Source organism: Hydractinia symbiolongicarpus, chromosome 13 (assembly GCF_029227915.1).
Source record: "Hydractinia symbiolongicarpus strain clone_291-10 chromosome 13, HSymV2.1, whole genome shotgun sequence".
NCBI classification, from domain to species: Eukaryota; Metazoa; Cnidaria; class Hydrozoa; order Anthoathecata; family Hydractiniidae; genus Hydractinia; species Hydractinia symbiolongicarpus.
Genome location: NC_079887.1, coordinates 19,282,170 through 19,354,258, shown reverse-complemented (window position 1 = coordinate 19,354,258; position 72,089 = coordinate 19,282,170). Strand labels below are relative to the sequence as shown.

At 38.9% G+C, this 72,089-nt stretch overlaps 2 protein-coding genes and 1 long non-coding RNA gene across 3 annotated transcripts; all 3 read right to left on the bottom strand.

The window, feature by feature from the left end:
• Positions 1 to 12,772: 12,772 nt before the first annotated feature.
• Positions 12,773 to 13,464, bottom strand: LOC130623015 (uncharacterized). The gene is made up of 3 exons (XR_008981128.1): positions 13,280 to 13,464; positions 13,046 to 13,169; positions 12,773 to 12,908 (listed from the first exon to the last, which is right to left on the bottom strand). It is a non-coding gene; the product is annotated as an uncharacterized LOC130623015 (long non-coding RNA).
• A 5,117-nt stretch (positions 13,465 to 18,581) lies between these two features.
• LOC130623014 (uncharacterized) lies at positions 18,582 to 19,850 on the bottom strand. The gene is made up of 2 exons (XM_057438516.1): positions 19,262 to 19,850; positions 18,582 to 19,067 (listed from the first exon to the last, which is right to left on the bottom strand). Exons 1-2 carry the CDS (start codon positions 19,319 to 19,321, stop codon positions 18,720 to 18,722), a joined length of 408 nt encoding a protein of 135 aa, XP_057294499.1. The 5' UTR covers positions 19,322 to 19,850; the 3' UTR covers positions 18,582 to 18,719.
• Positions 19,851 to 30,942: 11,092 nt separating this feature from the next.
• LOC130623163 (uncharacterized) lies at positions 30,943 to 32,353 on the bottom strand. The gene is made up of 2 exons (XM_057438650.1): positions 32,078 to 32,353; positions 30,943 to 32,005 (listed from the first exon to the last, which is right to left on the bottom strand). The coding sequence occupies exons 1-2, from the start codon at positions 32,351 to 32,353 to the stop codon at positions 31,715 to 31,717; spliced, it is 567 nt and encodes a 188-aa protein (XP_057294633.1). The 3' UTR covers positions 30,943 to 31,714.
• Between the last annotated feature and the right edge of the window lie 39,736 nt (positions 32,354 to 72,089).

Here is a 72,089-nt window from a genome sequence, read left to right as displayed (position 1 = left end):
GACTGACGTCAGCAAAAGTTATTGCTGACAGTCATAATTTGAAGCATTAGTTTTAATTGTCTCGTCATAGATCACGTTTTATGGCTTCTAACCCAAGACAAGGTAAGTTATGGGGGTAGGGCAGTTTTGGCTCTCTCCTCCCTCCTCCCCCTCCCTGACACCCTATACTTCGGCATGCATAGGGTAAAAATACACTGCTGCCTGAGGAGGAGAGGATGAAATTACCTTTTGGAGTAGAAAAAACCTGTACGAACATACTTTGGAGAACAAAAAAAAAATCATTTTGCTGGCCACAGCACTGACATAATTATTAGTGTACAATGACGAAATTTACATTTTCACCGGAGGAGATTAATATAAAAGAGTAAATCATTGGGAATTTTTAACCATGGGCTTCTTAGCTTTGCTGGATGTGAGCAAGCTGTTACTGTTTGTAGTTGCTAGCATTACATTTTCTTATCGATAATCGACATTCGTTGTTGGAATTTTATTTCACAGTTTTCATCAAAAAGGTGAAGAGCTAAATTATATTAAAAGTGAAGAAGTTTTAAAACGATGTTAAAATAGCGGAAGGTATAACTAAACATTGAAATTTTAGGGAAATTCCTTTGAATCAATAAGATTGACGCAGTATCAAGTATCAAATAGCATTATCAAAAACAAACTATAAGCATAAATAAACTATAAAGCTATATGTATTATGAAATTCACCCTTTTTTTCTTTGTAGATTTTTCTCTCGTAATTTATTCGAGTGCGCAACTGAACGAAGGTGTACTTCTCGAACAACCCACATGATTCTAGATGAGTCCTCACTCTGTTTTCATCTAAGCTTCCACCTTTAATTAGTTCTTTTCCATGCATTAAAATTAATTTTAAATCATGTTTCGGAAACAGTGATTTTCGCTTCATGGCACACGGTGGTGTTTTTCGGTACGCAACTTGTCATAAACCTGTCTAGGTGACGCAGTTAGAGTTGGTACAGCTGCGCATTTTTGTTTTACCTCCGACGAACTCACATCATTATTGACAGGAAACACCTCTTTCAGCTCTTTAATCTCTTGTTCTGACCACACTTTTCTTTTGCTTTCTTGTCTAGCTGCTTCGTTTGACTTGTCAGCTTGGAAAAGTTCTTTAACTGCTGTTGACCCAACCAAGGAAGACTTCTCCATATTTCTTAGGAAATAGTGTTCCTCTGCTGTCCTCATGCTGTGTGTCATCAACGTGGCGGCATCTTTTAAATTACAGCTTTCCGATTCTCTTAATGCTGTGCTAACAGACTTCCGAATTATATTTGCTGAAAGATTTTTTGGAGGACATTTATCATTAAAATTACCAACTCTGTCCCACTGAAGATGAAGACGTTTACTAATGTCCTCAGGTGACACTTTCTTTCCTGACCAACTTAAAAATACATACTCGCATTTTGGTAAAGTTTGTGGTCTGGCAAATTTCACGTATGTTGTCAAGAAATCAAATTCTTCTTCATTAAGGATGTTATTTTAGCTGGGCCATAGGTGTTAAGTGTTTTATGGTCCCAAACATTTATTACACATTTTCCATCAAGCTTCGCTGCCCTATAATATTCATTCATTGTGAGGTTAATGAATCACAGCATATAAATAATCTCTTCGGCGCAATACTCCGTCTGAGTTAGATTATATCCTATGTCTTCCTTTAAAAGTTTTAGTATGGCTTCACCCTTTTTTGCTCCCTTGTTACTGTTAAGGTATCTTCCTACTTGCTCCTGATCAATGAGCATTTCTCGGTCGTCTGTCATCTGCTCAAATTTTACCAATTTCTCTTGCACTTTAAAAATTTTTCTCCACTACCGCAATTTTGAAATAAACGTTGTAATGTCTTGATGACTGCTGTTCATTACTTCTTTTTTTCTCAGCGATAAAAAATTCGCAAAAGTCTATTAGACTATATAAATACTTTTTGATACTGGTTGTTTTTTTCCGTTTCTTGACAGTGCTTTGTAATGTATTTATCCCGAAAATCATTACCTCCATTTCTGAAAACGACGCTTAGGTCATCCTTTACTTCCATAACACGAAATATACGTCGTATTTCATTTGCAGTCAGGTAAACTGCCCTACGTTTTCTCTGTCTATCAGGGCCGATCCTATAACATATGAAGTCTGTAACCAAAGTTTCCACGTTACTAGCAAGGTTATATATTACAGATTCGTTCTTTTCATCAACAGGCTCAAATTCACTTTCCTCACTTTCACTTTCCTTACCAAAAGAACTAGATTCGTTTCTGGTGTTGCATGCAGTGTTTTCAACAACGATCATTATTCACTGGAATCTGAACAGATTGCACGAAACATTCCTCTACGTCATTTTCGTTCGCCCTTTGTTGTAACTGTTTAATAGGTGCAGTTGAAGTTGATACAGTGCTTTCCAATGTTCTATTTAAAAATACTTCCGAGAAAGACATTCTTGGAGATTCGGAAACATTGCCTTGTATAAAAGGGGCGTCTACCTTGGGTGCCTGTTTCAGCAAATGATAACATTCTCTTGCGATGATAGTTCGGAGTTTTTTTATCAATTTTACTTAACTTTTCGTTGCCTGTTTTTGGTGTGCTACTAAAAAACTGACTAGAGGCTGGTGCAGCACTTTCCCAGCTCCACTTATGCTTTTGCCTTAAATGTCTTGTGATGTAAGTCTGTTCAACATCACACACAGGGCATTTAAACTTTCGATTGGTCCTTCTTCACTACCTGTTTTATTCTGTTCTCTCTTTTTTCTTCTTTTGACCCAAGCAGCAGCTCAATATTGTTATGAGTATAAGATTTACTTGAATCGTCATAAACCTTGGTATTACAAAAAACGATTTGAGAATTCTTCTTAGTGGTATCTTCGTTAGAGTATCTAGCCTGCAATTTTCCTTTCTTTGAATCAGTAACTGCAAAGTCGACCTAGATATTGATGACATTATTATTTTAAGACTTGTCAAGCACCCATACCAACGTCTTTAATAAGCGACTATAGGAAAGGCGCAATCTTCAATAAGCGTCATAATTTTCTGAGTACACATTTTTTTCGCTCTTGACCATTATGATTCGATTGGATTGACTTACAAGTGAATTTTTGGTTACCGTAATGCTTCGAATATATTGTCCTCTTCCCTCGAATAGACGCTCTCCTTTTCAGTCATTTTTCAAATAAACGCCCCCTCTACTAGACACCCCCTCTAACATAAGCCCCTCCCTCATAAGGGGGCGTTTACTCGAGACGATAGTAAAAGTATATGAAAAAATCAATAACTGTTATCGTTTTGGTATTTTATTTGAAATGAAATTTTATTGGTTCTATTATAATATAAAAATTTCATAAATACAACTAAATACAATCTCTCATATTTGATACATCGGTAAAATAAGGAAATTTTCTATAAATAACAGCTGCTGCATCCCGTTTCAATATGGAACCAAAGCGTGTGAGAGAATGGAAAAATGATATTAAGCAAATTAACTTAACAAAATTGAACAAGCTAGGTCTTGAAGGTGGAGGGAGAAAATGCGTAGATGAAAATTGGACGCAGTAGCCGCTTTTTGTTTTTTTTAATTTTTCTTGAACTTCTAAACTGAGCTTCAAAGGCTTTAAATAATTATAACTTTTCCGCCATGGTAAATACTTTCCTTTATCACCGTAATCGTATCGAAGCTCTTCGTTTACGTCGATATCTTTACTTGCGACTAAGCATATCTGTGGCATTTCACCATCATGCTTTATTACCATTCGACAGTTCGAAAAACATTGCGGTGAGTCGTTGACGTATCTTGCCATGCAGTTAGAATTTGTTGCATTGACGCAAAGTTTATTATTTTTGTCAGAGAAATAAAAAAGGTATCTGGATGAAATATTTTCTCCGTACTCTTTTGCGAGATCATCTGCTTCCGTCGCACTAACTAAACTTCCTTTGTAGCTGAGCAAAGCATCTCCGTTTTTGAACCACTTTGTTGCAAAGACACCATAGCCTGATAAAAAGAATTAAAAAATTAGTAAACAGCTTCTATACCAGATCAATAGATATAATCTTGCGTGTCATAATTCCTCAATTTTGTAGATATTTGCTAAAAATAATAAACTTAATCGACTGCCTGAGGTTGATCCGTCACCAGTCGGTTAGGGCGCAATATTTTCCTCGATATCATTCCGATTTTTTCGTATGGTGTGGAATTTTCGTGCCATTTTATCTATTGTTTTCGCGGTCAAAACAACGTTACTCTTTGGATTAGAGAAGTCATTTTCACTCACTCAGCATGAATGTTTGAGATAAATATTTCCATCAGTTGCTACCTAGGGACGATTTCTCGTCGATGATGATTAGTTGTTATCGGCGAAAGTAACACAGTTGGGCAAGTTCACGCGTGTCGGTTGCTATTGATTGACATATTAACTCATTCAATTTAAACAAAGGCGGTCGCATATAGTTACTAGTACCGTGACACCGTATTAGTAACTATATTGATACTTTTGATATTTATATTTAGCGCCATAATTGAGCCTTTTATTAGAACGCGATTTTGTTAAAAAAATTAAAAATTCATGCGCCTTTTTAATAAGATATAGCGTTTATTTGGTGCATTGTTTGCTTGGCTGAAAATTAAAAAAAATCCACAAAATCCTTAACGTCCTTGGCGTGAATAAGAGATAAAAAAATAAGGCTTAATTATAGAACTCCAACGACGAAAATCATTGTTATATCAAAACATTCGAAACAGATACACGGGTCTTTTAAAGAATGGGCGTGGCATACCACCGACTGGAAAGTTTTTAAACTTTTTTGGGTCGGCTACTAATTGTCACTAAGTTAAAGTATGTCCGAAGGTCATTTCCCTCTCCTTTCCCTCTTCCCATCTCCTGTCTGACCTGAATAATGTTAAAGAAAAAATCAAATATTAAATACTCACCGATTACTGTGTCGATTTGATGCAAAGTAAATCCGTGGCCATCTTCAAGGGCTTCCTCCCAATCGCGTACCAAAAATCGATTATCCTGCATGAACATGAATTATTATGTTTTTTACTTTTCCATATAAAGCCTAGAACATTTTCAACATACCTTCGGTACTTTATATTCCTTTTATTTTCAAGGTTACATCTGTGTAATGTTACAGACTTTAAAAACTGGATGATGACACAATGGTTACTTAGATGTATATAATTTTATTACCTTTTTCCACTTAGGAGGTTTTGAGGTAAACAACCAAAGATCATATTAAAATACCTCGTGTATCAATGTAATGTGCAGTAAAAGTATATAATAGTAACTCTTGGAGCAACATATATTGTGGGAGTAAATTCCTACACACGGGTGAGAACGCAGTGACTTTGGGTTGGTAATTATTTGCATAATTAGAATGTAAGATATTATAACTTACACGGTTTCTGAGTGTATATGCTTTCTTTTCAGTATCCATTGTGTTCGTTTACAAAGTCAAGGTGCTAAAAGAAGAAGATGCAGAGTAATTATTTGGGTTGACAGGCTAATCCGTTGAACTTTCCATAGCCTGAGATTTTTTCGCGGATTGTTGTTATATCTCGGCAAACTCGTACCCAGACTGATAAATTTTAATCTTAATAATAAAATCGGATAGTCTGACATCTTCACGCACATTGCTCTTTTGACTCGACAAACTCGTACCCAGACTGATAAACTTTAATCTTATTAATAAAATCGGATAGCTTGGCATCTTCACGCAAATTGCTCTTTTGACTCCACAAACTCGTACCCAGACTGATAAACTTTTAATCTTAATAATAAAATCGGATAGTCTGACATCTTCACGCACATTGCTCTTTTGACTCGACAAACTCGTACCCAGACTGATAAACTTTTAATCTTAATAATAAAATCGGATAGTCTGACATCTTCACGCACATTGCTCTTTTGACTCAACAAACTCGTACCCAGACTGATAAACCTTTAATCTTAATAATAAAATCGGATAGTCTGACATCTTCACGCACATTGCTCTTTTGACTCGACAAACTCGTACCCAGACTGATAAACTTTTAATCTTAATAATAAAATCGGATAGTCTGACATCTTCACGCACAATGTTTTTTTGACTCGACAAACTCGTACCCAGACTGATAAACTTTTAATCTTAATTATAAAATCGGATAGTCTCACATCTTCACGCACATTGCTCTTTTGACTCGACAAACTCGTACCCAGACTGATAAACTTTTAATTTTAATAATAAAATCGGATAGTCTGACATCTTCACGCACATTGCTCTTTTGACTCAACAAACTCGTACCCAGACTGATAAACCTTTAATCTTAATAATAAAATCGGATAGTCTGACATCTTCACGCACATTGCTCTTTTGACTCGACAAACTCGTACCCAGACTGATAAACTTTTAATCTTAATAATAAAATCGGATAGCCTGGCATCTACACGCACATTGTTCTTTTGACTCGACAAATTCGTACCCAGACTGATAAACTTTTAATCTTAATAATAAAATCGAATAGCTTGACATCTTTTTCCACATTAATCTTATATCTCCACATCAGATTCACTAAGATTAAAATTCGGCAATGGCTTTAATGTCCCACTATAAAGTATAATTTATAATTCCCCCGGTAAAGGTTAAAAGCCTCACAGACTTTCTGTGCTCTCAGGCTATGCATCTTACAAATAAATGCACACGTAGACACACAAAGACACAAAATACTTCTTACTCAAAAATACTGTGCTTTCACTTTACTTCTAAAACGTTGATGATGGTAATGTACTTTCAAAATATCAATAATATTTAATTTTACGCCAATATCGTGTTCACTGTTCGCCTTTTATAAACATCCCCCAATATCAATTACAATTTTTCACTACGCTGTCGTTGGGTCATCTAAAGTATCTGGTCAAGTTTTATTGTTTTTCATCATATAGTAGTTTTAACATTTAATCCTTTTATTGTTGCATATATCGATCGTTATTTATGAGTATATAAAGTTTGTAATTATAAATTTGTAACTTGGTTTGGTGGTCATTCTTACCTATTAGATATTATCCTATCGAAATGGTCTCCAGTCTATTAGGACAAATAAATAAATGAATACTTACTTACTTACTTAATTCAGGATAGTCTGGTATTTACACTAAATTCCCTTTTAATCTTAATACTAAAATCGGATAGCCTGACATATTTTTTAATATTTCTCTCATAACTCAACAAACTCGGTACACAGACCTACAATGTTTTATTATTTCTAACAGATTTGTGTTTCCATTATCAAAAAGTGAAGAAGAGCCCTGGGGAGGAGGTTGACATTTTGTGTTGTGATTAGCAGTATGATTTTACTAATTTTGCGTTAACGCGGCGAGTTGCCGTAATTGATCACCGCGGTTAAAATAGAAAATAAAATATGATAATGCTATGGCCGCGAATTTTGCAAACTAGAGACTTTTGATTTCGATGATTGAATTTGTTTCATCTACAAATATTGAGAAAATATTATAGTTGTTTATATCTAGGTCTCAATATTTTGTATAGCTACTTGTAAAGTATATATGTAAAAATACCCCGACCGGAGTTAGCATTTTGTATGTTAAAATTTGTCTATTATTGGTCCTTAGTAGTGTAGTAGTAAGTAGAACGTACTAGATAGTTGAATCCTTAAGTCAATAACATTTTTACATTCACAAGATATTTCGTCATATTAAAAAGTCATGACTTACCAAAGTATTGGAAAACAACTTTATCAATGGCGTTATATTGTGTCAAATATATCTAGTTTGACAGTCTGTTTTCTATTCCCATCAAGAAGCTGAAGTACTTTTTTTTCGCAGATTACTTTTAGCACATTTTGGGAGCTTTTAATTCTGATACCTTTCAAAACTAAGATTGTGTTATTGTTGTGTACTACTATTTCTATTTAAACCAGACCATGATATGTAGAGATTTGTCGGGTACTTCTTAACCAACATTTGACCTAAAATCATAACGACAACCTCAGTTTCTTTGATTTTTTTTACTATACTAGTCGGTAACCCGTGGGTAAATTCACTAACTCGCCCGTCCTTTATTTGCCGCATTATATGTTTCGCTACTGCGGTTATCATTTTGCGTGACAAACAGACGTATACAGCTATTATAAAGAAGCAGGGGAGCTTTAAACGCCGGGATCAGCCACAAGTAGCTGTGTGACACTTCGTGGAACGCCCAGTAAAGTACTTAATAAGACCCGCAGAGTTGAGCGCTTCAGTATAGGAATGAAGTAAAGCACACACAAAATTATGGTGTTTTATTCTCCCACAATTTTAGCTGAAATAAAAACACAGTTTACAACCCGTTGGTACACCGTCATGGAAAAAACAGTTGACCAACCTTTTATATTTTTCAGAATATACTCAAAGCTGAGCAGTTAGGTAAAAAAAGAGGTAAAAAATGCCGCGCATAAAATTTATCGCAACTTCGGTTAAATAGAAACACAGGAAATAGCCTGTCGTTAACAATGGGATGAGCGCTTGGTACAGGTATACTGTCTCGAACATGCTATATATGCAAAATATATACCATTTTCCAAAAAATTATATCCTAACAGCCCGTCGTTGCTCCGTCTAGCTAAAAAATCACTCAGCAATTTTTCTTTGTGGAATATATTTTCATGACTGTTATAAAAGTTGTAGTTACTTAACGTGGCTACGTGCCTCAGCTTTTCACATGCCTACATGCCTTAATTTTTGTGTGATAATTCTTTTTGTTGGATACTCCTCGTTGTTGCTAAAGAATCCAGTAGTAAGCGTTGTTAGTCTACTCTGAGTCAATGGAAAATCACGTGTTTTTTGTTGTTGTTGATACTTCAATGGGACCTTCACAATCTTTTTAAAAGCCTTGAACAGCAAAATTTCAACGCCTTAATTTTAAAAGGATTCATCTTTCGCAAAAATTATTTCCCTTAATTTCCCAATTATTTCGAATCGTGAAGGTTTATTAATAAAATCCCAATTACCGCAGAAGCACTAGGGCACGTAAGTACATAAAGTACGTTGCGAAAATAAGGCGCGTAGACACATAAAGCACGTAACCACGAGGGCACGTAAGGCACGTAATTTAGCAGACCCTGTACATGGCTAGAGAACGAGATGATATACAATCCCGATCGATATTAATACTTTTTTTCCGGTCCTTTTAGTCATCGCAATCTCTTGTAGGCAAAATTATGTTATACATCTGGAACTCCGTTATCTCAAATTTTCGTTTTGTGGAACTATTTTTCCGGTCCTTTCAGCTCACAGGACGTATATTTATAACAGTATTTTTTACTGATATACTCATCCTGTTTATAAATTCAGAAATAAAAATAATAATAATAATCATTTTATCACGAACTGGATATAGCATAGAGAAAGCAGAGTAATACTTTAAGCTTTTTTGGAAAGAAGTAAGTTTAGTAACAATCACATACTACTATCAATATATATATATATTTTTCTTTTTTCTGTTCCTCGTTTTCGGCTAAACGAGTATTTTATCTCGAACTTCAGAAGGTCTTTGACGCTCGATAACTCGACTATCCTTTATCTCGAACTTTCGACGTCCTAAACTTTTTTATCAGTTCCCTGAGAGTTTGGGTCGACCGTATTTATTTTAACACGTGGTATTAAGAAGAAAAAAAGTACAAAAGGAGATCGACAAACCTGACACCACCACTTTCAAACCAAAATGGCCTTCGTTACATGTTTTCGTTTTTTTCTTTTTCTTTTGATTCTACCTTAATTCTGTAAACAAAATCCGCAAAAATCGCGTTCTGCGGAAATTTTCCGAAATAAAGCTGCGGCGCATCTTTTTCGAACAAAACACGACTATTATTAAAGAGACTAGTCGTTAGCCCGTGGAAAAATCTACATGTCCGTCCGTCCTTTAAATTTACCAATCCCGACACATTGGATAAAATTTATCGCATTTGATATTCGTGTTTCCGTAGCACGATTTTCTAACTCAGCGGAGCGTTTGAGCAGAGACAGAAAAATTACGGCTAGACTAGTCAGTCCTCAACACAATGTTTTCGTGTGGACAGACAGACCATTATTAAGATAGGGAGCATAGACTTACAGCCTTTGATCTGAAAAGTAATAGTCACCATGAATTGAATTGTAGTCTGTAATAAAAGGCATTAAACATATTCGTAACATGTCGGGATCACCATTTAACCTAAAAATATGCTGACAAGCTTAACTGATCTGAAAGTTTTTTAGAAATTATGCACTGGCACTAAACAAATAATTTTGTTACATTAGTTGTATATATTCTGTTTGTACTCAAATTATTCATTTTTGATTTTTACGAATTAGAGCCCCGGAATCTCAATCATTACGATATGATCACCACGCTTTAACTGATGGAATTTTTTGTCCGTATTTTATATACATGTTGACCATTTCAGTTAAGTGCAAAGAAGTTATTTCATATTAAAAGAAATTCCGTAATGCTACATCTGGTGTGCGTCACCGAGTAACATAGTTTCATTTTTGTCAGGCAACCCAAAATTCTCTGTTTACACGTCCTTGCCACGCCAAAATATTGCATTACATTGCGTTGTAAAAACATAAATAAAAGTGCCAATTTTCCGAAATTTTAAAGACGTACAAACTGTCTAACAAACTAAAGTTTTACACAAAAATCTTCAAATATAGCTACTGAAATTCACAAAACTAAAAAGCATTAAAGAAATCAAAAATCTACTGTTTCTTAGACTGCTTTGGTTTCGCCATCATTATTTTTCACTCGCTAGAAGTCGTAGTTTTTTCTTGACGTCACGTGGTTTATGCTTACCGAACACGGCGTCCTTTTAAGAAAAATTTAGGTTAGGCAGAGAAATCTTATAATTTTTACAACCCTGGGTTTTGGGTTGTGAAACGGTCACGACTCTGGTACAGACCTGTTCAACTGGTCTGTACCAGAGTGATGCTCGTATCACCGTCTGAATGTTAGAAAAAATACAGATGCCCTGCTTGATTTTTTCACAAACTCGTAGCCAGACCGATAACATGTTAATCTTGGTAATAAAGGTGGATAGCGTAACATCTTTTCACGCATTGATTCTATATCTCCGGCAGAAGAGTCGTGCCCAGACATTATGAATTCTATTTTAAATAACTCCTTTGGTGCATTACTCTTATAACTTGACAAACTCGTACCCAGACCGACGACATTTTAATCCTAGTAATAAATTCGGATAGCCTGACATTTTTTCGCACATTGCTTATATATCTCAGTAAACTCGTACCCCAACCGACATAATTCAATTTTAAGTAATAAATTCGGATAGCCTGACATCTTTTCGCATATTACTCTTATAACTCGACAAACTCGTACCCAGACCGACGACATTTTAATCCTAGTAATAAATTCGGATAGCCTGACATTTTTTCGCACATTGCTTATATATCTCAGTAAACTCGTACCCCAACCGACATAATTCAATTTTAAGTAATAAATTCGGATAGCCTGACATCTTTTCGCATATTACTCTTATAACTCGACAAACTCGTACCCAGACCGACGACATTTTAATCCTAGTAATAAATTCGGATAGCCTGACATTTTTTCGCACATTGCTTATATATCTCAGTAAACTCGTACCCCAACCGACATAATTCAATTTTAAGTAATAAATTCGGATAGCCTGACATCTTTTCGCATATTGCTCTTATAACTCGACAAACTCGTACCCAGATTGACGACATTTTATTCCTAGTAATAAATTCGGATAGCCTGACATCTTTTCGCATATTACTCTTACAACTCGACAAACTCGTACCCAGACCGACATAATTCAATTTTAAGTAATAAATTCGGATAGCCTGACATCTTTTCGCATATTAATCTTACAACTCGACACACTCGTACCCAGACCGATAACATTTTCAACTCACTAATAAATTCGGATAGCCCGCTATGTTTTTGCACATTGCTTTTATAACTCAGCAAACTCGTACCCTGACTGTTTTGCTAACATAATTGAAAACTAGTACCCAGGCTGACATTGTTTCAATCTCTGTAATAAAACGCCAGTTCCGTGTGTCTGTCTGTCATTTTTGCAAAGTGGATTATTATATTCACTACTTTCTTTGATAAAGTCTATAAAACATCACCTATAAATTTGTTCTGTAAAGTACTAAACTTTGATGTTAACATAATGTTGACGTCAAAGGAAAGTATATTAATTAATGAAGCAATTACATTGCACCTAAAACTTTGAGGCCAAATAACTTGGAAATTTTTCACCGCGTGGGTAACTAAGGACCACCTTGGAGCAATTTGGGTAAGTTTCCCAAGCCTGGGTCCCCAATCCGTTTCGGAAGAGACGGGTCGATGACGTCATCAGAAAATATACAAATTTCTTAAAATAATTTTTTGCATATTTGTTCGTTTTTGCTGAGGTCAGCAAAATGTTTAAACCCTCATATCTCCTTAAGTGTTTGTCCAAAACAAATGATCCTATACATTATTTAAATCAGCTATTCAAGCTCTACACCATAAAGGCAACAAGTAAACAAATTTCCAAGAAAAAACATTTTGTCTCTTGACAGATCCTAGCTGACGTCATCAAAATTTAAATAACGGTCCCATTTTTGTTATCCTGTCTAAGTTCAAATACTAATTTTAGACCTTCTTGTTTTTTAATGATGTTGGAAGACCTGCAAAATTTTGTATATAGTCTGTATATTATATTACAGAGGCCTGTATATTATTATCCAGACCACTGCTTTTAACAAACAATAAAAAGTTCTATCGGGAGTGTGATATAAAGATACATAATCATTCCGTTACAGTGATAAAAGTTCAATAAACTATAAAAATATTGTAAGAGTTTTTTCTTTATTCTCTTCTTCTTTTGCAGATATGACTTTCTCGTAAAACAGCATTAAGTTTTTCTAAAATATAAAATCATCTATCAAAATCTGGACAAAACTAAACACTATGCAGTGACGCACTTTGTATGTTTCATGGTGTCATATAAAAGAGTTTTGATTAATTAGCGTGTTGTAATATATTTATACGTTATACATACCTTGAACCTATAAATTAGATCCATTTCTTTAAATTTATAAATTACATCGGTATACTTGTGCTGTCATTAGAGAGCTTCAATTTACACTAAGGTGCCACCATTTACCTGGATACATAAACATGTGCTAAAAAATCACATTGAAATGTGATTAAACATTGTTTTCAACTACTCCACAAAGCAGTTTGTGTACACTCTTACACAGGTGCAGTAGGTGAAAAAAAAGTTACTCCATACCTGAAATATCGATAATCCCCAGATTGCACATATTCTTGCCTTTTTCATTTCAGTGCTTCCCATCAGGTAATATTATGAACTCTAAAGTGAAATTGTTTAGAAATATGAGAGGTTTAAAAAAATTTTTAACCATGCTTTCACAGAAAATTGCCCACAATTAAGGACACTATCAATCCAATTTAACAATTTAATTTTCAAATTGTCAGTTTTCTTAATCATTGCTTAGTGTGATATATACAACTACCTTTTTGCTCATTAAAAGAAAACATGTAATACTCCGAAGTTTTGTGAAGAAACACTGCTACACATACAATAATAGGAAAGATACGCATAAAGAATTTCAGAAATTACTTATACACACTTTTTTGTAATAAATCATTTTTTAAGAATATATATATATATATATATATATATATATATATATATATATATATATATATATATATATATATATATATATATATATATATATATATATATATATATATATATATATATATATATATATATATATATATATATATATATATATATATATATATATATATATATATATATATATATATATATATATATATATATATATATATATATATATATATATATATATATATATATATATATATATATATATATATATATATATATATATATATATATATATATATATATATATATATATATATATATATATATATATATATATATATATATATATATATATATATATATATATATATATATATATATATATATATATATATAAACACGAAGTAATTTTAACACAAATTACAACAGAGTGCTCAATGTGTAACAGAGCAGTTATATTATTTTTATGTTTTGTTTTCAAGAAAAAACTACATTAATTTTGCTACTTAAAGTTTCATGCTTCTTAGCAATCTTCAGGCAAATGATACAAATTATACAAGTTGGTACTAACTAAAGTATAAACCTTTTTAATTACGTGATAAAACGTAATAAAACAAATAAATACAAATAAATACATTGTTCGTTACAGTTCATTTCAACCATTTCAAAGTAAATTTGTTGCGATGGCGACATTTGTTGATAAGTTCTGTTCTTTTATTTAACTGTCCCTTCGGTTCAGCTCGTACAATTGCTATTTTTTCTGTTAGGCACAAGTCACACGTGCGCGCTCCTGTCTTATACGGCATTGCACGTTTTTCAATACTCCATAAGATTTCAAAGTCTGTTCCGTCGTCTTTTAATCTCCAAATTAATTTCGACAATTCGGTTTCGTTTCTGTATTTCTCGTGTCGAAAGGACTTTTTGTGGTTGTTAAACCTTTCTTTAAATTCGCCTTCGCATAATCCGTAGTAAAATTCCTTTTTGTCTACGTATTTGACTTCCGCTTTGTAGATAATGCATGCAGCTAAACAGTCACCATTCAGTGGACACTGGGACTTATCCCGGCAGTTGCAAGGTCGTTGTTTTTGCCTTTCTTCAGAAGTGAGGACTTTTTTATTATGCCCCTTTATGATGTTTCGGATGTTTGTGCTACATGAATAGCTCAACTTGAGGGTGTTTTTGTTGAAGATTTTATAATATTTGTGATCTTTATTGAAGTTTTTTCTAACAATCTTGAGAAATGATCGTCCAATGTCTGTTTTAACGTTTTTACTGAACGGCGGGTTGAACCAAATTATCTTCCTTTGGCGATTAGGGCGTTGTTTGGGTTTACTCGCGTATGCCATTGTGCTTTTAAATCCGCTGGCGGAGAGTGAAGCTTCGTATAAAGGCTTTGCGTCATCAAATGCTTTTCTGTTACATGATGTCGCAATTAATCTTTCGTTGACCATCTTCGGAATGACTTTCAATACATTATTCGGGTGGTTTGAATTAATGTTAATGTATAGCGGATCGTTGTTGGGTTTCCTGTAGGGTTTGTAGGTTTTACTATTCACGTTAAATGATACATCCAAAAAGTCTGTTTCAATCAGGTTCGTTTCGATAGTTACTGACAATTTGTCTTCCTTAAACAAGGTTATGATGTCTTTTCGAATTTTGTTCATTCGTGGTCCATTGGCGTTTTGGATAATTGCAAGTCCATCGTCTCTGTATAGACCAACATGTTTGATATCGATAATATTGCTGATCTTTTTTAATATATATAGTCCAACTAACTCACAGATCTCCGCTCCATCGAATGAACCCATTGTTACATCGAAAAGAACGTTTCCTTTTTTAACCCAAGTCGATGATTTATCAAATAACAAGGACTTCCGACTGTGCCTTATTATATCGAGGACTTTGTTGTCGATTGGTACAGCAGATCTTGCGAAATTAATTGCTTTGTCGAGTAGTTCTTCAGAGATAGAAGGGTAAAACTCGACAATGTCGAATTTGATGAATTTTGACTTTGCATCAGTTGGTGTTTTTTTGAACCATTCAATTACAGTAGATGTATTTCGCCATTGGTTGACCTGCGTTGCTTTCTGAACTTTTTCTATGATGGTCTCCAAGTACTTTTTACTGACGATTCCCATGTCTGTTTTGGCTGGATTAATTAATCTGCACTTGACATTTTGGGGGAAGTTTGGTTTGTGGTCTTTGATTGTAATGTAGGCCTGTTTCTCTGAGTAGCATTGCATTTTATCACGTAATTAAAAAGGTTTATACTTTAGTTAGTACCAACTTGTATAATTTGTATCATTTGCCTGAAGATTGCTAAGAAGCATGAAACTTTAAGTAGCAAAATTAATGTAGTTTTTTCTTGAAAACAAAACATAAAAATAATATATATATATATATATATATATATATATATATATATATATATATATATATATATATATATATATATATATATATATATATATATATAAGCAATTTATAAGTATTTGTAACTTCTTGTTAGATTATCTAGGTAGAATTTTCCAGACACTTTTCAAATATTTGCAATAATTTTTTTACAATGCACTACAAGAATATGTTAAAAAAATAATTCGAAATAAGAAAATTCTAGCAGTTTTCCAAGTGAAAGGACAAAAAAATTTCAAACGTAAACAATTACTAATAAAACCTTAACAAAACACCCTGCTTTTCTAACAGTAGAAGAAATAGTACTAGCAGATCCTATATTATGCGTAATCTAAGCTTATCAAGGTCTATAATTACTGGACAAACTTTCCATAATTTATAAACAGACACAAAATGATAATATTTTAACAATATCTACTAAGTTTCTGTTACTGTTTTACTGTCACAGTATACAAATTGTTTTGACAAAGTAAAACATTTTATCACTTAAATTACAACTGAGTTGAAACTTTTATCCCAAAGTAAAAGAAATTAAGAATGTAGTAAAAAAATTGACAAGAAGAATTCTCAAAAAAATTAAGAATATTTTGCCTATGCTTAGTTTAAATATATCTGGAACTTCATCGCAAACTGCGTTTTGACAAGCTTTAGAATAATCTCTTTTTCACAATTAAACGATATAGGTCATATATGTGATTGAGCATCCTGAGACTCATTTCCTAAAAATGAATATATATCAAGAATATAACTTCAGCAAACAGACAAATAGTGAACTATTTTTCTTATGTGGTGCTTTAGGAGCATTGTAACAGAATTAGTGTAACAGAATTAGTTTAGAAATTTAGGCATATTTAAAGAGGCAGACAAGATGACTGGGCTAGTCAAAGCCCTGAATAACATATTATCGTAATTACATTTATTGTGAATCATATAGCTATAGTTTCAAAAGTATGAAATGATTTAAGATAATGCTTAGCTAGCTATCTAGATTCGTGGATGTGCAGGTTAGAATTTTCTAATTTTTCCAGATCAGTCATGAAAAAGAACAGCTAGCTAAAGCTACAGAGCACACCTTTCGACTTGCTAACCTTGTTTAATAAAGTTAAATTTCTCTAAAGCACAGGGCTGTGCTATCTAGCTACAGACAAGAGGGTCATTATTAGCTATATATTTATTTTTTAAACAATTGTCAAGTTATCACAACACCAGGCACCTATAAAGTTACACACTCAAACTAACCATAGCAATAAGTCTTGTATTTTTAACTTCAATGTAGCTAGCTATATATATTTAATAGTACCATAACAACAACTCAATATGTATGTTTAGATAATCACGTAATTAGGACTAATACAGCTATTAGTTTAGAAAAACTTTAGTCTCCGTATAACCTATATGATTAGCTAGCTAATCATATAGGTTATACTTAGCTTATTAAACAAGCATCCTCTTACAGAGATGGTCCGCCAGACTGTCAACCATTATTAAACACAAGTGGAAATGTTAACGGCGGCCGACAAGGATGGCAGGCTATCCTATGAAGATGGCAGGCTATCCTATGAAGATGGCAGGCTATCCTATGAGATGGCAGGCTATCCTACGAGATGGCAGGCTATCCTATGAAGATGGCAGGCTATCCGAAAAAGATGTCAGGCTATCCTAAATCCAATTAGGAACATCCTTATTATTATTATTATTATTATTATTATTATTATTATTATTATTATTATTATTATTATTATTATTATTATTATATTATTATTATTATTATTATTATTATTATTATTATTATTATTATTATTATTATTATTATAAAAAAGGTGCATTTCAATGAATTCCCAAAGATATTTCACACCACTTCCTATTTTGGTGTGTAACCCTTATCAACCAGTCAAAATAGATGTGAAAAGGTATTGTCGTGGTAAAAAATTTCGATTAAGAATCTAAATACACTATTGCTAATTTCGCTAGTTTTAAAAAACGCAAAATTTTGACTGCCTAACAGAACCGATGTAACAAACAAAAGGTTGCTAGACTTGATAAGATAAATATATTTTTAATCTTAATAAAGTTACAAAATTAAAGATGTCAAAAATTGTTATCATCAAAACTAAAAAGAAATACATAAATGAAAATTGATCGGAATTTCAACATATTTCCGATACATATTTCTAAAAGTTATGCAAATAATATGTATACAAAAAACTGATTACACCTAAGTTTGATTTCGATTTGTGAATTAACTCTGCAAGCTAACGCGTGAATTTGATATTCTCAAGTTGATAGTCAACAAGTAAGCCATCCGATCAGCTTGTGAAAGAGAGACGCTTAATAAAAAAATTAAAAGCGAAATGACATTGTTACGTAGTTAAAAGTTTTCTACTCGCTCCGTAATGCATCGATTAAGCGCCGGGGCTCTTTATATATATATATATATCTTTAAACTATTGACTTCTGTTTTTACTTTAATCAAAAAGTGAAATAGTTAAATATATATCTTGGTGCAATTATTTTAGGGAGGTAATATTTTGAGTGGGGCGCCAAAAACCTAAACAAATGGACATATTAAGGAAAAGCGTATATTAGGGAGTCGATTTTACGAGTGGGGCGCTTGATCAATGCATCACGGTTTGTGCCACATAATAATGACAAAACGACACTAAGTATTCCAGTGATTCATCCTGTCCTTTGCTTCATTTAACCACTGACGACATTTGCAGTTTTCTTCCCTTTTCATAGCTCTTTGGTATTTTTCACGCATATTTAAAACTAAATATTTCCAGTAGTCGGCGTCTTTTCCTTTGCACGCTTCTTTCATTTTTTCGTTTTTGCTAACGCATCTTTTTACTTCGTTTGCTGTAAATGTTTTCGTTTTTGACACGTTATCATAATCTTTGCGTTTCATTAATTCTTCACATACATACGTAAGACCGAGAAACATGATCCTGCAGTGCTTTCTTCCTTTTACAAAGTCGTTTTTCTTTACTGTTTTATATTTCGCAATTTTCTACAATAATAAAAAGTCATTATATATAATACGGCGGCATTAATTCCTTAAGTATTTAAAACAAAAGGATTTTTTTTTTACAAATTATTGAAATTTAAGGTGTTTTCAAATTTTTTGTAAGGACTTTGAAAAAACTGCGGCACATCAACATTTATACGGAAAGTGTCGATTGAGAAAACTATTCCTGAAATTACCTCGTCCAAACTATCTTTGAAAGGATGGTTCTCCACTTCACAGTCACCAACTTCTGACATTGTTTGCAAGTTCTCGTCAGAACTTTCATTTGAACTTTCAGCAGAGAATTCGCAAATAGAATTGTCATCCTCTTCACTCGAGTCATCATTATTGCTCTAATTGCTTCCGATAGAGTCATCACTAAAATTTAACAAAAAAAATCCCTAAAATATCACACATGAAGGAATAAAACCGAAAACGTGTCATGTTTTTATAAAATAAATAGTACCTGATGCTGTAATACTAAACAACTCCCTTTAGGTGGCTAAAATAAAACGAAGTAAAGAAATTGTGAAATTTGAAATTTGGCAACCTCTACTAAAATGTACCAGACATGTAACTAAAGGCAAACTGTTTAAAGATCACTTGAACAAAAATATTAAATAAATAAATAAATCAAAACAATCCTACTTATGACATTCATAAATCAATTAATCAATTTCGTTTTAAGTGAAAAACCGCCTTAATGGATCTACCGTTTCCTTGTAAAAGGTAAAAGTATGCAAAACCAAACTTCGATCCAGATTCACGTTAAAGCATTTGACTGATATATATTTTCACAAATTAGTTTGGTGTTTTTGGAATAAATATTTGTAATATTTTTTCACGACGATAAAGTAAATGTGGTACAGGAAAGAAATTGTATTTCGGGTAAATGAATTAAAAGAAAAAAAAATTATATTGTACCCAATATGTCCATATTTTAGTCAAAAAAACTAGCTCTTATAGAATGCTATATAGCAGATACTTTTTCCAAGGTTACTTTTAACACACTCGACACATTTTTGGGAGGTCACATAACTCATATATTTTGTGCAGGAGACGCCGGTTCAATTTTGTAATGCAGCTATTATATATGTTGTTACCATAGCTCCCCCCTCATCCAGATGAACCTCCAAGGGAATGTGGACCATGGCTAATTACCCTAGTTACATGCAACAAACTTTCAGACATGTGATAAAAGCAGTAACATTTTTTAAACTTTTTTTAACCCTAAGACTGATAAAAGCTTGGCGCCGCAATATATATGACCAGCCAGCCAAGGGAAATTGAACACTGCTACCTGGTCTTCTGATGATTTTAAACACTACAATTAGCTACAAGAACCTAGCTAGCTATTTCACCTATTCCACAACGTTTTAATGATAGTAAAACAAACATAAAATACTTTCATTGAGATAGCTAGCGAGCTATCTACACGAGTGTTGCTGCCAGCTAAATAAAAACTGGCGATATAAACCAAAGCAAAACACAGTTAGCTAGCCAGCATAAACTTTGAACAACTTATTGTAGAGAGAGTTTTGTTTACAATACAGCACAGCCCTCAAACTTAACCAAAAAGATTTGCTAAACTACTGTTGGAGTGTCGCTGCCGCCAATCACGCTGCCATCTTAAAAATTATGCACGGTAACAAAACAGCCGGAATGGTAGCAAAACCGCCCGATCTCCCGTAACAAAACAAGCCGATGTGACAAAACAGCCCAATTTATGTAGCAATCCCGCCCGGATGTAACAAATCAGCCCTGCCGTCATGTAACAAAACAGTCCATGAATATAGTTATTAATTATTATTATTATTATTATTATTATTATTATTATTATTATTATTGTTATTATTATTGTTATTGTTATTATTATTATTATTATTATTATTATTATTATTATTATTATTATTATTATTATTATTATTATTATTATTATTATTATTATTATTATTATTATTATTATTATTATTATTATTATTATTATTATTATTATTATTATTATTATTATTATTATTATTATTATTATTATTATTATTATTATTATTTATTTACAGGTGTCCTAATCAGGGTTCATAAAAACAATTCATAAAAATTTTAAAAATGATAAAAAAAAATTATTATCTATAGACAAAAATGAAATATACAAAATAGTAGAATAGGCGAATGTGCTGGGATAGATAGTTTCGACACCACACTGAAAAAGACATGAAGAGGAAAACCAAAACGCAATCTAAGTGCGCAGAGGTAATTAGACGCGACGCTGTGTGGGAACAAAAGTAAAATTTAAAATTTAATATCCCTAATGCTTCTTTTAAATAAAAACAAAGGTGATTCTTTCTGCAGTAAAGTTGGTAATTCGTTAAAAATCATACCACCTTGATGACTGAAAGATTTTCTTGCGAATTCAGTCCTAAGATGGCTAAGTTTGATGTTTGATTGATTTCTTCGAGTATTCATTGTGTGGTTGATTTGCTCGAAATTGAAGTGGTTTTCAGTGATGCCATTGATGCTTTTGAAAACTTCAACCGCAGCTCTTTGTTTCTTGATCGTTGCAATAGAATCCCATTGATGGGCACCACCACAAATTTTAAACGCTCGATTGTGTAAATATTGTAGCTTGTCTTCCTGGGTTCTCGATAAAGACAGCATTATTGGATAACAATAAAGTAAATTCGGCAGGATAACAGTGTTATAAACCGATTTTACTATGCCAGCTGTCAAAAGATATCGAATACTTTTGAGTAATTTGAGCTTTCCAGATGCCTTTTTGTACGTTTTGTCGAGATGTTCCTGTAGTGTCAGATGGTTGTCCAGATTAACTCCCAGATAGATATAATTATCTTCTTTGTTAATGGACGTAGCATTTATCTTGATTGTACATGCATCCTGTTTACGTAGCTTTTGATGAGCTCCATACATAACAAACTCAGTCTTTCCCTTTTTAAGATTTATTATTAAACAGTTTTCATTCATCCAGTCTGCAATACGTTGGACTTCGTTATTAAGAACTGATTCAACTTCTTTGCTCGATTTTGATGAGTAATATACAACAGTGTCATCGGCATACAAAAGTACTTTCGATTTACTTAGTAGTTGGTGTAAGTCGTTGACGAGTAGAAGGAATAGTAATGGACCCAGGGTTGAACCCTAGGGCACACCACAAGTAATCTGTTGAGATGATGAATTTATGTTATCGTATGTGACATATTGGGTACGACTGAATAAATAATCTTTGAACCACTGCAACTCGATATCATGGATTCCATGAAGTTGAGTTTGTGTAAGAGCCGCGAGTGGTTCAAAGTGTCAAAGACTTTTCGTAAGTCGAGATAAATCGCCCCAGTGCATTCTCCTTTATCTGCATTTTTGCGAATAGTTTCGACAAACAATGACACCGCTTGTTGCGTAGATAATTGATGTAATTTTTACCTTACATCAAAACAATGTCAAAGAAACAATAGTTCTACCATTAGGGATCAGTGATTATGACTCAATTGGTGTAAACAGAAAAATAAATGTCAATCGCTATGTACCTCGTAGAATTAAAATTCGAGATTATAAAAATTACAACGCAACTCGTTTTAAGGATGATATGAAAAACTCTCATTGGGATTCTATTATCTTTAAAGATACCATGAACGAAAGCTGGGATGCATTTAAATCGAGAATCCTCGAAATCATTAATATTCATATTCATCTTGTTGTTCACAATGATGTTTACGAAATCCCGTGTAAAGATCCCGTGTGATGCAGTGTATATAGGCGAAACAAAAAGAAAGTTTAAGCAACGAGTACAAGAGCATATGCGCGCAGTGAGAAACGGAGATGTGAAGAAAAACGAAATTGCGGACCACAGCTGGAGCAGAAGTCATCAGTTTAATTGGGAGGAGAAGAAAATCATTGACAGAGAATCCAAAACAACGGCCAGGAAGATTAAAGAAACCATCAAAAACGTAACAAACACATAAACAGCATCTCGTATCAACTTCCTGAGATTTGTTTACCAGCCCTACAGAAGAAGTAGTTACCTACATCTATGTCCGAAAATGTTAATTAACGTAATTAACTATAATTATCAGCTCGTTTCTGATTGGTTAATTTTTATGAATTTCGATCCTCTGCAATTATATAAATACATTCTCAAAATCATTTTACTTTGCCCGATGATGGGAGAAGGATCTCCCGAAAAACTATCATGTTTAAGAAATGATAAACTTTCCACAGTAATCGTTAAGACAAGTTTTGAAATTTTTTATACCATGTAATGAACTATCCGAGGGTCGGTACATGACACAAACGATAAAAGATTTGGACTTTTCTACAATTTTCTACAACTATGGATTCAATATCACTCTCCAAGTCAAATCTGCGTTGCTATTTGAGATCGTCTCTAATGTAAACAATAACACCACCACCAATTCCTTCTTTTTCGATATTTCCTTACAGTATGGTATCCTTCAGTTGAAACTAGTGAATCGGAATTATTTCAGTTAGACGAGATTCAGTTATTCCAAATAGGTGAATGTTTTTTCCAGTACTGAATAACATGTCACGGATTTGGTCAATTTTTCCAAACAAGCCATTAACGTTCAGATGAAGAAGTTTGAAACCACGCTTTTCTGAAAAGGAGTTAATAGTGTCATTTTCAGTTCGACCCCCGTCGTGGTTGAGTCTGCATTGAGTGAAAAAAGATGTTGTGATAAAATCTTTTATGTTGATACAATTTTTGTGAAAAAATTGAGTACATCCAATACATGTTACCTTTTGTTTGTTGTGCTTTATATTATTCAAGCAAGCGCCACAATCAGGACCCGGACAGATTTCAACGTCCCTGGCAAGTATTAAAAGTAACCAAGTCGTTTCTCTGAGATCAAGATTAAGTTTATAAATGTGATTCTGTTTATAAACCCATAAAGATGAACTGTAATAACAGTGTTAAACGAAATCAAACGATTCCATAGTAAAACAAGTATTTGTATCCATAATATCATAAATTGCAGGTCCAGCTGATGTAAAAGTAGGCCTTTTTACAAAAAATACAACAACAAGTAATAAGAGGTGGCGGAACACGTCCGTACAACGCAGCGCCATCTTTCATGCATTAATACCACAACATAGTATGTACACACCTGCAAATCCAATTGTAGATTCCAATTCCAATTGAACGCCATCCATCTTTTTTGTTTTATAATGTGAGCATTCTTATGAAAAAAACTTAAACTAAGGGACCTAGAATTAGTTTGAGTTTTTTTATCTGTGACAATTACATGATCATAACAGCCAATACTGAAAATATTAATTTTAAATATCAGTTTATGCAACAAATGTTGAAAAATGATTCGTTGGTAACTCATGCAGCTAAGCTATAGCTCCAATCCTGGAAAAAATACTTGTGAAAATGCTATAGGAAAATCCAGTCCTTGAAATCTCTAAATCCCCTTTCCCCTGAAGTCAACATTATTTTTCTTTAGGCTTCTGGAATACTTCTGTTAGCATCAGTCAAGCATATTTAATATTGATTTGGGTTTTAGCTTAGCTGCTGGCTACTTTTTGGCTTAGCTATGCTAGCAAGCTAATTTTAATTTTTTTAACTGATCAGAAGTAATATGAAGTGCCACTGAGCGTTAGTAAACTGTATATTGAGTTTTAGTTCTAAATTCGCTTGAAAAAAGTAAATAAAAATGTATTCACATCATTTTAAAAACGGGGCTAGGTTTAACGTGGCTAGGTTTTAGCTAGCTAGCTATCTAACATATACCAAAAGATACACCCTTAAAATCTGCAATATTTTAATTTTTTTTGTAACAGTACCACTACCAAAACCCTCTTTATAACTGTGTTAAATACGATTATGTGAAACTGCCAGTTAAAAGCTGTAAAACTCAACATTTTGTTGGTACATTCTTCAAACTTGCATATAAACAACCAGCATCCCCAAATTTGCTCATAGCTAATCTCGTTTTCATGTTATTCTGCATTTTGAGTATGTATATTTCGCGGAACCAAATGGATATGGAAATAGGTCTATTAACTTTTGCGAATAACCTATTTCAATATATTTTTAGGGAATAAACTTTTTGCAAATAAAATGTTTCGCAGAACTTTCACATTTTTCAGCGAAATTATGCGAAATCGCCAAAGTGATTTTTTACGAAAGTTTCGTCTTTCAAAGTGTTTAGTTGTTCTGGCATTGTCCTGGAATCTCAACGTGCTAGGATGTCCTGGAGTTTAGATTTGATTTTTCTATGGTCATAATGCATGAACTTGAGATGTACGAGAACCAACATTTGTTACTATTTCAGAAAACGTTTGTGCTTCTTTATAGCTACCACAAATCACTTTCAACATTATTATATTTATGGTGCATTTCCGGATTGTCAAAAAGAAAAAGAAGATATAAAGAGTTGTTTTAAGTACAAAACTACGAATTCGGAGCAAGCTAAGGTAACTATGATTTTAAGATTGTCATTTGGTTTTAAGACATACTGTATGGGAAGAAATGTTTGTTGAAAGAAGTTTTGCGAAGTTTTTTATGCAAAAAGTGAATCTTTTTTCTCGTGTGGCTTCATGTTTGGAACGCTCTTTTATGAAAAACAAGTTTCGAACACCAACTTGTAACGTTGTCTCTTTAAATTCCTGTTCTTTCATTTATCAAAGCCGCCTCTCTCTCATCCAATTCTCCACCAAAATATTAATGCAATCTTCAAGCCACAATTTATCAAAGCTTTTTTGCTTTGATAAATTGATAAGTAAGTGTTTTTGTTAGGCTTTTGTTGTTATCCAATTAGTTGTTCTAAATGGAACCAATTTTCTCTCCGCCATTTTGATATATGCTCATGTCCATCTTGTTGTTATATTTTTCCGTAATCTATTTTTCAAACACCTTTTCAATGAAACTTAATAAATATGCCTCTCCTGGTTTCTACATCCATGTATGAGCCCTTATTTTTAAATATTGACTGATTTTAATATCCCTCCATTGTCTTGGCGTTTTCATTTCTTCTATTGCATTGAATAGTATTTGCAATGCTACCACCATTTCCGTTCCTTCCTCTGTTATGACCCCTTCTTCCACCCTTTATTGTCTCCTGCTTTTTTCCTCTTCAATGTCGTCACTATTTTAGTTTTGATTTAGCTCATCTATCCTGCAAATTGTTTTTCTCTCCTATCAGCTCATAAACCTTAACTCTCGGTATCTTCTGTATCTATTACTGCTCATTATTTAAGTCTTTCCTTCTTTTTCTCTTTTTAACTTTTCTTTCCACTCAATTTGCACCAAAATATAATTATAGTCACTATAAATGGTCTTGTAATTTTTTGTTTTCTCTCACTATATGATATGGGGCCACTATTTTTCTTTCGTCGATCTGAAAATTCTCCACTCTTTCACTATCCCCTGGTCCATAATTATGAAGTCAATCGGTGAGCTTTTTCCCCCCTTAATTCTGGTCTAGATTCCAGCATTTCTTGACATTATGTTGACGATCTATTAGTAATTTATCTCTTTAATCAATTCTTTTCCTTCCTTCGTTACTTCTTCATTTCCTCCTTATATTCTACTTCCAATTTTGCAGTTAAAGTCCCCCAGTATTATTATATTCCGTTTAACTCGTTTTATGTTTTGATATCTTTTACTTATGTCATTAATTTTTGCTTTGTCACCTTTTGATGAATATATTAACCCGACTCTATATTTTGTCATGGTACTATGTATACACATTTTCTTCTGAGTCATCCTCTTCTGTTTCCACTTCTACCAATACATTCTTGTATTATTCTTTCAATGCTATTAAAACTTTGTCCCCTTTGCTGTTTCTGTCCATTCTGATGATCCAGTACCCGTCTATACTACTTTTATTTGTGTCTATCTAAATGCGTCTTGAAAACTGCGAGAATATATGGCATAAAGTCATAACGACAAAGTGCAGGAAAAAGCGTAGGTCAGGCCGACAGCGTTGACACATTCTCTAGCACGCGTGCACACCAATACAATCCACGTCGGGGACCACGAAGGCCCAGAAATTCGTGAAAAATGGCCATGCTAACGCAAGCAACAATTAGCACATTTTAAAAGTTTGGTCTTAACCAAATAGCCGAAGATCCTAAGTCCTAAGTCCGCTCTAAACATTGACAAGTTCAAAATGTGTGAATCTAATATAGAAATAGCCTACGCAATTACTTGTCCCCTTCGAAATTAACTGTGTTGTCTCAACATATTTAACCATGATTGTTGGTGGGCTATTTTAACAAGGAAAGTTGATCTGAAATTAGAAACAATTTCTACACTTGTTTACGCCTGTTTTGTCTTGCATAACAATATGCGAACACAATAAAACTTATGTTGATGATGAACTGGTTAAAATGCGAATAGATAAAAAGTAATGAAAATGAACATAAAAATATCCTAGGCCCAAAATACTCAGTAAACGATGCTAAAGGGTCCGTAAGACGAAGAACTTGACTTGATCTCGGAATATTTAAAAACATGAAGCCGGTCCGCATTTCAACTGGAAGATATCGACTATTACACAAAAGAAAATGAAACATTTTTTAAAATGCGAAGAAAAACGGTTTTTAGAAACAACATTTTTTCCACAGACAGAAACCTAATGCTTCAAGGTTTGTGCATGCTTCTGAATTTTATTTACCATGCACAGCTTTCCGAAAGGGTCTGTTTTTTGAAAACCCGTTACGCGTTTGTTAAATAATAAGGCGAATCAAATATTACCTACGTTGGTAAACATATTTCAATACATTTCTGTATGCCTTTTGTAAAAGCAAACAATCAACGAAATTTATTTTGTGAATCTTATTTTACATTTATTTTGCACAAATGTAGCCCTTCTAGAGAAAATAAAGCCTTTCTAGTGAATCATAAAAAAACTTGTAGCTATAAACAACAACTAAAATATGTAAGATGTTCGTTGCTTTCTAAAACCACAACAAAGTTTATCAGCTAGCTAGGTACTAGAAATTTTACCAATTTATCAATAAAATCAAGCCATTAATATATATTTCATCCTTTTTCTCACTACAATTATGCAAGAAACGTTCCTTTGGGGTTAAAGGTTAGCAGCAGCTTTAAACAAGAAACCCTCAAGCTGATAGCATAATATACGTGCTTTGACGTTATGCGTAGTATCAGCCCATTTCAATATCCATTTCCATTCCGCCAAATGCACCGCCAAAATAAACATACTAACATAAAAACGATATATATATATAGTTTGTTTACCTTTATTATTTCTCAAATTAACCTGTCAAATTAGCTAATTTTGAACTTTTGATAAAAGAAATAGAAATAAAGACCTCGGCACTCACGCGTAGAGTTCTAAAAACGCAGAGACCGCTGCGGAGTCATCGCATGTTAGCATAGACCCCGGAGGATGATCCAGGGGGAACGGGCAAAACGCGCGTTTTATTTCCGTGGAAATATGACGAGATACAACCTATATTTTTCAAGAAAACCCTGAAAGCGATTTTTTTTAAATAGTCTTTCTGCAGGACCAGTTAATAGTTCGGCCATCATGAAAACGCTTTAATGTGCTCATTTTAGGCTGTTCTCGAATTTTATTTTAAGGGGGTGTGATATTTACCAAAAAAATGTTACTACCGATAGAACATTGAAAAATTGCACGAATTCCAGATTTTTGGTTACCCTTTACTTATATTAAAGATTTGCATGTACCCAGCGTAAGAATCAAATTAGCACCTCTCGTCGGTTCGACGGATTGGTTTTAACGGGGCGTGGAAACAATATTGTTAACTTTTATGTTATTTTCCATAACATTTTCTTGGGCGATGGGCTAAGACAATACGATGTTGCTTATACTTATACTACCAGTGGGAATCAGGCTTTCGAAACAGGTTTGCATAAAAAGAAAAACGTGTAAAATTAATAATATCAACGTTTACAATTACTAGTAGAATAGAATTAGACAAAAAAGCAGCATTGATTAAATTAATATAAAGCTAAAACGTGGTACAGAGGTGGGTTATAGTGTTAGGATTAACAGGAAAAAAGCCCCATTTATTGTAATCCAATCATTTACAAAAATCTGAGTTAAAAAAGACCTTTTAAAGCATTTCTTTCTTCGTCATGTCCATCAGTCTCGTCATCACTAACATCGATTCTCACATAAACATTTTTCATTCAATGATTTGTATGTGTACTTATAAATCATGAAAGTATGTGGCTCTTTCTGATGGCACCAGCTTCTCTGGTTCAATGATACTATCGGAAAGCATTTGGCAATATTTCGAATATCTAAAATATCAATTTTAGAATTAAATAATTATACACAATGCGACTATAAATCGATTAAATTAACAGCTACCTCAACTTTCTTAATAAAGGGTTTTATCCACTATACATCTCTATATTTTCACTGCAGCTTCTCCAACCTCTTCCTTCGTTGCCCACTAATCTGCCAAAAGCTCTGAAGAAGATTGAGTTGACTTTGATTTCTGGACAATTTCCATAAAACTTGGTTTTCCTTTTCCTAAAATGGACGGTGTCGAGTCACATCCAGACCAAGCATGAACAAAGAGAAGATGGTCTTTCAATGCGATTTTTTTAACTGCATCTTTAATGCTCCATCACTTTCTTCCTCGCTTTTGAAGAAAATATATATCTAGGAATTCGTCTTTCCAATGATAAAGTAACATAATCGCAACATCTGTGTCATCAGCTTTGACAATCGTATTGGAATCTTTTGCTAACTCTAATTCTGTTGACACTATCTTTGTGTCTGCGTCACCTCTACATATATGCATCACACCTCTTGTGAGAAAATCTGATAAAAGTAAAATTAACTGACTTTTGTTGTGAGCATTCGACATAAACCGTTCCTTAGAATACGGAGCTTCATTCTCGTTTTACAACAGCATTTTGGGATGATCCTTTAGATTTCAACCTTCTTGAGGGCTCATTTGACATTATGTCATCATAGCCATCGAATATAACATGTGCTTGTCTGTAATTGTTACGAACATAACTAACATGGGTGTCAGCAACTTCTTTAAATGTCTTGCCTTTTTACCAGCGAACTCGATGCAGTAAAGCTCCACCGTCAACTACCTGCTTGCCTACAATAGTATCTGCAGACTTTGTAGATTCGTCTGTTAGAAGGACATTTCTTAGTGATGACTTGTCCGGTTTTCTCATGAGTTCGTTCTTAAACAATGATTGCGGTTGTTAAGTGAGTTCAAAGTTAAAGTATTGTTCGACATCTTCTTCCCTTTCTGCTAATGCTGCAAGCTTGTGAAAAGAATAGTGGGATTCACACAAATAGGATCATTTTCTCCATTACTAATGCTTTTTGTTAATGAATCCAAAGTAACAAATCGGTCCTTTCTCTTGATTTTGATAACTTCTGCTTCTTCACAATTTGCTTGGTCTTTATCATGTATTGATACAATCCCTGAAGATAAAGAGTGGAGGTTTCCATCTTTCATACAGAATGGATTTCTCATCTCAAACCATTTGTAAAACTTTTGGCAGTCATTGTAATCACGTTCTCATCGGTTTGTTCCCATTTCAATATTCTGATCCCTCAAGCCAGTGTGTATACCTGAGAGTTTATTCATACTTTCATGAACAGCAGCACTGTGACTGATACTTATTATCCATAGATTCCCACATTATCTCCAAAACCTCTTCCCCTTGTTAGACCACCAGTGCATTTTATGGAGCGCATAAGAGTTTGCTCGATGACTAGGTCAGACCACAGTCCTGCCCAGAATCGTCCAGATCGTCGTACAGCATGGCGACCTTCCTGAAACTGTTGGTGTAACCATGGGTTTGTCTCCGGCAGGCAAAGCATTTCTTGAAAGTACAATCGTGAGCATTTAGCATAATTTATATGACCCGAAGCTTCAAATAAGTTTATCATTTTCACGATTGTTTGGATCTGTAGGTGCCAGTTGCAAGTTCTCTCTGCAAAAATAAACTGTTTCACGATGGCGATGTACTCAATATAGAGCAACTACAGCTTAGCAGTGCTGGTTCTTTTACTTTTGTTTTGCGTAGGTTGAAAACGCTTTCTCAGTTTTTCTAAACACATCTTTACTGCTTAATTCAACCAACTGTTCTTTGTTTATACCCTCTTCTATCACCATGTTGTAGACATCCTCAAACTCAGAGATATTTATCACCCCATCATCTATCAATGCGTTGTTAATGTGATTAATCAAAGCACTCTGGACAAAAATATGTGCTCCTAAAGCTCTTGCTACTGCATGTCCTTATATTATGTGCTTCACGGTGTCCTCAGAGTAGACTTCCTCAAAAACTTCTGCTAAACCAGCACCACTCATAAGATTCCCTATGTTCCCAAGGGAACTTATTAACGTATGAAATCCACCTAGTCGACATACCATTCGAAGGTTCTTTTCCTTGATTATTCCCGTAGCCTTCTTCCAAAAAGGTTGGTCAAAGTTATACAAGCTGTTGGGATATTGAGCTTATTGGCTTGTTCTGCCACAAACAATAGTGTAGAGAATATACATGTTTCATCGGACGAGTTGGGATCTATCATTGGAAGAAATTTCACCGATGTTGCCTCATACAATGTTGTTACATTTGATGTCACATGCATCATATAACCTGACCAATTTGGGCGATAATTGTTTTGTTGACCAAAATATCATGACGCATGCCACACAAGATCAAGATTCATCTCTGGTGCTAGGATATTCCCTAATATTCGATCCTTTACTGGCTTGAATTGTAGTTCACGTAAACCATTACAGCTTGATCCATCATAAGGTAATATTTTCACAGCTGGGAAAGATAAATCTTTTGTCTCGTTATGTTTTAAACGCTTTATAGTTTCATCTTTCGGCTTTGAGGAACTAATCGATGTTATCCCCATTCCGTGGAATGTACCTTTGCCAATAAGTGTTTGTATATTGTGATCAACATTATCAGCAACCCACTGAGTGGAATTTGATGCTTAATCTTCTTGTTTACTGTTTGCACTAGCAGCTGACTGTTTAAAAAGCTTAACTTCGTCTGATGACATTGAGAAGCCAACTTTTGCCAGATGATCTACAAGCCAACATGTACCGAAAGATTTGTCAACATATACACCAATCCCAAATGGAATTGGTGCTACCATTGATCTTGGTCTTGACGCTTGGGAGATACACTGAGCTAAACTTATTTGTTTCAGCTTTGAAGGAAAGAGATGACTAAGAAATAGTTGCAGACTTTCTGGAACCCATTTAGTTTGATAATCGCCCATCTCGTCAGCTGTTGGGTATTCGCACTTATCTACTGCCATTTCTCTAATATTTTTTAATTTGTTTCGCTGCAGCATTTAAGATATCAATTGGATTTTGAATAATGTTTTTTTTAAATCTGCTAAAATCCACGATACCATTTCTTTAAAGAAAAGAAGATTCGGTCGCCCAGGTTGTTCAGTAAAATAAATATGATCCCCACAATGATTAATTTTTCTTTAAATAACCTTTAGGATAGCATTCACTATTTCCACTTATTTCTACCGTCTTATTGTGGACTTAAGATAACGTGTAGAGCACACTATCGCTTTCTTCCTCTAGCCACAGACAAATTTTTAAAATTCTCACTCCTAGAAACATTCAAAGGACGCCCGACCATACTGTTATTACTCGTTTGAAGTCGGAAGCGATTCATGCAGGAGATATGGTATATTGCCTCTTCTGCCACCAAATCATTACATGAACTTAGAAGTGAGTGAACAGTATTTCCCCATGTATCTCCTCTACTCTTACATCGAATCATGAGTGTTGTAATCATTGGTAGCGTTGTTACTCTGGCAACAGTTGGTACTTTCGCATTGCTTTTTTCATACAAAGAAAGCAGTTTGTTTTCCAACTAAAAGTACTGGATGATCTTACTTTCTTACTAGGCTTTTGTAAACTAATGGATTTCCTAGTATCAACAAATTTCCGTCTGCAATTGTGATGCACAAGAACTTTAGGCTGAACTTGCTTTGCTATCTCTTCGAAGTATCTGAAAACAATTTAAACCAATACTTTACTATACCTCTAATGCCATTAAAACAACTTTTTCAGCTTTTTCTTAATAAATAAATTTACTAAATACTGAGCAAAAAGAATTTTATCTATATACCTGCATAACTCATCTAATCCACGTTCATTGCTTAGTGTTCATTGATTAGTGTTTTCTTTTTCTTGCACTTGCACTGCTGCTCATTCCCGAATTTTTCTTTGCATAGTGCACAAACTTCCATTTCACCACAATTCACAAATTATTTATTGTCATGTAATGTATTTACTTCTGAAAATATATTAAGTTATTGTTGATCAAATAATCTCAAAATATAATTAAAAAAAAATCATTATCAGACAAACATTAACACCGAACAAACTCTTTCTTCTTGTTTCTAATTCTTATCTACTATGATGGCATTACATAGCATGCTAATTCGACCAATATTCTATACTTTATTCGAAATACTACTGCTACTATTCGAAGTATACATAGTTGCGCTATAAAAAAGAAACACTTCATCATGATTAAAAAATACCTACTGTAGTCGAGGCCTCTCAAAATATAAGTGATTAAGGCCAGTCTGTGCTGAAATGTTACTCAGCATGAATTTCCTTTCCTACGATGTATAACATGATAATATGTTGAAAAAGCGAATTTTTGACCAAAACCCAAATCCGCCATTATGAATTTTGCCCAATTTTGGGAGTTGTCTGGACTCAGTCAATGGAGGTTTTTTTCCTGTGAATCCTAACACTATAACCTACCTCTGTACCAAGTTTCAGCTTTATATTAATTTTGGGGGATATTTTTATTATGAAAAAAATAAAGGGGAAAGGGCTGTATAATATATAATGAGGGTGATGTACACACCTGGATAAAAAGTGAAGCATGAACAAAAGTGCACCAGGAAACACAAAAAGTAGCTGCTTTATTGGCTATGCAAAGTCGGCCGAGGTTTTCATCTCAGAAAATGTCACCAGAAATTTTCGTCGTTTTGTGCTAACTTTATTTGGGCTGATATGGTGAACCCATACCTACAACCATAAAATATTTGGGAAATTGTCCGTTTTCAGTTCTTTCCTAAATCGGCAAACAGCATCATTTGCTCAGTACTCTGCAGTTGGTAGGCTGGCTGCAAAAGCTTTAGTTTGGGGATGTAGGCCGAGTAACGAAATACGAAAATGCGTTAGCCGAACTTTCCAAAATATCCGCATTATGGAACGATCCACTCTACTCCACTCAGCCTTAAAATAACGACACTGGTGTCCCACCTGTTGATGAAGATCCCAGCAAGAGTTTTAACTTTATCCTTAACAGTGATATTTTAGTTAAAATTGGTGAACTTATGAATAAACCGTGTACGGATTGTGAAAATTATGGGACGCGTTCGTTAGTCGCTGACCCAATAAAGAAACAAGGACTATCACAATTAATCATTGTCAATTGTTCATGTGGAAACACTAAAAAAAATTTTCCCAGTAAAAGGGTTGACCCCAAAAGTGATATGTCTTCTTTTGATATCAACGTTAGAACAGCGATATGTTTTCGAGAACTTGGACTCAGACATTCCTCAATTGTAAATTTTTCTCGTCATAAGAATATGCCACCACCATTCAATAAGTACGGATACGAAAAAATTCTGAATTTAATCCACCCACCCTATGCCCAGGTAGCTGAAGAAAGTATGAACAAAGCAGCTCAAGCTTTACACCTTGCAACTGGCGCTGCTAATAAACCTACAGATAATGAGTCTTTCAATGGTATTGTCTGGACACGTTGCCCGAAGCGTGTATACGTAACAAGAAAAACTCTTGAAATTGGTGTGAATTCTGGAATAATTGAATTTAATAAAGGAAAAACTGGAATTGAAAATTGGTCATGGAAAAAGCAGGACTTGTAGTAGGACACTTACAATCTTTGCAAAACGATAAAGTTTTGAACGACACACTCACTATTTGCAGGAAATCTTCGTCCCCGGTAAATAGGCAACGTAAGAATTAACGTGCTGTACGAAAGAACTGGTCTGATAATAATAAAGAAAAGGAGGGCAAGGTTTATGAAGCTGGGGGCTTCTGAGATATTTATGAGTTCAGTCACTTTACAGTAATCCATATTACTCAATATTTATATATTGCTTATTTTTACGTTATCTCATTTTCTTTGAAAACACTTAGATTTTGAACTTCTGCGGTGAATAAAATTTGAACAGATTATTTGTTTGTCTTAAAATTTTTAGGAAATGTTTATAATCATGATGCCCATGTCGCCTATAATTATCTTTGTATGTAGATGTGGAAAATGGATCTGGTCTGGGCTTATTAATTATGCACATAATTAATTTAATTATAATTTTTTTTGAAAAATTTCTAATTTTTGACATTTGTGATAAGATTTCCAAAGATCACCTCATGCTGATAAATATTGACCGATTTAGCCAATCTGGTAGGGAACCACCTTAATATAGTTTAGCTAGCTAGCAAGTACTTCCTGAATAGAACTTTTGTTTGCTGAACTTAGTTCATTGTTTAGATTTCAAATCCAGTATATGGAAAAAGTTTTTATTTTTGTGGCGTTATGAATCCTATGGCAAAAAACAAGGGAGTGAAGAGAAGGGCAGAATAATTTGTGGATATATGTAGACAGCTTCAGATTATAACAGCCTGCTTTAAGTATATATTTGGGATGAAAAAGAAGTATATACTTCTCTGTTATCAAGATAAATCTTTAGTGGAGTTACGGTTCATAAATTAATTGGAAATAAAGTTTATAATATAGACCAAAAGCTTTTATGATTGGTTTAATTGTAGAAGTCTTGCTTCATGGATAATTAGTAATCTTCGAATTTACGTTGATTTTACCTGCCCCTGCATGAATACGGTTAAGGTAGTTTGAAATTCAGGGATATCTCATTGACACTAGACACCGTGAACTAGTCAGGGATATTTTAATAAATCTAACAAAGTGAGAAAGTCGTAATAATTTTGCGAAAAAGTAAAAGCCAATAATATTTCAATATCCGGTCAACGATACCAGGGTATTTTTCGACGTCATATCTTATATTAAGAAGGCAAAAAAAACCTGGGGACGAGGGAGAGGTAAAATCTTATAGATCAACTTTTATTTTTTAGGCGAAAGTGTTGCAAGCTATCTTGGAGAAAAAGAACGGAGATGGTTTCGTTTATAAACCATCCGGATCAGTGTGGGAGTTTCGCAAAAATCCTTGTACAGATTGGGAAAAACAAGATCTGCGAAGAGATTAAAGTTATTCTTAACGAGTCAGCCGCAGTTGTATCAGACCTCTCATAACGCTGGGAACTAGAACTAAAAAAATAGGGTTTTTGAATTTTCTCTGTTCGTACATTTGGTTTCGTTTTCGTTGGTTTTTTGCATCCTTATCTACGTTGGGCACAGCTTTTCTTCGGATTCGTTCATTATATTTTTTGGATTTTTTAAAGGGAATTTAATTATCAATAAATTCTAGAAAGTGAAAGGTTTAGAATGTTAGTATAGATCATTATCTACAAATTCCAGTTGGTCCCTTATGATAGGCAACCAACATGAGACGTGCCAAAATTAGCCAAAAGATTTTTGCATCCTTATCTACGTTCCTCACAGCTATCTCAGGATTCATTCATTAGATTTTAATGATTTTTTGCACTAACTTACTTATGAATAAGTGTTTCTTAAAAAAGTACCATTACATTTTTCTATAATGGACTAAAATGTTAGAACAGATCATTATTTACAAATTTCATTTGGTCCCACATGCGGCAAAACTCTGGTTTCAAAACATTTACTTAAAATCTGTTTCATTTTTATAGATGAATTATAACTTGAGAACAGATGATTATTTCCAATTTTCAGTTAATTTTATGTTTGAGAAAAATTATGCATCTAGGCACTACGGTTTTCCTTTTTGTCTAAAAGTTTCTTTGTTTCATTATTTATGCTCATGTTTCAATTCGCGTGTGACTATTCAGATGTGAACTTCTTTATAATGCGTTCTCCCTTGTTAGTTAATATTTTGCCAATAGCTTCAATAAGAAATCTCCGGCATACAGATAATGCAGTATCAATGTCTGAAGCATTAAAAGATTTATTGGAATAGTCATAACGGAAGTGTGTCATGGAAAATAGACTACATAGGAAGAACTTCGCATTATGCCTTGTCATTTTAACATTTTGCTAAAAAATGTACAAGTAGTAATGTCTTTATAGTCTTAAATATCTATCACCTTATATTGATAGGCTACTTCCGTCCGTCTGTAACAGGCAAAGCTGTGGATGTGTTCATTTATTCTTAAGGTCGCCAAAATTTTCTTTGAAGTCGCGTATATTCGTTTTGCTAGAAAGAAGACCACGTGTTTAATTTGTTTACGTCCGTGATAAAAACGAAACAATTTGATTTGTTGAAATAATTTTAACGGCTGACTTCCCAACAGGGTTACCCTAGACAAAAAAAATTAAAGTGTGGGGTTATAAATCAAGTAAAGTAGAACGTAAACATTTTAAGTAAAAAAAATCCCACAGGATTCATCGTCACATTCTTTTTTTCTTAGAGCTTTGGGTAGAACTTCTACCATTTTCAATGTACAGCCGTATCAATTTTTTACCAAATTTTATATAAAACGTTACAATCAAGTAATACAATAAAATAAGTTGTTTTGACCAAATATGGTGAAATCACGAAAAGATTCAATTTTCAGAATCCGCATACGCAGTATTCCCAGAGATTGAAACTTATCAAAAAGGTACAAAGGAGATCATGATATGTTTTTGTTAAGAACAGGTTTGTCTTTATATATCATTAAAATCTCTTAATTCTAATAAGAAATTATTACGTGCAGATGTAATGACCGTAAAATCATCAAGGGAACGAGATGGTACACAAAAAAAGTAAATGCTCCTTAACTGCTGTAGGCTGAGCAGTCTTAACAGGTTTACCCGTTAAGGAGGTCACGCCCATATGTTCTGACGCTCTGACTTTCAAATGTCGACAGGCCTTTCCGTAATAAGAAGCATTGCAGCTACTACACTTAAAGGTAAAAATATTCGTAACACTATTTTATCTGACTCACACGCTAGATTTTTCGATATGTGTAGTCTATTTAAAAAATGTTTAATACATTTGTCAACAAAAATAACTCCGATATTCATTCTTTGATCAGATGTTTTTGAGTTTCATAAGCTCTATAAAAAATAATCCAAAATTATAGACTATAGAAAAAATACGTAAAATCAATGTATCAACTAGACCACGTTCATATTCGTTAGGTACGAAACTGTTAAAATTAGAGTAGATACCACTAAAAGTAGGTTTTCTATAAACTGAAGTAATAAAGAAATTATTAGTAAAACTAACCTTGACATCAAGAAACGAAAGAGTGTCACTTATTCAGTTTCAGAAGTAAAAGAAATGTTGGCATGTTGATTATTCAGATAATTCTGAAATAACTGCACATGTTCAGGTGAATAAGCAAAGAAAACGCATCAACATATTTTCTATAATAGGCAGGTTTGAATTCCAATGGACAGTTATCAAGCCAGATGTTTTCATAATGACAAGGAAAAGCATTGGCAAGGCTCGGACCGAGAGGCGAACCCATGGCTACTCCATGAACCAGGGGATAACCCCCATCAAAAAAAAAAAAGTTATTTGGAGAAACTTTCGCGGGAGAAACTTTCGCGAGTCCAAAAGCTCGCGAAATTTTTTGGATAAATTTTCGCGAATCTACAAATTAAAAAATTCCCGCGAGATAAACTTTCGCAAAATCTGAAATTGGATAGTTTTGGCGAGATAAACTTTCGCGATTCGTGATTTTTTTTATGTTCTTATAAAAAAGTGGCCTATATTTCTTATGATAGAAAAGTGTTTTTTAACGATGTAATTTTCTTTCTAATGGTATGTAAAAACTTCTATTTACAAACTGGCTCGTCAAAATCACAAAACAGATCAAACACATTTCTAGGCTCGTCTTCTTCCGGCTCCCACGCATCGTCGTCATCGCCTTTTTGCCAGTAACTCGGTTATAAGCCATACATATGCATTTGAAGCATCATCGCTTTTGCCTATTTCTAAGTTTATTCCAATCTCGTTCCCATCGCCAGTTGTCTCTTTTTTTTATCGGAAGGGCGAGCCAAGTGAGGGCGAGTCAAGAAATAACTTTTAAAACCAGCAAATTTCTTTTAAATTTTAGTGGAGAAACTTTTGCGAATCGACAACTTAGAAAGTTTGTACTGAATAAACTTTCGCGAATGGCCATTTTTCAAAGTTTCGCGAGACAAAGTTTCGCGAAAAAGGCCAAAAACGCGAAATTCGCGAAAGTTTCTCTCGCGAAAGTTTCTCCGAATAAAGTAGTGGCAATAGATAACAACTTATAGACATCATTTTCGTTCAAATGGTTAATGGCATCGCAATCTGTAAAAAGATCTTCACAACGTATGTTAATGGTTTCTTCTAAAGGAATGTTGGTGAATAGAAATTTAACATCAAAACTGGCCAAAAAGAGATTGGTGTTTTGTTTGCTAATTTCTTCGGCGAAAGTAAAAGAATTTTTAACGGAATACTCGTTAGTCGTTAAAGGTGCTAAAAGAGGAACGAGATACTTAGCCATATTATAAGTGGGCGTATTGATCGCTGAAAGAATGGGTCGAAAAGGAGGTGAACCATTACACAATGTTTGTGAGCCTTTCCTAGTCCATATAAAATACCAAATCTTGATCCAGTAGAACATAATTTATCAAAAACAGCTTTATCAATTTTACCACGATCTAAAATATCTTTTAAAACAGACTTAACCTTGCGTTCTTGACTGAGTATAGAGTTGAGCTCTTTATCAGGTGGAACTGCAATACTGATAAACTTGCTAGTTTCACTGGTGGCTCCTTAATTTTGGTGACATAGCCAGATTTATCTACGATAACAACAGAATTCCCCTTGTCAGGTTTTTTAATAACTAGATTAAATCTCTTACTCAAGGAGAGGAGAGCAGACCACTCATTCACTGAAAGATTGACAGGAACTCTCTTGTTATTGTAAGGCTAAAAATGCAACGCGACGCAACGTGCACAAGCCTCTAAGGGCTGTAATACGGCCTTTTACTACCTAATAAAGGCCTTACACTTAAAACACGTGACTCCACCTTACTTAGCTGCAAAAGGCTATAGTACAGCCTTTAGAGGCCTGTGCACGTAGTTAACGTTGTTGTAAGGCCCTGGCGCCAATGAGAACGACTTGGAACGTCGTACTCTATTGAGACCGGAAGGAATAGTCTAATGGTAACGTGCCTGATATCGTGGAAACAGGTGTTTTAAGTGTAAGGCTTTTATTAGGAAGTGAAAGGCCGTAATACAGCCCTTACAGTACTGTGCATGTTGCTAACGATGTTCTAAGGTCATAACGCCAAGGAAAACGATTTGGGACTTCGTAGTTCTTTGAGTTTGGAAGGACTAGACAAATGGTAACCTTCCTCGGGTCGTGGAAGCACATGCTTTATTATGGCCTTTATTAAGGCCTTTATTACAGCGTTTAGAGGCCTGTGCACGTTGTTGACGGTGTTCTAAGGCTCTCCTGCCAAGGAAAACGACTTGGAACGTCGTAGTCTATTGAGACCGGAAAGACTAGACTAATGGTAACCTGCCTGGGGTCATAGAAACACGACTTTAAATTGAAAGGCCTTTAGAGGCCTGTGCACGTAGTTGACGGTGTTCTAACGCCTTGCCGCCAAGAAAAACGACTTGGGACGTCGTAGTCTATTGAGACTGGCAGGACTAGACCAATGGTGACCTTCCTGGAGTAGTGGAAACACGTAATTTACGTGTAAGGTCTTTTTTTAAAGTCTATATTACAGCCTTTAGAAGCCTGTGCACGTAGTTGACGGTGTTGTAAGGCCGCGGCACCAGGGAAAAGAACTTGGAACGTGGTAGAAAACGACTTGGAATGTCTTAGTCTATTTAGATTGGAAGGACTAGACCAATGATAACCTGCCTGAGGTCGTGGAACTACGTGTTTCTAGCGCAAGGCCCTTATTAGGTAGTAAAAGGCAGAGATAGATAAATGTTTCTTCTGGCGCAACGCACATCGCGCACACGCGCACGCCCAGTCAAACACAACAAATCCTTGATCATCCAATACAAGTCCCTATCATGCTGTGTTTATTCATGCACATCAAGGTAAAGTCCCTATCATGCTATGTTTATTCATGCACATCAAGATAAAGTCTCTAGCATGCTGTGTTGATCCATGCACATTAAATAATGCAGCAAATGAGTAAAAATAGTTCTAGCGCACATGAAGGTAAATTCCCCCACACACTGTTGATATCAACAAAAATCAACGCATGCGCAGATGATCAACAGGTCCTGAGCACATAACTGCGCTAATTTTTTTTTTCTCATGAAATTCACTGACAATCGAAAATTCATTTAATAAAGATGAACACGCACACTGTAAAAGAATTACGTAATATCGCGAAAAGCCGTGGGCTGACTGGTTACTACAGGCTACGCAAGGCTGGATTGGTTTCTTTGCTGGAGGATGTACCATAGAGACCACCTAGAAGGGCTGGACAACGAAAACCAGTCAGCCCTGTGACAATAATACCAACACCGGAGGCCATGGATGTAATTGAAAAACAGGAGATGTCAAAAAATCGTTCGATCGTGAAAACCAAGATGCGAGGATGGTACAACTGGTTAGTGGACGCTGTTCCTAAGCCTATAAAAGAGGGAGTTAAGAGAACCTATGCGGTTTTCAAATGTAACGTTATAAATCTCTATGATAGTGCGACTAACATCATGGCGAGACCTACGCTTCATGATAAAGTGGAAATAGAGGCTGAAGAAGACTACCTCAATGATATTCAAAATCTATATGATCAGCCAGGGCAAGATTTTACGCCTCAGGAACATAGGCACGCGCTGCACAAGACATTTTGAAGTTTCCGCATTTTTGGTGTAGAAAAGGCTGACGTTGACGGGTATATAGAGATGGTGCGACCCAACGTGAAAACTTTGATCGAGAAGCAGGTAAGAGAGATGAACTCGGCAAAGGTACAGCTGTCCCTATAGATAATGTGGGAGAAGATCGTGCCAGTCTCGGAGGAGGCTAACGACGAGTACATCGAGGTGAAGAAAGCCTTTAACAGCAAGATGGCAGAAATTTTCCAAGGCAGCGATGTAGACGATATGGTTGACAGGATGTTTGCTGAAATCAAGACCCAGGTTGAAAATCCGGCATTATCCCAAAGTAGATTTACTATTGATAGAATTCTACACCTAGATGTAGATTTCCATAAACTGCGGCTAACAAGGGGTTCCTCGTACATACCCAAATGGATAGCCTCGAAAAGGGCCATCATCAACCCCAAAAAATGAGGACGAAGCATGTTTCAAGTGGGGTGTCATAGTATCCCTACACCATGCAGAGATTGGAAAAGACATGCAAAGGATATCTAAGCTGAGACCCTACGTTCCTCTCTACAATTGGCAGGATATAGAGTCCCCAAAAACCATTAAGGATATATCCGGGTTTGAGAAGAACAACACGGACATCACAGTAAACGTCTTGTACGTGACGGAAAAGAAGATCAACATCCTGTGGCGATCCGGGCACAACATTAAGCGTAACAGGCAGGTGAATCTGCTGCTTATCACAGATGGTAAAAAGGCCCACTACACAGCCGTCAAGAGTCTATTTAGACTCCTAGGTAAGGAGACATCGAAGAATAGAAGTGGGATGCATTTCTGCCTGAGCTGTCTGCAGGGCTTTTCTACGATTGAATCGAGGGACAAGCATTATGGCTAGTAGCTTTGATCTGTAAGGCCCTTATAGTACCATCATTGGGGTTGATCCCCTCCAAAATTAGGTTGTTGTCCCTATCAAATTTTGGTAGCCAGAGATCCCGGTAGACCGCAAGGGCATATCCACGTATAGATCTTCATTCTGGTTGATTGTAGAGGGTATGTTACTAATCTGAACTCGTTGACGGCGTCCCTTGATCCCGAAGAGCTGTTTCATTTCTGCGTAGGGATCCAATGTAGTTCCGAATGCACTTATTTATTTATATGGAATTTGTTTTTAAATAAATGCCGACAAACCCAGTATACGAAACAGATATTGAGGAGGAGGAGGGCCGTCCAGATGATAGACCTGGGGATACTACACAAAAACTTCCATCAACGCCAGGGCCTTCAACGTCAGAAGAACAACAGCATGGAGAACAGCAGAGTGAGAAGACATTCGAGGCCCAACTTTTAAAATCGAAGGTTGATAGTCTCTAAGATCATCTGGAGGAGGAGCTGGGGATGCCTAATGCGATACATTACGACAGGTTTAGGTTGGAAAAAGGAAATCAACTTATCGGTAAAAGGCTTGTGATAGGGAAAGAAACCTATCCGGAAATAGTAATAACAAATTAAAATGGTCTCTTAAAAACTGTTGGCCAGATACGGAAATTTTTAGATAAGGAGCGTATGATAGCCCTAGGTTTGACAATTATATTACACCCAACAAATGTAGTAAAGCAAGGGTCCAAGGGCTCCTGCAGGGGTACAAGCATATAGAGGAGGAGGTTGAGGAGAAGGCTGATGATATGGAGATGCTTCCCTTACTCGAGAATGTTATAGACAAGACGCAAAGTTTTATAGAAGATGTTTTGGTGGGCCTGATGAAGGCATCACCGAACGTGAAAGAAGGGGTCTTAACCTCGAAATTCAGACATTAAGGGGTAACTTAAAAAGCTTGAAAGGCAAGATGATCCTATACGACAGTGAACTTGACAAGGCAAAAGCCAAGTTAAAAAAACTCGAGAAGAAGAAAGCAGGGAAAGACGGAGGACAGTGGGATGAAAAGAACCTTAATGATGAAACAGAAAAGGTTAAGGGAGAGATTGAAGACCTGGAGCAAAAAGGAAAAGGCCACACAGGAACCACACGGCCTACTATCCTCTGACATATACCCCAGCTGAAGGTCATCAAGGAGACTCTGATGAAAATCGCCAGAGAATTAAAATCTTGTTTAAGGAGCAGAGTCTAACTAAAGCGAGTGTCGGCTGTTGGTCTACTGATTTCCACCATTGTACTCGCAGTTACAGGAGGAAGTGCCGCAGCAGGTGCAGGAGGAAGTGCCGCGGCGGGTGCGGGAAAAGGGTTTGTAGAGAAGCAGCTGGAACGATTAGGTAAATTTTTAAAATATCTAGCAGGTAAAGCAGGTGCTGCCCTACCTGGTATTATTGGTACGGTTGTCTCATTCTTTCTCAGAGTCGCGGCAACCATTGTCGAATATGCAGCTAAACATCTCTATATGGCCGTCGCTGCTGCCGTTGGGTTTGTCGTGGTATACGTTGGAAAGACGAAAAAGACCTAATATGAACTATTTTTTAAGCCATATGTGGGCAATGATGAGACCTACCCCCGTTGTGATCAATGCGGCCTTGGTATCCTCGTGTTGTTTCCCCTGTAGGGGTTGTTTAGGAGTATGTATAGGAGGCGTAGCATGCTTAGGTGGTGTAGGGGGTGTTATTTGCCTAGTAGGCGTAGTATGCTTGGGATGTGTACTATGCATAGTGGGCGTAGTATGCTTGTGAGGTGTAGTATGCTTGGGAGGTGTAGTGTGCCTAGGGGGTGGTTTGATGACCCTCTCTGTATGCTTCACAATAGGCTTGTTATTCAAATCAACTTAGACCCCAACACTTACATTGGCAGGTGCTATGAGGATGTTGTTGTTATACCCCGCAATTTTACCTATACGCATGTTCATATCAGAAGGCAACATGTAGACGCTGGGCATGACGGTAAAATTCACTGGCGTTCTAGCATATTGAAGCACTTTTTAGAATTGTGTGATGTCATGCCCTACATTTTCTTCCCGTTGTACCATGGCTTCAAGTTTTTGTAACAAAATCTGCCTTGCCGTATAGTTGTCCGCACCAGACCCGAGTAGGGATGCCTTCACCCCCGCTTGCGACCCAAGCAACAAGACCACGTAGACGCGAATACTTTCACTCAGCTTGGTCAGACCTTCCGACGTCAGACCCTGACTTGTTGGTATGATGAATTTAGCCCAATCACCATCAACCTGTGGCCACCATGAACCGTTGGTGAGTGACGACATGACAGCTTTGCATTTGTACAGACTATTGGGATCTGCACCGTATTCGCTACAGAGTTGTGCGTATCCAGGGGTTGAGTAGGGGTTGGGCAAACCCATCGTCATAAGGCATGGGTACCCTCATCCTGGTAAGGATGCGGCGCATGAGATAGTACACGTGAAATTTGAAGATCGAGTTGACAAGGGGTACGGAACCCGTCATATGCTTGGCTGATATGCCTAATGTTGTTGCACAATAAGTGGCGAAGTTAACCTGGATATTCCAATAGTCCAAGGCCTGTCCTCTCCAAGCCACTCTGACAGGGTCCTTCAGCAAATTTGTGGGGATTTTTATGGCATATTTGCTAAATTCAGGGAATACCACGGAAATATGTGATTCTGTAGACACGTACAGGTTCTGATGCTCAAGGTTTGTAATACCAAGGGGCCATTCTCCCCTATTGGATTTGAACTTTGCCTTGGGGTTGTACGAATACATGTTCATCCTTTCTTAGAAGAAAGGATGAAGCCACTCTACATCACCGACATTGAAAAACCTACGATATTTGAGGACTACTTAGGACAGGACACGAGGATTGCCTTGAAATCCATCAGTATTCGACCTACATGGCTGAACATTTATAGCAACAACGACTTTACAATCCGTAAGGTAGGGCCTGATCAGAGGGTTACTCGGATCGAAATTATGAACGGTCTCTACAAAATCGAGGATCTGGCGACTATCGTCAACAGTCAGGCAGACGATAAAATCAAGCTGTTTGTTCTGAAAAATGGACTGTTTAGGCTCCGTGTCAGCGATGGCTATACGGTTGTAATTCATCGACAACTGCAAGAGCTCCTGGGTCTACCCTACGATCCTGTGAAAAAGTACTATACGAAGGGTGATAATAATGCATACTACAGGACTGACGTTTACATTCGGCTACGACTCGTTTGCCCTCAGTTGGATGAAGACGACTGCCTGCTGGATGGAAAGAAGTAAAAAATTCTGGCATAGCTTCCCACCAAGGAGCTAAATGCTTGGGAGGATATGCTGACCTGGAGTTTTGATACCCCAATTTACATGCCTTCGAAGGGCTCAACGGACCGCCTCGAATTCATGTTAACAAACGAATATCACCATGAGAAAAATGTATCCTTCACCGGAATTACGATGTGCTTACTGATAGAATAAATGAATGATGTAACCAAGCTATATCCGAATTTACCAAGTGCACCTGCGCAAAGCGCCGACATGCCGGAGCAAAGCCAAAAATATAGACTTGATAAGATTGGAGAGATTGAACAGTATCTACGGAGTGAAATTAAGGAACGGGACAGACTTGCCAAGAAGTTTAAAATGCATGGGACCTGGGTGAGGTATTGTGATCATGGACTGCAAAGTGTCAGCATTATCACTTCGGGCGTTGGAATCGGGGCGTTGGCCTCGGGTCTCGGAGCCCCCCTCTGTTTTTTAATCGGGAGGAAGGTAGAAACGATGTTTTAAAAAAACTTCAATCTGTACAGAATGCAAGCGCTACCTAGAGTATCCACCTGTTTACAAACCTTAATTTTATATATTTTATAGTTCTTGTAGGGCCTATAAAATGTATGTTTTTTAATCTTCAATCAGCAAACATTCTTTTTTGAAGTCCTTATATCGACATTCCACAACATGTACCTGAGGGTAGTAGTTTTTACCTTGCACATACACGGATGAAATAGCCAGGATGGCACTGACTTGGCATGGCTCATCATAGGGTACTGGCATACCGTGGAATTTAGTCGTGATCGCGTCCTTGTAGTATTTAAACTTGGCATTGATGTAACGGTCCTTTTTCACATGCTCCGTCGTCAATTTCTTAGAAATCAATTCTTCGATCTTTGACCAAATTTGCCTATAATTTTCGATCCAATCAGGGTACTCTTCGAAATCGAGACTCATTGTTGGTACAGCACTGGTATTGTACCGGGTCACTCCATGTGGGGAACAGATTTTAGGCGTCTTTACCCTGAGGGCAACCACGAGGTCTCACGTATGGTAGCCTATAATGTACCGATTATCCTTACCTCCATTGGCAAGAATGGGATCTGACACTGTTAGATAGTCCACGTTGATATCATTGATGTCAGTAAAAGTAGCAGCAAATGAGTAGAAAATTTTAGGGTTGACAATTTCTTCTTCACATTCTAGCGTCCTCCTTTATTGAATTTCAAACAACTTCAGAGGATTGCTTCTCGTTGTACATACACAACTACCCCCATTATACGTGATATATTCCTGGTAGCAGTACCAACACAGCATTTTACCCTTTACCACAAACCTACATCTGCAGGGACATCTATCATACTCATCCAACATACGTTCTCAGTCCTTACATTGTTCCATTTGTTTACAATTATAAACATCATCCTCCAGGTCCTTAATCCTTTGCTCATTTTCCTTCTCCTTCTCTGATTCTTGTACTAATGCTAAGGCCATAAGTGGGAGGGAGAGACCAATGCCAGCTAGGAAGGTCATGACTACTGCAGTTCCAAATATATCGAATTTTGATTGACAGTTAATGCACATTTATTAATAGTATTTTGATTTTATCTTAGAACAGTTCACATCTTTACTGCGCATGCGTTGATTTTTGATTATAATTAGCGGAATGTAGGGGGAATTTACAACAATGTGCGCTAGAACTATTTTTACTCATTGTTGTATGATAGGGACTTTACCTTTACATCAAATTCCCCAAGGGAAATAACTGTGTTAGTCGAGCAAAATGAAATCTTTTAAAAAACAAAAAATTCTATATAATAAAGAGAATGGAATCAAAAACTGTCAAACAATTACGTGTATTGCAAAAGGTCGTGGATTAACAGGGTATTATAGACTACGTAAAGCTGAATTGGTTTCCCTATTGGACGTACCACAGAGGCCACCCAGAAGGGTCAGACAACGAAAACCTGTAAGGCCGGCAACCATACTACCAACGCCGGAGGCCATGGATATTTTCGGGAAACAGGAAATGTCCAAAAATCGATCGATTGTTGGCATCAAGATGCGGGAATGGTACAACTGGCTTGTTGATGCTGTCCCAAATCCTTTAAAGGAGGAGGTCAAGAGTACCTATGCAGCCTTCAAACGCAGGGTGATGGAGCTATATGACAGGGCAACCAACACAAGACCCACGCTCCATGATGAGGTAGAAAAAGAGGCCGAGGAAGACTATCTCGAGCCGGGACGCGACTTCACACCCCAGGAGCATAAGCATGCTCTTCACAGGACCTTCAGGAGTTTCCAAATTCCCGGTATAGGGGGTTCTGACGTTGATGGGTATATCGGGATGGTGCGATCCAATGTGCGAACCTTGGTTCAGGGGCAGGTAGAAGATATGGGGTCAGCGAAGATACTGCTGTCGCTATGGATCATGTGGAAAAAGAAGAAGATCAACCCGGAGGAGGCCAATGATGGGGAGTGCAATGAGGTAAAGAAGGTATTCCACAGCAATATGGCCCCGGTATTCCGAGTAACAATGTAGATGACATGCTGGATGGGATGTTTGCCCAGGTGAAACACATGTGGAAAATCCTTCGTTACCACAAAGTGGTTTCACCATCTCCCAAATACTATACCTTGACATAAACTTTCACAAATTGAGACTAACAAGAGGCTCATCATACCTTGAACTACCCAAATGGGTAGCATCCAAAAAAGCCGTCATTAACCCGGTGAATGAGGATAAGGAGTGTTTCAAATGGGCCATTATAGCATCACTGCATCATGAGAATATAGGGAAGAATCCAAATAGAAAATCTTAGATGAGACCCTACGTAGGTCTTTATAATTAGGATGTTATAGAGTACCCAACCGCTATCAAATCAATCTACAAATTTGAGGTGAATAACCCCGACATTGCGGTAAACGTTCTCTATATAGATAGAAAGAGTATCAACATCCTACGCCGATCGGTGCACAACGGGCGTACCATGGTGGTGACCCTGCTGCTTATCACCAATGATTAAAAGAGACATTAATTAGCCGTCAAAAGTCTCTCGAGGCTCCTGGGCAAGGAGATCTCAAAGAATAGGAACGCAATACACTTCTGCCTAAACTGCCTACAGGCTTTTCCAACAGCCGAATCGAAGGACAAGCATTATAGGTACTGAATCGACCATGGGGCAGTCAAGAAATGCCAACAGAGGCTGAAAAATGGTTATATTATAGGGACGGGCAGCAACAATTCAAGGTACCCTTTGCTATCTATGCAGATTTCGAGAGCCTATTGATACCTGTGGAAGACATACCACAGAGGCCACCCAGAAGGGCTGGAAAACGAAAACCTGTAAGGCCGGCAACCATACTACCAAGGCCGGAGGCCATGGATATTTTTGAGAAACAGGAGCTGTCGAAAAATCGCCCGATTGTAATGTATGGAATTAAGGGATTTTATAACTGGATAGTTGATGCTGTCCTCAAACCTATAAAGGAGGGGGTCAAGCGGACCTATGCAGCATTCAAACGCACGGTTATGGGACTCTATGGCAGGGCAGCCAACACAAGACCCACAAAGCATATACATACTCCTGATCATACTATACAGGCCATGCCATCTATACCCCCAAAACATGTTACATCGTCTCCCATACCTGAACAACCCCCACAAAATCAACACGGGGATACCAAGACTAAAAAGCTGAGCAAGCACGCACCGTCCGGCTGGTGCACGTATAGTACCTTTGCCTATAGGAATGTACCAGATCCCCTAACAGTATACAGGGGCGAGGACTGTGTAACCCTCTTTGTCAACCATCTGGAGGATGAGGTGAAACGTCTATATAATACATACCCACAGCAGGACATGAAGCTTCTAACAGAGATCCTAAAAAGGGAGCACAATGAGGCATCGCAATGCCATATATGTTTGAAACCCTTCGATGACGGCAAGAATAACCGTAAAGTCAGGGACCATTGTCACTATACCGGGTTATATAGGGGTGCAACGCATAATAGCTGTAATCTCAAATACAAGATACCCAGCCACATCCCTGTGATATTCCATAACTTGTCGGGGTATGATGCACATCTCTTCATACGGAAATTGGGTGAGAAGTATGACACCCAGGGCATTGGCTGCATCGCAGAGAATACAGAGAAGTACATCAGCATCAATGTCAAAATCAAGGTACCCCTTGTAGGCATGGGATATGGTGATGGGGAAAAGTATAAGACCATAGAGATTAGGTTCATCGATAGCTGCAGGTTCATGGCCTCAAGCCTGGATAAGTTGGCAAGCAACCTCATTGGAACAAACGCCGCAGGTATGAAATGTCAACAGTGTGCAGATACCTGTCTTGAATTCCAGAGTATAGGCGCTGAATACATGGCAAAGTTTTGGTGTAAAACTTGTGAATCGACGGGTACCACAAAGCAGCTTCATAGGGACCAGGTAAAGGCAAACGTACCATCCATGGCCAAATTTATCGACAAAGATGACGTCTTCAGGCTGATGCTGAGAAAGGGCGTGTACCCCTACGAGTACATGGATAGATGGCGGCGATTCGAGGAGCTAGAACTACCTCCCAAGAAGGCATTCTATAGCAAGCTTAATATGAAGGATATCAGCGACAGGGATTATACCTATGCAAAAAAGGTATGGGATGTCATTACCCCAAAGGGTGATAACGTCACCATGGTGGACTACCATGACATCTACCTGACCATAGACTTCCTGCTATTGGCCGACGTCTTCGAGACATTTCGGGGCGTCTGCTTGGACAACTACAGCCTTGATCCTGCCCATTTTTACTCCGCACCCGGCCTGGCATGGAAGGCAACCCTGAAATTTACAGGTATAAGGTTAGAGCTTCTCACCAATCCCGACATGCTCCTAATGTTCGAGAAGGGTATAAAAGGAGGTATAACCCAGGCCGTACACCGATATGCCAAGGCTAACAATAAGTACATGGGGGATCAGTACGATCCAGGGGTTGAATCCTCCTACCTGCAATATCTGGATGCGAACAACCTATACGGCTGGGCCATGCGTCAAGACCTACCAACAGATGGTTTCAAATGGGTATCGAACGTCGAGGCATTCACTGAAAAGCGGATCAGGAAGCTCATCGAGGACAATAGGTATGGGTATATCCTAGAGGTTGATATTGACTATCCAGAGAGATTGCATGACAAACATAACGAGCTGCCGTTCCTACCTGAACGCAAGATAGTCCATAAGGTCGAAAAATTCATACCTAATTTGGGGGATAAGCGTAAATATTTGGTACACATCAGGGCACTTCACGAGGCTGTAAAGCATGGGCTTGAACTCAAGAAGGTGCATAGGGTCATTAGGTTCAACAAGAAGGCGTGGTTGAAGGGGTATATCGATCACAACACAGGGTTGAGAACAAACGCGAGGAACGAGTTCGAAAAGGACTTCTATAAGCTGATGAACCTCTCGGTATTCGGCAAGACCATGAAGATCGTAATGAAGCCTAATTTCAAGGGTGGTAGCAGGTTCAGTAAAAATTTACTAGGTGTAGAGATGGGAAAGACCGAGGTGAAGATGAAAAAGCCGGTGTATATAGGACAGGCCATCCTGGATATGTCAAAGTTAGTCATGTACGAGTTCCACTACGGCTATATGCAGCGCAAATACGGTAGCAAGCTGCGGATCTGCTATATGGACACGAACTCGTTCGTATACCATATAGTGGTGGCTTAATGAAGGACGAATTAAGTGGTAAAATAATGACTGAATTCATCACCCTCAGGGCTAAGCTATATGCGTACAAGAGCCTTACCAAGGAAGGCGGTGATCGAAAAGCGAAGGGCGTGAACAGGTGTGTCACCAAGAAGTCGATAACCTTCGATGACTATCAACGATGTCTGGAAGAGGGCGTTGACATATACAAAAGCCAGATCTTGATCCAAAAGAAGGGCCATAAGGTATATACCCAAGAAGTATTGAAGTTGGCACTAAACAGGGCAGACGATAAGTGGTTGTACAACCAGATCAAATTACGACGCTTGCAAGAGGCCATTACCGCCTGGTGCCTAATAAGGAATAAATTGGAAGCGTGTTTGACCCATACTATTAACCATCAAGGTTGATTAAATAAAAAAAGAATGCCTTGGGAAAATGATTGCGAGCGATTCTTTTGCGTTGGCGACTGCGGTCACAGGGGGAGTTGGATTGAACCAATGGAGGTGAAAAATATCCCATATCGGTGGACTTCCGGACCGATAGAATCCAAGCTTCCAAGGATCCCCAAACTCAAAAAACCCTCCGAGTTTCAAACAACAACAATAAAAAACCCGCAGGGTTCTTCAAAATAACTAAATGGAGGCATGTTTGTGTAATGCCGTAATACTACCGTATGTCATGATTGCTTATATACTTTTTCGTTATAAACGACTACTAATAAAGATGTCAGACATTGCACAAGTATTCGACAATGCCTCTGCAGAATATTAAAATATCGAAAAGCGCATCGATAAACGCCAAATTTTAAAGGAGGCTCTGCGTGAGGGCAAAGGACATCTGCTACCGAGGAAATGTACAAAAGCGTTCATTGACAAGGCCCCCGATGAGGTGGTAGAAAAGGTACATACCGAGTACGTACAACGTGAGCTTCAAGAGAAAGGGGAGAAGACGTCAAGGGCGCTAGCTACCCATGCCGTCTCCCTATATGCCAACCTGGTTAACAATTTTGTAAATTTGGATAGCGTTGAGGCCCTAAAAAATGATATCAATGACCCTATTATTAAAGACTCCTTCGCGGAATTGGGCATACTGGTCTAACTTACATTCGGCAAATATCTTGGGCCTATTTTAATTGTTGGGCATACGGCCCGACATATCAGTACCAAAAAAGAGGATGGGGCGGGGAAGAAGGAGGCGGATACGACGGAGGAGACGTCACTATAACAATAAAATGAGTGAAGAAGAACAAAAACAAGAAGAGAGAGTCATTACAAAGCCCCCAAAGCATCCAGGAAGAGTTGCACAGGGACACAAGTTGGCGGCACTCATAAAGAAGAGGAAGGAAGGAATGAAACAACAAGAGGGTAGTGTAGAGCCTGCATTCAAAGCCTCTTCTGGGGATAGTTCTATACAGTTGGTTCACATATATGGAGATGGAGCGATAGCCGTGATTGCTGTGGGGGTAGGCGTCTGCTATATGTTTGGCAGGGGTAAAAACAAACCCGAAAACCCCGCACCGGAGTCCCAACAGAGGAAACAGGACAAAATCAAGCCTCAGATTGACATCTTCAAGATGCAATAATTTTGCTAAAAACTAACACCTAATAAAATGGCAAGTAACGTAACACCGAAGGAAAAGGAGACTTTGGACATGCTATATGAGACAGTGGTAGACCTTAGTTTCACCTTTGCGTATGCCATGGCAGGTAAAAAGTTCCTGGGCATAACAAGGCCATCTACAAAAATGGACACCGAAGACGTCCTCAAGATGGTTGCTTATTTTTTAGCAGGGAGAGCAAGTCGTGAAATGGCAGTATCCAAAGGATGGCTACCCGCAAGCATCGTGCCTAAACAAAAATAGACCGTCCAGTGAAATTTCTATTTACCCCTGGGGTAAATAGAAATAATGGAAGAGGAGGCCAGGCAGTGTTTTAAATGTTTAAAATCCCTACCAAGGGCAACTTACAAAAACATCTTGATCTTGGGAGGGTATCAAAAGGTACGACGAAACGTCGCATCTATATAAATTAATAATTCTCCTACAAGATGATCATATTCAAGCCCAATTTAATGAGGGGTATACCTGGGAGAATTATGAAAGACATGTGAATACTAGGGTACGCTTCAGATACGATGAAACTTTTAATTCCCCGACACTTGCTGACGTCACAATTGCATTACGACGGGCACAGTATGCTATAACATCCGGGAATCAGATGCTGTAAGCTAAAATATGTCTCGGAATGGCTACCAGAAACAATAGAATGGACATTAAATATCGCCGCGTATGTAAAAATCTAATACCCATACACAAGTTTAAAATTAGGGGTAAGAGCCGAACGAAAAGTTGCATAGACTGCCTTGATAAAGCCAAAAAAAGGCTGGCGACTCCCAAAAATAGGGTCATTGAAAACGTTGAAATAGACCCCCTTGCCATTGATAGGGAAATTGGAGGTGTTCAACAGGATGAAAACTACCTAATCCTGTATGATCTACTCACATATAACATTATACCCAAATATATCGAACTTATTGGGGATAGCCCCGAGAAGGCAAGGCTCGTTGAAAGGTATCGCAACGCATTGCGATGCCTGCAAGGTAAATTAAGGTATACTCCACCACCCCTCGAATACAAGGCCCGGGGGACTAAGCTCTGCCCTGCCTGTTGGGGGTCCTTGGTGAATAACCACGGGGGTATATTTATATGTTTGGGCTGTGGTGCCCTGTACCCAAAATTTCATAATCGAAAGTGGAGCAACTATTAGTAAATGGATGTCGTAAGAGATCCACATACAGCAATATTTACAGGTCCGACGTCTTGCGGCAAGACACAACGTGTTTTGGATCTGCTTCAGCATGAGTATAGGGGACACTATCACAATATAGTGATACTTTGCCCTACCCTACGGTGGAACAGTACCTATTTAGAGAGGGCATCGCTATGGCGTGACGACTACGTGTTCCTTATATATCCCAGGGACCAACTTTTCGAATGGATCCAAAAACTGTCCTAATTGCTGGCGGGAGAGAACACGTTGTTTGTGGTTGATGACATGATATCCGACGAAAGCCTCGATAAAAAAGGCAGCCCTTGCTTGAGCTGGCTATTTCGGGAAGGCATCGTAAACATAGCCTGTCGCTACTCACGCAATCTTATACGGCATTACCAAAGAATTTGCGGAGACAGAAAAAACCCTGTTTTTATGGTATCGCCACGAGCGTAGCGACATGTGATTAATTGATGAGGAGACCAATTTGATCCCTGACTGGTCGGAGATAAAGACCGAATTAAAGAGGTCCAAACATGCCTGTTTATGTAAGGCTCGAGCACCCTAGGAATTGGAAAATTTTGGAGTGAGCAAGATGAAATCCTCCGGCTGGGGATCGATATAATAAAAAAGATGTTTCTTGCAACGATTGATTATTTCCAAGGAAAACAAGTCCGATCATTTTATGTTCGGGATAAAGGCTAATGTATTGTAGCATCCGATGTTTGGGGAGCCGCAGGATATAAACGAAGGGCTGGGGTACAAGCCATTCAGCGATATGTTCCCACCAAGTATAAAATGCGATTAGGTGTAATCAGATCTGAGTACACCCAACCAAACACGATTTTGCTGACCGAGCCCTGCCTCTATTGCTTTCTGTTGAGATGTGGTCAACCTAATGCGGAACCCTTTTTGGAATGGGTCGTGGAAGAGGTGCTGCCCAGAGAAATCAAAAAGCTTACTGCAACAATCGAAGAAAGGGATATTTCCATCGCTATACTCGAGGACGATCTTGATGACCTTAGGCAAGACAACTCGGAACTACCACGTTGTCATCAATATGATACCGTACTATGTGTGGTTGATAAAAACGACCCCCATGAGCATGGAAAAAAGGGCATACATGAGCATTATATGATACGATGCCAACGCAGGGAGCTCAGCACAAGACTAAATATATTAAAAGCAATGTATCCCGACATGACGGTGAGGAAACCGGAATGTAACGACCCGAATGCCGTACATGCTTGGTGTCGATTCAGAGACGATCGTCTTGGTAGCGATAATTGTTACCTCAACCATTTCACGTTGCCCGACGATGATACGCGGGAACTATTCGAAGGTATGTTCGATATTGATATGTCGTAAGCAGACACAATTTTTACTACTCTTGCGGATAGTGAAAATTGTATGCAAAAATAGGTGGGGTGCTACGTACCCCTTGGTAAAGCTCGATTCCTATCACCATTCCTTCACATGTTCTGGAGGCACTGCAACGTCTTCGGGAATAAGCATCAATTTTTGCGAGACGAAGCCTCTTTCAGGACCATCTTTCAAATAATATAGCATGCGACTACCCATCAAAATGCGATCCAGCCTATACATATTTCTACTCCACCAGGCATCGGTTGCACGTCGTTTCGCATCAACATGCTCTTCCCCGGGTTGCAGGAGGTACAAGTATAAACCATCCTCGGGTAGGGATTTCTCTTCGGGATATTCCTCGCTTTTCGCGAGCGATACCTCATCGAGTTTGATGGCTTTGTTAGGCTTCACGCCGATCATGGTAGTCTTGGTATTATTAAGACGTTTGACGATGGTATACAGGTGCTTGACCCAGGTGGTACTAGTCCCATAGGATGCTAACTCCTTGGCATCCTGGGGCTTGAATAATCTTTCTGCAAGGACCTTGTTGTAGGACTCTACAAAGGCCGTGAATGTATGGTGATATTTGGTGGTAGCCCTCTTGATCTCAACACCCTTACCTTCCAGGAGCTTGCTCACATCTGCTTTGAACTCAAAACCATTATCGCACTGAAAAGTTTTAGAGTAGTGTAAAGGTCCGGCTTTGTAGATGTCCTTGTTCATGTGGGCGACCTTGCCGGATTTCTTTGTTCGCAGGGGTCTTGCTACTTTGTAACGCGAGGCCACGTCAATACCTGTCAGGATGTACTTGTACGTATTGCCATATAGTTTGTCATGCGGCATGTACAGTAGATCGAATTGATGCATCTCATTCGGTGTTGTAATGGTAAAATGGGGGTAGTTAATACGTTTTGGACCTCGAATGTGTCGTAGCCAAGAGTTGCCTACTAAGCCAATGTATTACCTTCTTTTTGGATAGGCCGGCCTCTGCATCTTGTAACCCGATAGCTTTGCGGCAAGTCCACAGATGTTCCGGGGTATAGTAGATATTGCTCAGCTTTTCTGCCTCTCCTCTGTAATGATATGTGATGATTTTTCTGACATGTCTTTTATTATACGTCAGAAAAACACATGTTGTTACATATACTTGTAGGCAAAGAAGCCTAGCAGGAATAGGGAGCCAAGGATGAACGTGAGTTCACCATCCTGTTGGGTTTTGAAGGCGTGTAAAAATCCTTCAATTGCGGAGCTTTTTTGTCCGAGACGATATAAAATTTATACATACCGTCGTCCAATTCTTTTAGGCTTCTGCCGGCTTTTTTTTGTTTCTCCCGCTGGGTATTAAACCAGTCGAGTTTTTTCTGTCTATCCCTGATCCATTGGGCCTGGGCTGTATTGAGCTTTTCAACGGCCTCATCGTGACGCCTGCGCTCCGTCTCACCATGCCCCGATAGCTTGCTGAATAGATAATTAATTTTGCTGAATGCAAGGGCGTTTATTAGCGCGCCGCCCCGCCATAATCATAAGAGTAGCCATTTTATTCTGAGACGAAACGGTTGCCCTTGGATATATTTTCACTTGCCCACATAGGTTGCGTATTGGTGTAGTGAAGCCTTTTCGCTATCTCAGCAAGCGATGGGGATGCCCCATTTTCCCGATATTTAATTGGCATTTTATGATCAATATGCCACTCCCCATGGTTGTTCCATGTCATCCCCTCAGAAAACTGTGCTTCGATATGGGCCATCAGTGTAGCCATATCACACCAACGATACTCCCTGGAGCTGAGCTCCTTGTTTCCCTTCAGGGCATAGCGGGTTTGGTTTCCTACGGCACCAGCCAGATGCCCGAAGGGGTCGCAAATTACACAATATCGCCTTTGTTTTTCATGCCAGTAAATGCTTCCACCTCTACAATCTGCATAATGATCTTATTCTTTGATGGTGGCAGACGCGTCCACTCGCACACTCTTTGCACCTTGTCCTCTCCCTTTGATGGTCACATATGCTTCCACCCCCACAGTCTTTGCACTTGAATCTCTCCCTTTGATGGTCACATATGCTTCCACCCCTGCAGTCCCTACAGCTGGATCTCACCCTTTGATGGGGGCATATTTGACTTCCCTTGCAGTACCTGCAGCGATACTTTAATTTATCATGAGGGCAAATCTGAATTACCCCACATTCTTTACACTGATCCATCCGCCTTGAATGGGGGCAAATCCCGCTCTCCCCACACTCTTTACAATATGCCCTCTGCCTTTGATGGGGGCATATTGCACGTTTCTCTGGCGTCCTGGCTACGTTCAGGCATTTTATACACATTTTTGTCGGTTGACCATTCCCCTTGATCCTAAACTTGTCCAAAGATAAAAACTGCTTACATTTTGAGCATCTCTTGGTTCCTTCCACATTAACTCGTGTTTGTCCTCCTAGGGCAAGAACGAGTTGTGGTCATTTAATACTCCACACGGTCCAATCTACCATCCAAAATATTCAGCTGCGCATCCTGTAAGAGATACACATAACATTTGAACTCACCGGTCCCGTCGGCTTCTTTGGTGATATGCAGGGTTATACCATCACTCAGTCGCTGTAGTGGTCTACAACTACCATATAGTATCTCATCGGGGGAGCTCCGGAAGTCGATGAAGAGCGCGTATCGCACGTTGAAAAACTGTCCGATGGTCACGTTCGAGTTCCCGCGTCTGCCAAAGATATTGACGATCTGTTCCAGATGATCCTTGGGAAGCAAGGCGCGAGAGTACAATTCATTAGGTTCCCCTTCCACCGTCACACCAATCTTCTCGATTTTGGGGTTGTAAAACGTTTCGTTAACGCCGGCATAGGGTTTCACTTTTCCTGGGTCTAAAAATAGTAGCAGTACGCCCTTGAACGATTTTGATGGGCTATCAATCTGGAGATTGTAACTGGTATCAGCCTTTTTCATAGTAAGCACCTTCATTCTAAGTACCCTTTCAAAGGGTAGGGCAAGTCTCAAACATCGGGACATCATTGCGCTTGCTAGGCCTTAATTAGTAATTTTATCAAATTCAAGTCTGATATTACTAATTTTATACGCAGAGTCAGCCGACTTGGCTCTCGTGCTCCCCGCGGCTGCCGTCCCTGCATCCTTGATGACATCGCTGTAGGGCGCAAAGTTTATAATGAATTGCAGCCAGTCGTACAGGCCTGCCAGGTACAAAGGCAAATCTCGTATCAGCTCAAACATCTTTCCAATGGGTATACAAAAGGTGTTGACATAGGCTTTAACGAGGGCTTTCTCGTCATCCATCCCGACATGACCGGTTGCCTTGACCTGTAGGGCTCTGATTGTGCCGTCATTAGGGTTAATACCCTCTAATATATGGTTATTGTTGCGCTCAAACTTGGATAGCCAAAGATCTCGGTACAATGCCAGGACGTTGTAGTGGCTTATATTTTGAACCTCTTTATTATATAGGGTAATGCGTAGGTTCCTCACCAGACTTTTTCCTATATTGCTGACGATGGTTCTTGTCGTGTTAGTCCCTGTGAGCGTCAGATCAAATAGGAGCTTTAGACTATACGGGATAATGACATATGCTAAATCACGTGATTCCACGTGCTTGCGCAGGTTACCATTGGTCTAACCCATCCACTCTGAATGGACTACGACAACCCAAGTCCTTTTCCAAATCGCCATGGCTTTATAACACCGTCAACTACGTGTACGGTCTATAAAGGCTGTAATATGGCCTTTTTCCACCCAATAAAGGCCTTACGCGTAAATCACGTGGTTCCACGACCCTTTGCTAGTCACCATTGGTCTAATCTTTCCACTCTCAATGGACTTCGTCGTCCCAAGTGGTTTTCCGTTACGCCATGTCTTTAAAACACAGATAGGCGCACGGGCCTCTAAAGACCGTAATACAGCCTTTTGACGCCTAATAAAGGCCTTACACGTAAATCAGTGGTTCCACGTGCTTGCGCAGGTTACCATTGGTCTAATCTTTCGACTCTCAATGGACTTCGACGTCCCAAGTGATTTTCTGTTGCGCCATGGCTTTAAAACACCGTCAGCTAGGCGCACGGGCCTCTAAAGACAGTAATGTGGCATTTTGACGCCTAATTAAGGCCTTACACGTAAATCACGTGGTTCCACGTGCCTATGCAGGTTACCATTGGTCTAATCCTTCCTTTCTGAATGGACTACCACATCCCAAGGCCATATCCATTCCGCCATGGCTTTATAACACCGTCAACTACGCGCACGGGCCTCTGAAGACCGTAATATGGCCTTTTGACGCCTAATAAAGGCCTTTCACGTAAATCACGTGGTTCGACGTGCCTGCGTGTGTTACCATTGGTCTAATCCTTCCACTCCTAATGGTCTACGACGTCCCAAGTCGTTTTCCATTGCGCCATGGCTTTATAACATCGTTCACTACTCTATCAAGCCTCTAAAGTCTGTAATATGGCCTTTTGACGCCTAATAAAATCCCTACACGTAAATCACGTGGTTTCACGTGCCTGCGCAGGTTACCATTGGTCTAATCCTTCCACTCTTAATGGACTACGACGTCCGAAGTGGCTTTGCATTGCCCCATGGCTTTATAACACCGTCAACTACGCTAACAGGCCTGGAAGGACCGTAGTATGTTCTTTTGACGCCTAATAAAGGCCTTACACGTAAATCACGTGGTTCTACATTCCTGCGCAGGTTACCATTGGTCTAATCCTTTTACTCTCAAGGGACTACCACATCCCAAGGACTGTTCTATTGCGCCATGGCTTAATAACACCGTCAACTACGCTAAAAGGCCACCAAAGACGGCAAAATGGCCTTTTTGCGCCTAATAAACGCCTTACACGTATGTCACGTGGTTGCACGTGCCTACACAGGTTACAATTGGTCTAATCTTTCAACTCTCAACGGACTACGACGTCCGAAGTATTTTTGCATTGGGCCATGGCTTTATAACACCGTCAACTACGTGTAGAGGCTTCTAAATGCTGTAGAAAAGACTTTTGATGCTTAATAAAGGCCATACACGTAAATCATCTTGTTCCAGTTGCCTGAGTAGGTTACCATCGGTTTAGTCTTTCCTCTCTCAATGGACTACCACATCCCAAGGCTTTCCCATTCCGCCATGGCCTTATAACACCGTCAACTACGCGCACACGCCTCTAACCGCTGTAATATGGCCTTTTGATGCCTAATATAAACCTTACACGTAAATCACGGGATCTGGACCTTCTGTTCTGAATAGCCTACGACGTTCCAAGTCGTTTTCCATTGCGCCACGGCCTAGTAACACTGTCACCTAAGCTAACAAGCCTCGAAGGACCGTAATATGGCCTTTTCACGCCTAATAATGGCCTTACACGTAAATCACGTGGTTCCACGTGCCTGCACAGGTTACCATTGGTCTAATCCTTCCACTCTCAATGGACTACGACGGCCCAAGTCCTTTTCCAAATTGCCATGGCTTTATAACACCGTCAACTGCGTGTACGGCCTCTAAAGGCTGTAATATGGCTTTTTTCCACCTAATGAAGGCCTTACACGTAAGTCACGTGGTTCCACGAGCCTTTGCTGGTTACCAATTGTCTAATCTTTCCACTCTCAATGGACTACGACGTCCCAAGTGGTTTTCTGTTGCGTCAAGGCTTTAAAACACCGTTAACTACGCGCATGGGCCTCTAAACGCTGTAATATGGCCTTTTGATGCCTAATAAAAGCCTTACACGTAAATCACGTAGTTTCACGTGCCTGCGCAGGTTAATATTAGTCTAATCTTTCCACTCTTAATGGACTTTGACGTGCCAAGTGATTTTTTGTTGCGCCATGGCTTTAAAACACCGTCAACTACGCGCACGGGCCTCTAAAGACCGTTATGTGGCTTTTTGACGCCTAATGAAGGCCTTACACGTAAATCACCTGGTTCTACGTGCCTGAGCAGGTTACCATTGGTCTAATCCTTCTACTGCTATTGGACTACGACGTCCAAAGTTGCCTTCCATTGCGCCGAGGCTTTATAACACCCTTAACTACGCTAACAGGCCTACAAACGCTGTAATATGGCCTTTTGATGCCTAATAAAGGGTTTACACGTAAATCAAGTGGCTCCACGTGCCTGCGCAGATTACCATTGGTCCAATCCTTCCACTCTCAATGGACTACGACGTCCCAAGTGGTTTTCCGTTGCGTCACGGCTTTAAAACACTGTCAACTACGCGCATGGTCCTCTAAACGCAGTAATATGGCCTTTTGATGCCTAATAACAGCCTTACACGTAAATCACGTAGTTCCACGTGCTTGCGCAGGTTAATATTGGTCTAATCTTTCCACTCACAATGGACTACGACGTCCGAAGTGGCTATGCATTGCGGCATGGCTTTATAACACCGTCAACTACGCGCACGGGCCTCTGAAGACCGTAATATGGCCTTTTGACGCCTAATAAAGGCCTTTCACGTAAATCACGTGGTTCGACGTGCCTGCGTGTGTTACCATTGGTCTAATCCTTCCACTCCTAATGGTCTACGACGTCCCAAGTCGTTTTCCATTGCGCCATGGCTTTATAACATCGTTCACTACTCTATCAAGACTCTAAAGTCTGTAATATGGCCTTTTGACGCCTAATAAAAGCCCTACACGTAAATCACGTGGTTTCACGTGCCTGCGCAGGTTACCATTGGACTTATCCTTCCACTCTTAATGGACTACGACGTACGAAGTGGCTTTCCATTGCCCAATGGCTTTATAACACCGTCAACTACGCTAACAGACCTGAAAGGTCCGTAGTATGTTCTTTTGACGCCTAATAAAGGCCTTACACATAAATCACGTGGTTCTACATTCCTGCGCAGGTTACCATTGGTCTAATCCTTTTACTCTCAAGGGACTACCACATCCCAAGGACTGTTCTATTGCGCCATGGCTTAATAACACCGTCAACTACGCTAAAAGGCCTCCAAAGACGGCAAAATGGCCTTTTTACGACTAATAAACGCCTTACACGTATGTCACGTGGTTGCACGTGCCTACACAGGTTACAATTGGTCTAATCTTTCAACTCTCAACGGACTACGACGTCCGAAGTTTTTTGCATTGGGCCATGGCTTTAAAACACCGTCAACTACGCGCACGGGCCTCTAAAGACCGTTATGTGGCTTTTTGACGCCTAATAAAGGCTGACACGTAAGTCACGTTGCTCCACGTGCCTGCACAGGTTACCATTGCTCTAATCCTTCCACTCTCAATGGACTACGACGTCCGAAGTGGCTATCCATTGCGGCATACCCTTTTAACACCTTAAACTACGTGTACAGGTCTCTAACTACTGTAATATGGCCTTTTGATGCTTATAAAAAGCCTTGCACTTAAATCAAGTGGTTCCACGTGCCTGCGCAGGTTACCATTGGTCTAATCCTTCCACTCTCAATGGACTACGACGTCCCAAGTGGTTTTTCGTTGCGTCACAGCTTCAACATACCGTCAAATACGCGCACGGGCCTCCAAACGCTGTAATATGGCATTTTGATGCCTAATAAAGGCTTTACACGTAAATCAAGTGGCTCCACGCGCCTGCGTAGGTTCCCATTGGTCTAATCCTTCCACTCTCAATGGACTACGACGTCCGAAGCCGTTTTCCATTGCCCCATGGATTTATAACTCCGTCAACCACGCTAAGATACCTCTAAAGGCCGTAATATGGCCTTTTGACGCCTAATAAAGTCCTTTCACGTAAATCAAGTGGTTCCACGTGCCTGAGTAGGTTACCATTGGTCTAATCCTTCCACTCTCAATGGACTACGACGTCCCAAGTGGTTTTTTGTTGCGTCACAGCTTGAAGACACCGCCAAATACGCGCACGGGCCTCCAAACGCTGTAATACGGCATTTTGATGCCTAATAAAGGCCTTACACATAAATCAAGTGGTTCCACGTGCTTGCGCAGGTTACCATTGGTCTAATCCTTCCACTCTCAATAGACTGCGACGTCCGATGCCGTTATCCATTGCGCCATGGCTTTATAACACCGTCAACTACGCCAAGAACCCTCTAAAGGCCGTAATATGGCCTTTTGACGCCTAATAAAGTCCTTTCACGTAAATCAAGTGGTTCCACGTGCCTGAGTAGGTTACCATTGGTCTAATCCTTCCACTCTCAATGGAATACGACGTCCCAAGTGGTTTTCCGTTGCGTCACGGCTTTAAAACACCGTTAACTACGCGCACGGTCCTCTAAACGCTGTAATATGGCCTTCTGATGCCTAATAAAAGCCTTACACGTAAATCACGTAGTTCCACGTGCTTGCGCAGGTTAATATTGGTCTAATCTTTCCAGTCTCAATGGACTACGACGACCCAAGTGGTTTTACGTTGCGCCATGGCTTTAAAACACCGTTACCTACGCGCACCGGCCTCTAAAGACGGTAATGTGGCATTTTGACGCATAATTAGGGCTTTACACGTAAATCACGTGGTTCCACGTGCCTGCGTAGGTTACCATTGGTCTAATCCTTCCACTTTCAATGGACTACCACGTCCAAAGCCGTTTTTCATTGCGCCATGGCTTTATAACACCGTCAACCACGCTAAGAGACTTCTAAAGGCCGTAATATGGCCTTTTGACGCCTAATAAAATCCTTTCACGTAAGTCAAGTGGTTCCACGTGCCTGCGCAGGTTACCATTGGTCTAATCCTTCCACTCTCAATGGACTACGACGTCCCAAGTGGTTTTTTGTTGCGTCACAGCTTGAAGACACCGTCAAAAAGCGCACCGGACTCCAAACGCTGTAATATGGATTTTGATGCCTAATAAAAGCCTTACACGTAAATCAAGTGGTTCCACGTGCTTGCGCAGGTTACCATTGGTCTAATCTTTCGACTCTCAATGAACTTCGACGTCCCGAATGATTTTCTGTTGCGCCATGGCTTTAAAACACCGTCAGCTACGCGCACGGGCCTCTAAAGACGGTAATGTGGCATTTTGACGCCTAATTAAGGCCTTACACGTAAATCACGTGGTTCCACGTGCCTATGCAGGTTACCATTGGTCTAATCCTTCTGTTGTGAATGGCCTATGACGTTGCAAGTCTTTTTCCATTGCGCCATGGCGTAATAACTCCGTCAACTACGCTAACAAACCTCGAACGACCGTAATATGGCATTATGATGCCTAATAAAGGCCTTACACGTAAATCAAGTGGCTCCACGCACCTGCGTAGGTTACAATTGGTCTAATCCTTCCACTCTCAATGGACTACGACGGCCGAAGCCGTTTACCATTGCCCCATGGATTTATAACTGCGTCAACAACGCTAAGATGCCTCTAATAAGGCCTTTTGACGCCTAATAAAGTCCTTTCACGTAAATCAAGTGGTTCCACGTGCCTGAGTAGGTTACCATTGGTCTAATCCTTCCACTCTCAATGGACTACGACGTCCCAAGTGGTTTTTTGTTGCGTCACAGCTTGAAGACACCGTCAAATACGCGCACGAGCCTCCAAACGCTGTAATACGGCATTTTGATGCCTAATAAAGGCCTTACACGTAAATCAAGTGGTTCCACGTCCTTGCACAGGTTACCATTGGCCTAATCCTTCCACTCTCAATGGACTACCACGTCCGATGCCGTTTTTCATTGCGCCATGGCTTTATAACACCGTCAACTACGCTAAGAACCCTCTAAAGGCCGTAATACGGCCTTTTGACGCCTAATAAAGGCCTTACACGTAAATCAAGTGGTTCTACGTGCCTGCGCAGGTTACCATTGTCCAATCCTTCCACTCTCAATAGACTACGACGTCCCAAGTGGTTTTCCGTTGCGTCACGGCTTTATAACACCGTTAACTACGCGCACGGTCCTCTAAACGGTGTAATATGGCATTTTGATGCCTAATAAAGGCCTTACACGTAAATCAAGTGGCTCCACGCGCCTGCATAGGTTACCATTGGTCTAATCCTTCCACTCTCAATGGACTACGACGTCCGAAGTGGCTTTCCATTGCGGCATACCCTTTTAACACCGTCAACTACGTTTACAGGCCTCTAACTACTGTAATATGGCCTTTTTATGCTTTATAAAAGCCTTGCACGTAAATGACGTGATTCCACGTGCCTGCGCAGGTTACCATTGGTCTAATGCTTCCACTCTCAATGGACTACGACGTCCCAAGTGGTTTTCCGTTGCGTCACGGCTTTAAAACACCGTTAAGTACGCGCACGGTCCTCTAAACAGTGTAATATGGCCTTCTGATGCCTAATAAAAACCTTACACTTAAATCACGTAGTTCCACGTGCTTGCGCAGGTTAATATTGGTCTAATCCTTCCTCTCTGAATGAACTTCGACGTCCCAAGTGATTTTTTGTTGCGCCATGGCTTTAAAACACCGTCAGCTTCGCGCACGGGCCTCTAAAGACGGTAATGTGGCATTTTGACGCCTAATTAAGGCCTTACACGTAAATCACGTGGTTCCACGTGACTGCGCAGGTTACCATTGGTCTAATCCTTCTGTTGTCAATGGCCTAAGACGTTCCAAGTCGTTTTCCATTGCGCCATGGCGTAATAACACCGTCAACTACGCTAAGAACCCTCTAAAGGCCGTAATACGGCCTTTTGACGCCTAATAAAGGCCTTACACGTAAATCAAGTGGTTCCACGTGCCTGCGCAGGTTACCATTGGTCTAATCTTTCCAGTCTCAATGGACTACGACGTCCCAAGTGGTTTTCCGCTAAGTCACGGCTTTAAAACACTGTCAACTACGCGCATGGTCCTCTAAACGCAGTAATATGGCCTTTTGATGCCTAATAACAGCCTTACACGTAAATCACGTAGTTCCACGTGCTTGCGCAGGTTAATATTGGTCTAATCTTTCCACTCTCAATGGACTACGACGTTTGAAGTGGCTATCCATTCCGGCATGGCTTTATAACACTGTCAACTACGCGCACGGGCCTCTGAAGACCGTAATATGACCTTTTGACGCCTAATAAAGGCCTTTCACGTAAATCACGTGGTTCGACGTGCCTGCGTGTGTTACCATTGGTCTAATCCTTCCACTCCTAATGGTCTACGACGTCCCAAGTCGTTTTCCATTGCGCCATGGCTTTATAACATCGTTCACTACTCTATCAAGGCTCTAAAGTCTGTAATATGGCCTTTTGACGCCTAATAAAAGCCCTACACGTAAATCACGTGGTTTCACGTGCCTGCGCAGGTTACCATTGGTCTTATCCTTCCACTCTTAATGGACTACGACGTACGAAGTGGCTTTCCATTGCCCTATGGCTTTATAACACCGTCAACTACGCTAACAGACCTGAAAGGTCCGTAGTATGTTCTTTTGACGCCTAATAAAGGCCTTACACGTAAATCACGTGGTTCTACATTCCTGCGCAGGTTACCATTGGTCTAATCCTTTTACTCTCAAGGGACTATCATATCCCAAGGACTGTTCTATTGCGCCATGGCTTAATAACACCGTCAACTACGCTAAAAGACCTCCAAAGACGGCAAAATGGCCTTTTTACGCCTAATAAACGCCTTACACGTATGTTACGTGGTTGCACGTGCCTAAATAGGTTACAATTGGTTTAATCTTTCAACTCTCAACGGACTATGACGTCCGAAGTTTTTTGCATTGGGCCATGGCTTTAAAACACCGTCAACTACGCGCACGGGCCTCTAAAGACCGTTATGTGGCTTTTTGACGCCTAATAAAGGCCTTACACGTAAGTCACGTTGCGCCACGTGCCTGCACAGGTTACCATTGCTCTAATCCTTCCACTCTCAATGGACTACGACGTCCGAAGTGGCTATCCATTGCGGCATACCCTTTTAACACCGTCAACTACGTGTACAGGTCTCTAACTACTGTAATATGGCCTTTTGATGCTTATAAAAAGCCTTGCACGTAAATCAAGTGGTTCCACGTGCCTGCGCAGGTTACCATTGGTCTAATCCTTCCACTCTCAATGGACTACGACGTCCCAAGTGGTTTTTCGTTGCGTCACAGCTTCAACATACCGTCAAATACGCGCACGGGCCTCCAAACGCTGTAATATGGCATTTTGATGCCTAATAAAGGCTTTACACGTAAATCAAGTGGCTCCACGCGCCTGCGTTGGTTACCATTGGTCTAATCCTTCCACTCTCAATGGACTACGACGTCCGAAGTGGCTTTCCATTGCGGTATACCCTTTTAACACCGTCAACTACGTGTACAGGCCTCTAACTACTGTAATATGGCCTTTTGATGCCTAATAACAGCCTTACACGTAAATCACGTAGTTCCACGTGCTTGCGCAGGTTAATATTGGTCTAATCTTTCCACTCTCAATGGACTTCGACGTCCCAAGTGATTTTCTGTTGCGCCATGGCTTTAAAACACCGTCAACTACGCGCACGGGCCTCTAAAGACGGTAATGTGGCATTTTGATGCCTAATTAAGGCCTTTCACGTAAATCACGTGATTCCACGTGCCTGGGCAGAAGAACATTGCTTTCATCCTTCCACTCTCAGTGGACTACGACGTCCGAAGTCGTTTTCCATTGCGCCATGGCTTTATAACACCGTCAACTACGCTAAGAACCCTCTAAAGGCCGTAATACGGCCTTTTGACTTCTAACAAAGGCCTTACACGTAAATCAAGTGGTTCCACGTGCTTGCGCAGGTTACCATTGGCCTAATCCTTCCACTCTCAATGGACTACCACGTCCGATGCCGTTTTCCATTGCGCCATGGCTTTATAACACCGTCAACTACGCTAAGAACCCTCTAAAGGCCGTAATACGGCCTTTTGACTTCTAACAAAGGCCTTACACGTAAATCACGTGGTTCCACGTGCCTGCGCAGGTTACCATTGGTCTAATCCTTTTGTTGTCAATGGCCTAAGACGTTCCAAGTCGTTTTCCATTGCGCCATGGCGTAATAACACCGTCAACTACGCTAACAAGCCTCGAACGACCGTAATATGGCGCTTTGACTTCTAACAAAGGCCTTACGCGTAAATCACGTTGCTCCACGTGCCTTCGCAGGTTACCATTGCTCTAATCCTTCCACTCTTAATGGACTACGACGTCTGAAGTGTCTTTCCATTGCCCCATGGCTTTATAACACCGTCAACCACGCAAAGAGACTTTTAAAGGCCGTAACATGGCCTTTTGACGCCTAATAAAGGCCTTTCACGTAAATCAAGTGGTTCTACGTGCCTGCGCAGGTTACCATTGGTCTAATCCTTCCACTCTCAATAGACTACGACGTCCCAAGTGGTTTTCCGTTGCGTCACGGCTTTACAACACCGTTAACTACGCGCACGGTCCTCCAAACGCTGTAATATGGCATTTTGGTGCCTAATAAAGGCCTTACACGTAAATCAAGTGGTTCCACGTGCTTGCGCAGGTTATTATTGGTCTAATCCTTCCACTCTCAATGGACTACGACGTCCGAAGCCGTTTTCCATTGCGCCATGGCTTTATAACACCGTCAACTACGCTAAAAACCCTCTAAAGGCCGTAGTACGGCCTTTTGACGCGTAATAAAGGCCTCACACGTAAATCAAGTGGTTCTACGTGCCTGCGCAGGTTACCATTGGTCCAATCCTTCCACTCTCAATAGACTACGACGTCCCAAGTGGTTTTCCGTTGCGTCACGGCTTTATAACACCGTTAACTACGCGCACGGTCCTCTAAACGGTGTAATATGGCATTTTGATGCCTAATAAAGGCCTTACACGTAAATCAAGTGGCTCCACGCGCCTGCGTAGGTTACCATTGGTCTAATCCTTCCACTCTCAATGGACTACGACGTCCGAAGTGGCTTTCCATTGCGGCATACCCTTTTAACACCGTCAACTACGTTTACAGGCCTCTAACTACTGTAATATGGCCTTTTTATGCTTTATAAAAGCCTTGCACTTAAATGACGTGATTCCACGTGCCTGCGCAGGTTACCATTGGTCTAATGCTTCCACTCTCAATGGACTACGACGTTCCAAGTGGTTTTCCGTTGCGTCACGGCTTTAAAACACCGTTAAGTACGCGCACGGTCCTCTAAACGGTGTAAAATGGCCTTCTGATGCCTAATAAAAACCTTACACGTAAATCACGTGGTTCCACGTGACTGCGCAGGTTACCATTGGTCTAATCCTTCTGTTGTCAATGGCCTAAGACATTCCAAGTCGTTTTCCATTGCGCCATGGCGTAATAACACCGTCAACTACATCAAGTGGTTCCACGTGCCTGCGCAGGTTACCATTGGTCTAATCTTTCCAGACTCAATGGACTACGACGTCCCAAGTGGTTTTCCGTTGAGTCACGGCTTTAAAACACCGTTAACTACGCGCACGGTCCTCTAAACGCTGTAATATGGCATTTTGATGCCTAATAAAGGCCTTACACGTAAATCAAGTGGCTTCACGCGCCTGCGTATGTTACCATTGGTCTAATCCTTCCACTCTCAATGGACTACGACGTCCGAAGTGGCTTTCCATTGTGGTATACCCTTTTAACACCGTCAACCACGTGTACAGGCCTCTAACTACTGTAATATGGCCTTTTGATGCTTAATAAAAGCCTTGCACGTAAATGACGTGGTTCCACGTGCCTGCGCAGGTTACCATTGGTCTAATGCTTCCACTCTCAATGAACTACGACGTCCCAAGTGGTTTTCCGTTGCGTCACGGCTTGAAAACACTGTCAACTACGTGCACGGACCTCCAAACGCTGTAATATGGCCTTCTGATGCCCAATAAAAGCCTTACACGTAAATCACGTAGTTCCACGTGCTTGCGCAGGTTAATATTGGTCTAATCTTTTCACTCTCAATGGACTTCGACGTCCCAAGTGATTTTCTGTTGCGCCATGGCTTTAAAACACCGTTAACTACGCGCACGGTCCTCTAAACGCTGTAATATGGCATTTTGATGCCTAATAAAGGCTTTACACGTAAATCAAGTGGCTCCACGCGCCTGCGTAGGTTACCATTGGTCTAATCCTTCCACTCTCAATGGACTACGACGTCCGAAGTGGCTTTCCATTGCGGCACACCCTTTTAACACCGTGAACTACGTTTACAGGCCTCTAACTACTGTAATATGGCCTTTTTATGCTTAATAAAAGCCTTGCACGTAAATGACGTGATTCCACGTGCCTGCGCAGGTTACCATTGGTCTAATCTTTTCACTCTCAATGGACTTCGACGTGCCAAGTGATTTTCTGTTGCGCCATGGCTTTAAAACACCGTTAAGTACGCGCACGGTCCTCTAAAGACGGTAATGCGGCATTTTGACGCCTAATTAAGGCCTTACAAGTAAATCACGTGGTTCCACGTGACTGCGCAGGTTACCATTGGTCTAATCCTTCTGTTGTCAATGGCCTAAGACATTCCAAGTCGTTTTCCATTGCGCCATGGCGTAATAACACCGTCAACTACGCTAACAAGCCTCGAACGACCGTAATATGGCCTTTTGCCTTCTAACAAAGGCCTTACACGTAAATCACTTTGCTTCATGTGCCTGCACAGGTTACCATTGCTCTAATCCTTCCACTCTTAATGGACTACGACGTCCGAAGTGTCTTTCCATTGCCCCATGGCTTTATAACACCGTCAACCACGCTAAGAGACTTCTAAAGGCCGTAATATGGCCTTTTGACGCCTAATAAAATCCTTTCACGTAAGTCAAGTGGTTTCACGTGCCTGCGCAGGTTACCATTGGTCTTATCCTTCCACTCTTAATGGACTACGACGTACGAAGTGGCTTTCCATTGCCCTATGGCTTTATAACACCGTCAACTACGCTAACAGACCTGAAAGGTCCGTAGTATGTTCTTTTGACGCCTAATAAAGGCCTTACACGTAAATCACGTGGTTTTACATTCCTGCGCAGGTTACCATTGGTCTAATCCTTTTACTCTCAAGGGACTACCATATCCCAAGGACTGTTCTATTGCGCCATGGCTTAATAACACCGTCAACTACGCTAAAAGACCTCCAAAGACGGCAAAATGGCCTTTTTACGCCTAATAAACGCCTTACACGTATGTTACGTGGTTGCACGTGCCTACATAGGTTACAATTGGTCTAATCTTTCAACTCTCAACGGACTATGACG

Bases quoted from the DNA above. Each gene is read 5' to 3' on its own strand.
- LOC130623014 (XM_057438516.1), bottom strand. From the start codon at position 19,321: ATGTCAGAAGTTGGTGACTGTGAAGTGGAGAACCATCCTTTCAAAGAT. The intron at 19,068-19,261 runs GTAATTTCAGGA...TTATTATTGTAG, and splicing joins TCAAAGATAGTTTGGACGAG to AAAATTGCGAAATATAAAAC.
- LOC130623163 (XM_057438650.1), bottom strand. From the start codon at position 32,353: ATGGCAGTAGATAAGTGCGAATACCCAACAGCTGACGAGATGGGCGAT. The intron at 32,006-32,077 runs GTTAAGCTTTTT...AATTCCACTCAG, and splicing joins TCTCAATGTCATCAGACGAA to TGGGTTGCTGATAATGTTGA.